Source organism: Lepeophtheirus salmonis, chromosome 1 (assembly GCF_016086655.4).
Source record: "Lepeophtheirus salmonis chromosome 1, UVic_Lsal_1.4, whole genome shotgun sequence".
NCBI classification, from domain to species: Eukaryota; Metazoa; Arthropoda; class Copepoda; order Siphonostomatoida; family Caligidae; genus Lepeophtheirus; species Lepeophtheirus salmonis.
The window spans coordinates 9,470,843-9,540,642 of NC_052131.2; the positions used below are offsets into that span (position 1 = coordinate 9,470,843).

The 69,800-nt window shown below is 30.1% G+C and overlaps 1 protein-coding gene across 3 annotated transcripts; it reads left to right on the forward strand.

Annotated features, from left to right (window-relative positions):
* Positions 1 to 36,833: 36,833 nt before the first annotated feature.
* On the forward strand, positions 36,834 to 59,527 carry LOC121116416 (uncharacterized). Of its 3 annotated transcripts, XM_071887699.1 has the most exons (4): positions 36,841 to 37,242; positions 41,196 to 41,290; positions 42,205 to 42,347; positions 56,991 to 59,527. In XM_071887699.1, the coding sequence occupies exon 4, from the start codon at positions 57,217 to 57,219 to the stop codon at positions 58,537 to 58,539; it is 1,323 nt and encodes a 440-aa protein (XP_071743800.1). In that variant the 5' UTR covers positions 36,841 to 37,242; positions 41,196 to 41,290; positions 42,205 to 42,347; positions 56,991 to 57,216; the 3' UTR covers positions 58,540 to 59,527. The 3 variants fall into 3 exon arrangements, with proteins under 3 accessions (XP_040566611.1, XP_040566605.1, XP_071743800.1); XM_040710671.2 differs by lacking the exon at positions 42,205 to 42,347 and having other exon boundaries at positions 36,838 to 37,242; XM_040710677.2 differs by lacking the exons at positions 41,196 to 41,290; positions 42,205 to 42,347 and having other exon boundaries at positions 36,834 to 37,242.
* The last annotated feature ends 10,273 nt before the right edge of the window (positions 59,528 to 69,800 follow it).

Below are 69,800 nucleotides of genomic sequence, written 5' to 3' on the forward strand. Positions count from 1 at the left end.
TGTATGTTTAGAAGAAGAACAGAGCCACATCTCACATCTCATAGACGAGTAAAAAAAATATTGAACAACTTTAAACTTGATTGACTTGATCATCCTTATACCCCGATTTCGATTATCCTTTTCGAGGCGTAATCAAGAAGACGGATGTCAAGTTTGCCACCCCAATATTGAACCTTTCAAGGCTTCCATTGAGTATGAGATGGGGAAATCAGTAAAAACTCGTAGGGCATGCTCGAGCTTCCACTCTAAGATAGAAAAATGCATCATTGCCATAGGCTCAAATTTTGAATAATTGAGCATTAATATATACGTATATTAATTTTTTTAGAACAAAATTACTACCATAATGCTTTAAGTATAATTCTTCATTTATTTAATTCTGGCCATTTAGTCAAGCCTCTTAGTTAGGTAAAAGGTTTCCGAAAGAGTCCTATATTTAATTTTATGCAATTATAATATATTAAAAAAATTATCGACATTTAATTTTAAAAAGTTATGGCGTCCTTTGGTACCCTTCTACTTATTTATTATTGACACTTTCTTTTCCTGTAAAATAATTAATAATTCACTTTTTTGACTTTTCTAATAAAATTTATAGATATAGCAACAACCTGGAATGACATTTAATATATTGATATGCTATTGAATTGGATTGTTCTTACTCTCTACGTATATTGTGTGACAAGATTTTTTCCGCAAATAGTATTTTCACTATAATATAGGGTGTTTTCTGTTTTCATAAAGTCAATAATAAACAAATTAGGAAAATATTTGGGTTTTTTGGTAAATTTTTACACAAAATTGTTTTTGGAGGGTTGAGTGTACCTAGTGCTACAGCTTTTATTATTTTCAATCTGGAATGACATTGGTCCAAAAGGGCGGAGGAGAACCACAAGACATCATATCTCTGAACAGAGCAAGCTGAGACTGTTAGAAAGATGAAAGAAGATTCTAAAAAATTTCAAATACATTTTTCAAACTTGATGCCAATGTGAATAAGCAGAATAGCATGTCCATTACAACCAATCATCCAGACAATGTGGCAAGTTCAGTGAGACATGTCTTCAAAACAAAAAATCCAGCCGGAACCATGGTCTTGGGCGTTGTGGAGTCTGCCTTGCTATTTTTGTGGGGAGGAAAGTTCGGCTCAATCTTTCTTCTTGATTGTGGGACAACTTTTTTTCGCCCAAAACGGAGTTCCATGTCATTGTGCAGCTAAGACCTAGGCCTTCCTGAGATACAGCTTTCCGTACTTTTAGAACCTCAACTTGTGGCCGACCTTCTCTCCAGACACAAACCCCTTAGATTACTCTATCTAAGTGGGTCCAGGAGTGATGGTAAGTGCGTCCTCACGTAATTATTCAGTCTCTAAGGCTTCCATCAAGAAGGAGTTGACTAAGCCTAGAGTCTGACTACATAGTCAATGTCTGAAAGGGTTTAGGCCTCGCATTGAGACAATTAATAGAACTGAGGGTTCACTAAAAGAAAAAAAGCATGCCAGCCACTATTTTCTTATGATTTTATTAAATAAATCCCCTCATAAAAAATCTCGTTTAAATTTTACTCTTGAAAAAATTAAAAATAATAAAATGTGTACAACTAGAACACTATCATCCCTGTATATTTAAATAATGTCACATACAATCATGTTTATAAATTTGATTTTAATGTATCCTGACGACAAAGAATAAAGGAACAATTACATATTATAATATTTAAAAGTTGAGCTTTTTTTTAACCAATACCTGTCAAAGCCATTAACTTTCTCATCCCCAAAAGTATTACCCCTGTTTTTCTCGGGCTATAAGTGTCTCTATCTATATGGATGTATTTATGTATAAATGTTCCTCCTTCAGTGATAAACTAAATCTTTATTACCATTTTGGTTATACTCTCAGTATAGTTATAGTAATGTACTTATTTATAAGATGTTATCTAATTTATATATCCTTCTTTTTTAAAACATATATTTTTGCCAAATTATAATGGCATTTCCAGACGTTCAACGACATGACTTTAACATATCTACATTATGATAATGGCTTTTTATAAAGATTATATCCTTAATATTTTTAAATTGATAAGTATTTACAAATTGAATAAAATTTAAATTTTTAAAGTAATTATAATATATAAGATTTTTTTTTTTGATCAGCTGTCTACGATCTATCTATAAGAAATCCGAGACCCACTTTTGATTAATTGCATACCTATTGAAAAAAAAATTATTTCTCTCACTTCTGAGCAAAATAACAATATTCTATATCTTTAAAATATAAAACCAGATATGGAGGCCGTGTAACAGGGCCCAAAGTGCTTATAAGTGGCCTTCTTAGAGGGGAAAGAGTAAATTTCTATTTTGAAAGGGACTTTTATTTAATCATCCGTTAGTGAACAACTTTTATATAACGCTTTCTGTGAACTTGGTAAAAAATAAAACGTATATTTTTCCATTTTTATAGTTGTACTTATATAAGTATTATGTCATTTAAATTTTATATCATTTTCAAGGGATTCCATCAACTTTTGACTAGTAAATATCAATTAAGATGCCAAATTCTTTTGCATAAATATAAGGCATCAATTAAAAATAAATACTTATTTCAAAATAATCTGAACAATATGAGTTTGGAGTTATAATTTGATGTTATTTTAGTAAAAATATATAATTGAAGAAAATTGCAAAAAAGAATAATCCAAGAAATCAAAAGGAAAAGCAAAGGAACGACTTTTAAGCAAAATGATTAATTAAATTCACTAACCCTTCATAAAAAATTGGTAAGTATACGAATAAATCTTAAACATGTAGATTCAAAGGAATAAGAAGCATCCTGGGGCGTAAAATATTCCAGTTCACTAACAGTGGTTAATATATTGCATACTTAGAGAAAATCTCTATTCTATCTTAAATTAGAGAGATCAACCCTTCTTTTTGAACGAACCAGTTCTTTTTTTACACCCAGAAAATCGACTTAATCCATAAAAAGCCAAACATTTTATGAATATTTAAAAAAAGTCCACTGGATTCTCTGGACAAGATGTAAAAACGGACATGTCGGTACAAACGAAGAGATTTTGTCTTTAAACATATAGAAGTAATTTTATATATATTTATATGATTGACTACTCCACTTTCATAACGATTGCACGGAGTCTGGTATGTGTAAGAAACAAGGATTTCACCGATATTTTTGCAAAAAACTATTTTCTTCATGAAACTACTAAAATAACAATATAAATTTCTTGTTCAGGCCCTTAAAAATATAAAAAATATCTTAAAAATGATTTATGCATAAGGTTTTTTTTTTTTACTTTTATCAACAACTTTAAATTTGTATCACTTTTAGGTTACAATTCATCTAAGCATAACAAGACTTCAGTTTTGAACTCAATAACTTAATTTCTATTATTCTTTATTAATATATTTACATTTCTTGTTCCATTTTCTGAGGCAATAAAGTGTACATCAGCTACATTCTACATATAATATGAAGAAGCGTAGTCAAACATTAAATTTAAGGATTTAAATTTCTTGGCTCAGTCGTTTAGTATACGTATTATGTGGAGAATGTGATAAAAATGGAGCATTGAATGGGAGAAGGGAAATAATCTCATTCTGAAAAATGTTTTTTGTTTAATTTTTTTTTATCTAATTTTTATTATTATCAAATATATACAGACCGGGTGCGACATTAGTCGTTGAACACTTTCAATATAAAAAGATATAGCTTTATAGGAGGTTCAGATATTATTTGTCATACATATAAACTATTCCAACACTTTTTGACTACATATTTTTTTTTTTAATAAAACGTTCCCAAAAATAAAGAATAAAGTCACAATTTTATAATGGTAGAACTACGGGAAAGAATGCTCGCAGATATTTTAGCATGATACATACATTTGACATTGCCAGCCATTTCTGCGTCTCTAGGGGTACCGTTGAAAACATCCAGAAGATGTAAAACGAGTGTGGCAATGTGAAAGATCTGTTCATTGTGGAGAGGGGCCTGGTTACATCTGTCAAGTATAAGATATCTCAAAATCCACAAATTACAATAAGAGAACTATCAAAAGAGGTAAAACTACGGTAGGCAACAATAATAACCAAAGGTTATGATATTATGGAACAACGTAGCTCAATTGACAACGCGCCCGGGAGAAATTAATACCTTGAACTACTCCATGTGCATATATTTTCCTCCTAGAGAAGGATATACTTTATTTATATAGACTTCAAAGAAGATTCTTAGGTCATAGGGAGTGAATGCAATACTAAAAAGTTTACTCATACTTATTCAGTGCAACGCCATCTCACTAATTTAATTAACTTTTTTTAAATGAAATTAAAAGATCGTGCTTTCTTCATAATTCCTACCTGAAAAATGAAAAAGTTATTTACCAAAGCTGTCATCATTATACTCTTATTCTTGCAGAGATAACAATAAGTATAAAATAATAACTAGTCATTTGACTCGGTGATCCATAATTCACTGAGTTGGGAGCCTATCAACTCCTAGCCACCTGATTACAAAAATTTATATAGTATAGTTTCAACTAACATACATGAGATATTTGAAGCCAAATTTAAGAGGGGAATCCTACAAGATGACTCAATGACTGGCACATTTTTCAATTTTGTGATGGATATGGTCTTTACAGATACCACAATAGTTGACCCCTTAAATATGTCAGAGAGAGTTACTATAGGAAAGATGTAATATGCTTATTACTTTGTTGTATAAAGCATTACCTTACCAAAAACGGGGCCAGGGTAATTTCTGAGCCTATTTTTGAGGTCAATTGAGGTTTTAATGAATCCAGACATGAAAGTAACTAAAGGAGGGAAGACCTATCTCCTTGAACAACCATAACTAGAGAAAGTACTGACATGCTAAACACATATAATGCAAACGTAATATAAATATATATAAATGAGAAGCTCGGCAAACTAATTACGGATGAAAATCAGCTAGGTATTAACAAAAAGGAGTTAGCTTACATTGAGCTTAAAGTACTCAATGGTTCATATAAGATATGGTTAGGAGAAAGATAAGGACCAGATCGTGTAGTTTATGTACAATTTATAAATACATATTATTATGTTATTGTAAACTCACTATTGGATTGATATGCTATTAACTATAAAGTATTAACACAGATGGGAAGGCTCCCATATAACATTACCGTTGGGATTTATACTCATTAAATCCCCCAAATTGCCCATTGTCAATCTGGAAACGACTGAAGGTAGGGGCTTTGATATAAAGGCTAGCTTTGAAATCTAAGAAGACCTTACCTTTCGCATTACTTACATCCCCAGACTTGGAGCCAATTCATTCTTCAAAATTGTCTTTCATCATAGAACATATGACATTACTCTTCAAGAAACCCAACAGAAGGAGATTTTCACTGTGTCCTCTATCTGTTTGTCTCCTGTGGCAAAAGGTTAGTACGGTCTTCTATGATTATATCTTCAAGTCGAATTGCCTTACAGTTCCATGTCCGAAGTATCTTAGGACTATGTCAACTGCAATTACCGTAGAGACTGGACTACGTTCATCATAGTTAAATATCTTGGAACAAGGATCAAACACCTTAACAGCAGGGAGCCTAATGTTAATCTTATAATCGATGAGGTCTACTCCACAAAATGATTCGAGTTTATTAGAGTTAAGTTGTTGGGCTGAGAGAAAAACCAAACAACTAAAACGGTCCTTACATTTATAATCAAATCCGTTGGAGGAAACTGCATGAATGTGGTAGCACTTATTGTCAAATTAAACGTGGAATTTCTCTACAGCAAAGGTACTCTAATTATGAATTCCTTTATCAAATAGGAATTATCGTTGTGGGCGTATTAGTTGATAACCACCATTGTTTTAAAAACAATAAAAACCGTGGGATTATTCCCTTTAAAACAACCTGTAGAAATATGGTGGTTTTTTTACCTTTAAATAACATTTTATCAGGATCGGAAAATTGTACATAAAATATAATGACAATTTAAAATCAACATACAATTTTGCAAAAAATAAGGGAACTTCTATGTGGAGTTTTTTATTTATTCAAAACATGAATCAAACCTACAAAAAAATTCAAGTCCAAAATACTTGAAAACCAGATTGAATGTGAAAAATCCCATATTAAATTTGTGACCCGCTGGTTAAGTACTAATAGAATTGAATATGGAAATTAAAACATTTTTGAGAAATTAGATTTTTTTTTTATGTGTAATTCTTGGGAATTGTTTGCAGCTCATTCAAACTCAACCCGTCAATGTTTAGATCACTGATAAGGGGAAAGAAACCGACAAATCGAAGACAGATAACAAAATATAGTGTATTTTTTATATTCCGTGAATCTACATAGTATATCCGACCGCAGAAAAGTTATGACATGTCTCTTAAATTCGGATTCATTTTCATACTTGAGAAAGTCTTTAAACAAAAGCGATACACCCAGTAAAAATCTGTATTTTTATCTCATTTTGGCACAAATTTTTGCATTTTTTACTTCTGTGCACATTATATTTCTATTTTTGGAAAAGCTATATCTCACAAAAATCCTATCAAATTTATTTTTTATATATTTTAAACAAATATAACATTTATACTTTTTTTGTGCTTTAAAATATTTTTATGCATAGATGTACCTGGTGCAGGAAAATAAAAAAATCTTGAATAAAATCCAGAAAAAGGGCAAAATTCCAATTTATTTTTTAATTTCATAGATACATACAGTCCGACATTTGAATCAACCATACACTGTGTGTTCAAATTTGTTGTATGAGATAGGATACCAAAGACCTTTAGCTATGGGTAGAAAACTTTATTTGATTAAAACACTTACTAATTTAATAATTAATTAAGGTTAAGTGATTGAAATTAATTCATATTTTGATATATTATAGAATAACCAATTAATTACAAAACAAAACAAATCTGAGTCCTCTAACTTACGTACAAGTCAAGCAAATAACACTTCAACGACATCGACAAATTTCCATTGGCGGATGGAGAGGCTACTTTTGACACCAGCAATGAAGGAACCTCATCTCTTCCGCTGTAATACTATTTGGAATTAGTCTTTTGAGTTCTTTTGAACTCTTTTTTGATATTTTTGGCACGACAGCCCTTATGACGATGACCTGCCCTGTCAATAAGAACGCCTGCATTTTTTATTATCCAAACACCGTGACCTAAAAACCACTGTCATCCAGCACTGGGACGTCATGACGGAGAACTACCTCAGTGGTTGGGGCCATGCCTTCCGCCGACTCCTGGAAGCCTTCATTGTCACTAAGGGTACCTACATTAATGATTAAGAAAGCTCAAACACATTATTTATATTATTAATTTTGCTCAAATTCTATATTTTATTCTATAATTAAAAAATTATATCTTCTAGAACTTTTAAGTTCAAATTGTTCAAATTTTGAATGGAACACTCAGAATTGGCCTCAATAAGATATTTCAAATAAAATATGTTACTCTTTTATTGTGATGATCAATTTTGGCTACTTTATGAGCCAATTTGCAACCCCTTTCAATAGTTAAAAAAATTTTAAATTGTAGATTAAAAAAATGACAATTATTTCTCGAAGAGTACAAATGTAATCCAAATTCAATTTCGAAAAAAATCATTCAAGCCTGGTTTTGACAGGAAATATATTTTACAATTTGAATATATAAAAACTATGTGTTTTGTTTTTTTCATTCGTTGAGTTCATTTGTTCTTCAAGTTATTTCAAAGATATTTATTTCACATTTATTAATTATTTTGATTTTCTGACTACTGATATAAAATGTCCGTCATTACAACTGTTTTATATACACTTTTTTAGAATAATTTCCAAGATCATCTAAATCCTTATGGCCAAGGGGCTACTTTTCTTCTCCTGCTTACTTACAAATATTTCCTTTCAGATCATAATATCTGGTATATGAAGAAGAGAAAAAGAAAAGTTAGTGTATAAGGCTGAAATAAAAACTTAGAAAAACATTTTATGTTTCGGAGATTTTATTTTTATTAATAAAATATTATCCTTTAGATAATTTTATAATTATGTTATCTTGGTGTTGTGTGGATTTGAGTTGAGTAGTTTAAGATTGCCTCGAGTTGATTAATCAAAATAGGAAAAGATAAAAAAAAATAAGTAGATTAGTATTCCAATGGTAGGGATGGGTATTTCGTAGAGTAAGACATAAAATAATACTAAATTAAGACTCTTGTTAACATTCGCTGCCTGTGAAAATGATCTATGGGCAGAAAAGGTATAACTTCTTTAGAGAGGAGAAATTGTAAATTATAAGTAAACATAGAAAAGGTGTAGTAAAAAAAATCAATTATTTTCCCAATAGATGGCCTTGAGCAATATGTATAAGTACGATTGTTTTACTCTAGATGGCGTGGGAAAGATAAAATTTTGTGTTTATTTGAGCGTGCATTAAAGATTCTACAAAAAGGAAATACGCCATATTTTTTAGTTTTTCTTCAATAAAGGCGAAAACTCAAGCCAAGCTGCAAAAAAAGTCAATAGTCTTTATTTTCCTGTTACTGTAACAGCCAATTACACGCAAATTTTGGTTTTGTCAGTTATGTTGTGGTAATTTTGATGTTAAAGATGCATCAAGCTCTGGAAGGACAAATTGTAAAATCGAAATCTTCGATCCGACCGTCATGCAAGCACTGCTTTGACTGCCAAGGGGATAAACTTGACAGAGAAAAAAATTGAAAACAAAATTTATAAAAATAATGGATTTCCTTCTTGTAATGCTTATTTTTTAACTTCATCATTCAGAGATAGATCTTGACACGACAATGGTTTAATAATTAATGAATTATAAAGAATAAAGAGCGATAAAACCAACTGTTTTTCCTTTTCTTAACCTCAAACTATTAATTTTATCTATGTTTTGCCTATCCCTAGATTTATATATAGATATAAAAAAAGTACGCCAACACAATAAAATATGAAGTCAACTCGGATTGAAGCTTGAAAATTGACGAGCAATTATGGTCGAGTCGAGTCGACATAACACTATTTTATTTATCAATGTATTACCAACTTTTTTATTCTTATTTAAATGTATTTTTTATCCTTATAAAAACAAAATTACTTTATGTTCGAACCTAGAAATATGCATTAATAAAATATGAGGTTACATAGGGCCATACATGGTTGAGGTTTTTGACTTTCTCAAATCATGTTATATGTACTCGTACACATATAAAGGGCTTTCGAAGAGATATAACAAAAAATACTTTATAATAATACATATACCAAAATGTCCCTCGTGGGTCAACCTTTTGCTCTCAAGTAACATGGTATATGTAAACTTTATTGCAGATTTTAGATATTTGACTCTATCTAATAAAATAATATAAACAGTTGAGAAAAAAGTAATTTCGTATTTTTACTTTATTTCAATACTATATAAGAAGTGTTACAATCCTCCGATTTAAGACAAGTATCCCGGTTCTGTTCGATAACTTCTTACCAATAAGAATTCAAATTCATAATGCCCTTCTCTTATGGGACATTTAATTTTATCAGGCCACTATTGAGCCCCATTAGTACCCCAATTGCATTGGCTATAGATAGGAACAGATAATAGTCACATGGTGTGAGATTTGGACTGTAGAGTTGATGCATAAGAACTTCCCATTCAATCTCCTGGAGCTTCTGCTTCGTCTCTGGCGTTGTCTTGATAAAACACAATTCCTCTCCTATTCACCAATGCTGGCCGCTTCTGTTCACGGTCGAGTTGTTCTAAGTAGAGTTTACTACAAATACCAACATGACGGTGTATCTCGATATATTTCATAATTTTTTCCACATTGTCGACCACAGTTCTACCTACATCATTGATATACACTATACCAGAACGAAATAACTCAAACTACTGTTGTGCAACACGAACAGAAAGAGTATAGACCCAGTATAAAATACAAATTTTCTTGGTCACTTTCGACGCGTTTTTGCCTTACATGTAGTACAAATGTAAAATATGGCTACATTTCTTCCTCTGAGTCATCCATAATCAACTCAATATAATTTATGACTGCAACGTCCAAGCACAATACAGTCCAATATTCGTTTATATTATACACTTACACCTTAAGAACGCTTTACCGTATGATCCGATGTGTTCAAAAATTAAAAAATATGCTTAGTTAAAAAGAAAAAGGGAAATACGAAATTACTTTTTTCCCAACCTAATAAAACTGGGTTTAACATGTTATTAACATCACAAATTAAATTTTAGTCGTGACAGAGACAGGATTACAAAAAATTAGTTATTATTATCCTTACCATTGACTTTTGAAGAAATTATGATTCCCTAGGTTATTGAATTCCGAAATTATATATGTATATTTAAAGAGCATTCGGATTAAAAGGGTGCAATCAGTCATTCACTGGGTTTTAACCTCGATCTTTGAAAATCAGTCTCGACCATTTTTATGGCCTTGAACAAAAGTAACGGATGTGAAAGGATGTTTCCAACTCCTTCTTATATCAATGACAATTTATTCATATTATACTTCCCCTAGATTTGCATTTACTAAAAATAAAATATCCCTTTCATAAAAATAACAATAAATAAAAAAGTCTCCTAGAAAGTAATAAAAATAACATACTATTTTATGAAGAAGTAAAAATATTTTTAAAAAAGAGACCGTTTGAAATCATTTTCGCTAAAATTGACAACAAATGACACTAGTTTAGGTTCTTAATTTGTTTTGTGTGACTTTGAGTTGTATCCATGACATCTAAAAATCTATTTGGTGTTATGAGTTATGGTCAAACATTTTGATTGACCTTCGACCTATTTCTTCCCAAAATTTAATGACGTCTTACTGTTCACATTTATGACCAAAGTTTCACCATGCTCAATTGGTAACTTTTTCAGTAATACTATCTAGAAAAAAACCGAGGGGAAAAATTAACCCCTGTTTAATTTTGGTGGTGGATATAAAAAGGAAAGAAAAAAAGATTCCCACATATTTGCTCAAGGTCCAGCTCACGCTAAAGCTGGCATTGGCGTCAGTACTTAACTTTAACTATAACCAAATTGGAATAAAGGTCCTGTACAATCGATTTTGGTTAATTTCGAATTATCTGTGAACAATAACAAAAGTCAACAAAATTTTACTTGCTAAAAGTTTTTTCAAATTCCATATTCCATATATGCAGTACTGATCCAGCTGATCAAAAATCTGTGAAGAGTTTTTTTCTTATCAAATCTGGCTTTTATGACATTTGGAGTTAATTTTTTTGAGTATTGTTAACTTTTTTTTTTATGGATTTGAGTCAACTTTCAATTAGAAAAAAAAAAATACATACAACACATTTGCAAAATATATTTCAAATTTTTGCAACATATGAAATCAGAGTAATATTTTAAGTTTGAGAACCACTCTGTATAAATCTATTTATGGAAAGGGGGAAGGGATGCTGAGATGTGATGTGTATTCTTGAATAAGTAATAAAAATGAGAATAATAATGAAGATTTATCATTGCCAAAAATAAATAAAACTTGGCCTCTATCCGCGAACAATATTTTTTTTTCTTGCTAGTTCGCATTATCTTATATTGATGAGCCATCATTAAATATTATATTCTGACTCTCATTTCCTTGATTCCTCCTCTTTCTATTTCTTCCACACTATCTATTTGCAAATAGCAATTTTTATTCGAAATAGTTTGTTTTTTACAAAGATTATTTGGTGTTTGTTATCCAACATTTTGGTTATTTATTATTTCAGTTTATCATGTCACAAGGGAGGCGTTCTTCTCTCTTGTTGTCAAGAGAGAAGCCAAAAATTGAATAAAGTTGTTTGTGTGTTATGAAGTAAAAATGCATCAACTTATCGCCCACTACTGCTAATTTAGTTTATTTTTCCATCTTCTCCCCTCAATAATTAAATAATAGTGATAGGAGTTGCAAAAAAGAATGACCTACCAGCATGCTAAAAAACAAAACAGAAAAATGACATTGTAACCCTGACAATTTGAAATATATTTTGGAGGTAAGAAGCTTAGCTGGCATGCGTTTTATTAAATCAGTTGCAATTAGAGAGCAAAAAATAAACAGAAATCTCCCTCATAGGCAGGAGTCGCGGCAATGTAGATTCTCAATTCTACTCTGTATTTAACAAGGATATACTCTTATAACTAGTGATGGCACGAATCCAAAAAAATCCTGATGCCGATGCAATAATATTAAAAATTAGTGTTGCCGTATAGGAATCCTTAATAATTTAAATAATAGAAAAAAATAATGTTTTGTGTCCACAAAATGATGTTTTAAGGAAGCTTCGTTCTTGGAATTTAAAAAAAAAATTGGAAAAAAAAATTAAAAATTAAATTTTGAACATACCAATCGATTATTTAAATTTTTTTCTACAAAATTTAACCTTTAGTGAATAACTGCGGATTTTTGAAAAAAAAAAAAATTAATGCACACTTACACCCGATTTAGACAATATTGATGAGACCCCTAACCCTCATGACAAATGTAAAAAGAGACTCCTCAAAAGATTAGCACTAATTAAAGGTAAGCCTTTTTCTAATAAGGCTTAATTGGTAGACTTTGTACGGCTAAGGTAGTGTTATCAGTAAGATTTTACAATGTTATAAGTCGAGTTCTATATAATATTATCTAGAATAATTTTTTTAGTTGAAAATGTGAAGAATGTTTTTTTTTTTTTTTCCAAAGATGTTATCATAATTCTTGAAAAGAAACAAATCAGTTTAAAGAAATCCCTAGTGCATGTGCTCATAAAAGCAAACAATAACAGTGAAGATTTGTTGGAGAGTTATTAGTGTAAGTCCTCCTTGGACTCACAATAAAATTAAGGACGATATTGTAGTCTTTCCTGCTTTGTGATTATGTCCTTGTTTAATATGAAGTGCAAATTCTGATTAATTCCTTTTTATCATTACTACTTGCAACGGATCTAAAAAAACGTCAAAGTATGACTTAATTTTTATCAATCAGCCTTCATTAATGTATCCTTCATCATGGATTAGTAAGTGTTCAGATTTCAATGAACTACACCCATAAGTATTACTGCCATTTATTGGTATTTTGTTACGGTATTTGGTATTTATTTGACAATTAATAAATAGTGAGAGATTAACAAATGCCGATGGTTATCAACCAAATTGCCTATCAGTCCATCCCTGTTATGAAGTTGGAGTTAGTTTCTACTTTGAATGGTAGCTTAACCAATAAAGACTTTTTTTTTTTTTTTCAAAAATTAAGTTGAAACTCTTTTTCTCTCTCATATTTAATTTTTTATTTATTATATTTTTCTTTAGGTGAGGCTCATGTTTGCTTAAGTATATATACTTGTGTTCTTCATATGCCGGGAAAATGTCTTTGAATGGTATCCCGGGAAACAAATTATTGAACTGTGAGACCCCATTAGTAATTTTATAAATATTGTGAAATTATATATTTATTTTTATATTTTCAGAAGAAAATATAAAAAATTTATAGCTTTTCATGCAATTAACCATGTATTATTCTCATAAATAATTTGTTTCAAATATCAAACGTGCATTATATGATGTACTTATTGTATCCTTTTATATATGGGTATGTTACTGTATGTTTTGTGTATGAAAAGAAAAATGGGACTAGGAACACACGATTAGTCAAGTTGCATCATTTGAAACATTTTGCTACTTCGTCGGACTAACATCATTTATTATCATCGATTATTTTTTGTTAAATGAAGCTTATATAATTGAATAATAAATATGAGATGTCTATGTGAAATAAATATTTATCTGGAATTTCCTGTCCGAGTAAAACTCTCATAAATCCCGGGATCTCGGAAGAGAACCCCTAGTGTCTATTTATGTATTTTTACAAACAAAATATTTAAAAAAAGCATAGCTTAAATAAATATTTATATAAGAGTAGATTGTACCCACAACAACTCAAGTATATATTTCTCTTTCATTAATGAGGTAACGAAGAGAGAGAGAGAGAGAGAGAGGGATGTTGTTTGAATTGAAGTTTACGTGTAGATATATTAAAACTTTAAAAACATATATAGAACATAAAATAATGAAAGAGAGATCACAAGGTTGGTTTGTTGGCGTTCTTCAATTTATAGAAACGTTCAACGACCGCTGCACCAACCTTTTTGCGGAATAACCAGCCTATTAGTAGGGTTGTATATTTTAAACATCCTCAGTATGTGGTGAAAAAAATTAAATCCTGACAATTTGTCTGAAAAGTTATGGAGGAGATTTAATAAGGAAAAATTTATTCTGTGATTCTTGTTAAATAATGTTACCATTATATCAAATAACCAATTATTATTAACTAAATAAACCCTTTATTATCTTGAGTATAAATATTGATAAAATAGAAGTTGTGTTTATTTTGAGAGAATTTTATAATATGTATTTATAGAGGATTAGAAAGTTCAAATCCACTCATTTAATAAAAAGTTTGAACAAAGACAACAATTTCTGTTTATAGGGCTCTTAAAGAATTTTTATATCTTACCATAATAGTAATTTATTAATGAGAAAAATGAAGAATTGGTACCAATATAAATGTGGTAGTTCCTCAAATTAGTTTTCAAGTGTTTGAGGAACAATTGTCGTTTATAGTTTGAAAAAACAGTTATGGCTAGGCAGTCTCCTTGGTTTAATAACACCAAATAGGTCCAAAATATCACCTAGGAAGACATTACATCCGTTGATATAATTACTATAGTTAGAGTTGTAGAAAATATGACATGTCGGTATTCTAAAAAAGAGACAAAAAATCCGCATGGTCATCCTGACAATTTGAAGAATGTTTGAAACGAGTTGAATTGCAGCGTTGTGTGAATCCGAATTTAACCTTACTGTCTTATCCCTAATTTTACGTTCATTTATACTGTCAGGTAAAATAATCCTGGGTAATTTGATTATTGAACAATTCATTGAAAACAATTTGATGATTTAGTATTTGATTAAGATCCATAATTATTACAAGCAATTTGGCAATCTACACTAGGGATGTCCAATGTGTATATTGCTGCCCGTACTGCAGCCTGCATAATGTGTAGATGTGGTCCACAACTCATTATCAATTCAAGTAAAAGTTTGTAGAAAAATTGTTGCAAATTGATACATCCCAGCCTACAACTGGTCCAAAGCGTGGATCATTATCCACCCTTTCCTGAGCATCAAGGACCACTTTTAATATCCTATGTTACATCCCACCCACGGTTTGTGCAAAAGAATCGTAGGTTCAAGAGGTTGATCATTACCCACCCCTACATGAATCACAACAACCAAGACGTGGTGGGGAACTGGTTCTTTGACGCACTATTCTACCTCAACCTCTTTAAACTGCCGTGAGGAGAGTTGCAACATCCTGTTTGCTTGTTCTCCTTGCTTATGATTAGCAAATTGACAATGTGAGCACTATAGATATGTCCAATCATCTACATTCCACCCCCACCTCCTGGCAACGCTGGAAGGTTCTGAAGTGTGGCATTTAAGGCCACATATAGAACAATTTTGTTCTCAGGATAAAGATTGTTGACAGAATACACATTTCTTGCCATCTCCCGATTTTCTCACTATACCCTCCACTTTGGTCCTTTCCTGAATATATTTCCACACATCTCAAAAAACTAGCGGCTACTCCGTGGTTATAGCACACTCATCGGATAAATGTAAGCCCTGAAGTCCGACCTTTATCGGATGGGTATACATTGTTTTCTATGGAGTTCGCCCTATAGCAGATTGAAAGCGGAAGTTCTTGAAATACTAAACAAAACTCTTGCCTATATTTGAAAAAAAATTGTATTCTATAGTTTTGTTTTATGAAGTCATATTCATAAAATTTAATATAATAGTTTCTGTGGCCCATTAAAATATTTCAAGTTTCAATTCTGTCCATTATATTAAATGGTTAAACATCCCTGTACTAGATTACTAAATTGCGTATAATGAAATTGAGTATAGTAATCAAATCCTTAATCATCAAATTGCCTGCAATGAATTGTTTAATAATCAAATTAACCAAAATCATTTTATCTGAGAATGTAAATGAACGTAAAATGGCCATTTTATCGTAAATTTTAGATATTGTCCGGGCATTTTGCACATTGCCCAAGCATTTTTCAAAATGCCCATTTTCCCACATTATCCGTAACATATATTCTGGCCCTAAAATGTATTAACAATATTGTATCTTATTTCCATATTGTATTGTAGATAATATTAACTATTATAATATAACTAATAAGATATTTTTATCTCATTATCCTACTTTAAAAAGGAAAAAAAATTGTACAACTTTAGATTTTTCATAGAGAATTTTTGTTCATATTTTTTTGATTATATTCAAATATAACTGTTTATTATTTCCATAAAGTAGTATTCAATATAGTTTTTTAATGGATGTGTGTTTTATTATTAGTATTATTTCTTAAAACCATTTGATGGAGTTTCATAAAGAACTATTAGAAAATGGTCCACTTTGTGTAGTAAACATATCAACTTTGGCATCTCCTTCAATAATTATGTCATTTATGATGTCAGTGATAATGCTTATATTCCAAAAAAAAAACATAGATACTGGGGCTAGTACAGTCCGGGGTTGAATTGTGGTTCGGTTTGGTACAACCTTTAGAGAACATATGTATATATTCACATATTGGTAACAATTATATTTTTGTGTCTTTTCTCTTGATCATATGTTTCCTGGAATTTGTTTGTTTTTTGATATTATTCTTTTCTTTAATTTACATCAACGATTTGACTTTTTTTTAAAAAAGCCCAAAATCTTTTACAGCTCTCAAATTTCAAACTTTTCATGTAAAACTTAAACTATTGCATTTGGAGCTATCAAAAGATGAATAGAAGAAATATATATATGAAATGTTTGAGCAGAAATCAATTGTACTTTGTCCAGATTTGTCATATTGTACAAAAGAGCACACATAAAAACTTTCAAAAGTCTGATTTCATGAATTAATTTACTGATTATTTAAAGATTTAAAAACTATTGATGTTTATGCCCATTTGTATCTTATTCTTGAAAAAAAAAATTATTATTTAAATAGCTTAATAAATAAAAAATCCATAAATATTTATCTATATTTGTATGACGTCAATAGTTACTTTATGAGTTTTTACTTACAAAACGGACTATATAATAAAGTCAAAAAAATTAAAAGAATTCTAAAATAAGTTTTTCTTTTTTATGCTTGAATTGTAATCAGATTTTTTTTTCTTCTTTTAATTTGACCTTAGTTTGAAGTACTTCCAGAACACTGGAACTTTGAGTGGATGGAGGGTAACGTTTTTTGATGGTACAGAAAAAAAAAATTAGGAGGTAATTACCAACATCTAAACATGATCCATGGTAATTTGAATTTGGTCAACTTTACAAAATAGGGAACACTCTAATGTGTATTTTGTACATTATCTACATATATAAATAAACCGGAGTTATTGCGAGGCTTATTGATTTGTACAAAACCAAACATATATTTTGCATCATAAATATGTATTGTGCCTATAATATTGATATGATACCAACAAATCTGAGTTAAATGAGAAAAGTCATCCCAGTCGATAAAAACCCAGTGGTATGGTGGAGAGATAACGTTCTCAAGTTAGCTTGAACATATATTGCAACTACAGATGCATCAATATCAAGGTGAATATTTTTTTCGACTGCTGGTGATATTGTGACTGCTAATTGGTCTTGATTATTACCGGAAAATGTAGACGAGCTCATCTTTCTGCAACATAAATGAGTTAATTAATAAATAATAGTGTTATATAACCCGTGAATATCTTACATCAAACTTTGTTTTTAGATTAGTTAAGTTATATTTAGGAATAATTAAAAAAAAACATTTTACTCTTATACCGTACCAAACCACGTACTGTGAAGGGTACGCCGCAGTTTGTACCGAACCGTGGATTTAGCGTATCGTTTTAAGACTAATAGATACTAACAAATTTGAGGAGCCCGACTGATTCCCTTGATATTTCTAATCACTTTTTCTTTTCTTTTTGCTATTTTTTATTCTTCATCTCTGTTATTTTTCTGCATCATACTTAAATGCATTCATAAAATATAGAAACAACGCAATCCTTATAATATGTGGTGCGTCATCATAAAAATAATTTTGAACACAAATAAAGAGAAGGAGATCCTCAGAATTTATGTTTTTTTTTTCTTCATAGGTATAGGTATACAGTGGAGGAAATAAGTATTTGATCTCTCCTCCATTTTGTAAGATTGCCCACATATAAAGAATTTCTCTGGAATGGAGGTCAAGAGATAGACTAGGCCCCTTTATGACAGTAATGAGCTTCTAATTGAGCCCCACCTTTGTCGCAAATACACATTCAAGGGCATCTACAGGAGGTGAATGTAGCCCCATCCCCTCCCAAATTATGGAATTTTTCCTTTTTAATAAAAAAAAACGTGAGGATCCAAAAGTTTTACCCGAAAATAGGGGTCAAATGTTTTTTTAAGATTAATTATCTTACAAAAATAGATCACTCGGGCAAATTATGTAGCTGGACAAAAAATTTAATTTTTCATTTTTATTTTTTTTTAATTGAATTTTATGTAAAATAAGTACTAACTTTTTTTTTTTCTTCAAAAAAGTGAATTTTTTATTAACAGCTATGGATTTTTTTTTTTAAAAAACACCACTGACTTTACACGACTCATTTTCAGTTCTCTGTCCTAAGGGAAATATGTTGTATCCCAAGATATCTATCATATGGAAACACCCACGAAAATTAATGCTTCTTTTGTTGACACAGTCAATTTTGTCTAATTTAAGTGCAATAATTGCAGTTCCAGAGGGTTAATAAGAAAACATTTGTCGATATAAATTGACGATCATTTTTCAATGAATACAAATCTAAACCACACGGAATTTCAAGAAAATTCATTCTATCTTGCTTTTGTGTTAACAGGTTACATATATACAATATGCTGAGGACTTATTAATACATCTTATTGATTTTATACCCTCTCTTTTCTCCCTTCATCAAAATGATTTTGTACTCCCTCTCTCTCTCTCTGACTGTGAGTTTATGTAGATACGAGTATACATTCATGTTTTTCTGATTTAAATATACATCAATGTACTAATAAACCCCATACATACATAGTACAGGGTGTCTCAGATAAATCCCTACCTCTTTTTTACAGCCATTCGGATAAAAAAACTGGTGTACAATTTAAATACTGTGATTTGAAGGAATGTATCGGTTTCAAAAATATCGTCCTAAATTATAAAGACGCGTCTGATTACACAATCTTTGATAAATATTTCATTATATATGTCTACCATTGACCTCATCATAAATCAATCTTCGTTCATTTTGATGAGCTTAAATGAAGTATAATGGGAAAATACTCACGTGAATGAAAGATACTTAAAGTTGTACTAAACTAATTTAAATGGTAATGAGATACTTTACTATAATATAAGAGAAAATAGTAAACGTTTGGAAAAAATTTCAAGATCAAATAACAGACACAAAACGGGACAAGGGACGTGACTGATTTTAATACCGATAAAACCCTGGTAACTTTATTAGCAGTTACTTATGATATGTTTTCCATTATAAACAACCTTACAAATCAGGTTCCTATTTTGTAATCATTGTAAATTTGAAAAGGTAGATATGCCTCCGTGGTTCTATGACACTTTTAAAGTGTATGGACCTCTATACCACATTTGACATTTACAAAGAATTCTACTTCAACAATAACTTCTCTGTGGAATCCAACATGACTATTTCCTTGGCAATTTCAGACTTTAAAGACTTGATATTACCGGGCACAAGACCTATTCACAATCCTTTCTCACAAATAAAAGCTACATGGGTTTAGATCTGGTGATTTTGTGGCCAAAAATCAGTTTTCAAAAAGGACCAAATTTCCCTTCATCCATTCCACCATATCTCTAGCTATTTGGGGATGTACGCCGTACTGTTTTAAGGTAAATGAATTTCCATTGGCAATGGTATTCATCCAGAGATTGACAATGGACAATAAGATATCAAGGTACAACTCCTTTTTGACTGACTGCCCGTATGACAAAGTTCGAATTATTACACATGGTTGTTTTATTGTTTTTATTTACTTTTGTCATAACTATTTTAATTCGCACTACACAAATCTAATGCTAGATCTGAAAGACTTTATGTTTTCACAGATTATCTGCAACACTCTATATGCCTTGTAAATATTTATTGTGAGACTTCAAAACCTTTCTTACACCTTCTCTCCCTTAGTCTTCCCCTCTCTAATTCCTAACAAAGAAGATAAATATTTTATCATTTTTATCACAATGAGTTAAAATTAGATGTCATTGAATACTTGCATTTGCTATTATTCTGTATTTTAAAAATATTCGTTTCCACATTCTCATATTTTGATATTTTTATCAACATACTTTTTTATTCGCAAATTCCAAATATTAATATTTGTATCAGTATATGTGGACGTCAAACAAGAAAAAAAGTTATAATTGTTGTTCTTAAAATTGAATCTGGATTATATCGGACGTAATTTACATATATCAACATATTATTTATTTTAATCTTTTAACTGTACTGCAAATTATATTACCTAAAGTATGAAAATTCATTGTAACAAAAAAAAATGTATACACGAATGCATTTTATATCAAAAAAAAATCATTCTAAGGAATCATTTCCTTTGGCTTCATATCAATTATTGAATCTAATTATAAACATTTCTTAGTCATTTGCCTTGGAGATATAATTATTAATCATATTATATAAAATTAATTTTTTTTTATAAAAGGTGGATACATGTAGAAATTGTGTCTTAGTAACAAAATAGACATTAATTGCATTTTTTTATAAAGAAAATACATTACCAGATACAATAAAGAAATAAATGGTAGAGTCCAATGAATCCTTGACTTCTGCTCTTTGTATTTATTCTGATTCTGAATCTCTAGAACGGTGTCTACACTTCAATGCGAAAACTATATTTGAACGAATAAGATCTTATCAAATTTATACTTTATTATACAAAAAACAGTCCTAGAAGAGAACCATGCCCTAATCTTGCTTTCAAAATTGGAGGGCTATAAATCTTTTTTGTGCACTGAGGCCTCATCCGAATAGAAACAAGAAGCTGTAGCATGGAAATTTGCTTTGACTAAATATGGAATCATAGATATCAACCTATGACGGCATAATCAATAATTTTACTATCAAGGATTCAATGTTAATCAAAATAGTTAATACTTCAATCAGGCATAAAGGAAGAATAATGACAAACTATTATCCTGCCTGAAAGATACTTAAAGTTTTACTAAACGTATTCAATTGGTTAACTGAAGTTATTGTTTTCTATAATACTAGTCAAAATGATGCCATGTAGAGGGTGCTTTAAAATGCTGGACTTTTTTGAAGGACCGATAAAAGGGATTGGACCGTTTTTAAGTCATATATTAAAAGTCAGTCGTTGTGGAGGAATTAAATTCCATTTTTCATTTTGGGTTATGGAAATTAGTGAATTATTGCTGTGTATTTGGATGACATATAGAACTGACAAATGTATTTTAATGACTTAAGCCTGTGTTGTCTATCAAAAATCCATCCCTATATAATTACATTTTTATACATTTACATTGTGCAGCTAACCCAAATTGGATTACTACATTTCTAAGGGTTAGGTATTTTCCCGTGATAGCTCTACATTTTATATTTGGAATCCACTGGAACAAAATTAATTGTAAAAATCTTTCAAATGGAGTTTCCCAGGCTATTAATTTTATTTTTTTCAAATATTAATGTCTTATTTTATAAAGTCATTTCTTTTACTCCATTAAATGAAATTTTCTGAAGTTTTTTTGGGGGAAATTTAGGAGGACAATGAAAACATTCCATAAAACTTTTTCTTTTTTCTTTATCAAATATATATTAATAAATTAAAGGAGCAAATAAAAACCCTTAAAGACCTCCAACTAATAGAGCCAAATCTAGAGATATTCATAATTCTCAAAAAGATTATTAAAAATTAGTTTTTAACCTTAATCACATCACTCTAGACTTTTTAATATTCATTCATATAAAAGCCCCATTCTTAATACAAGAATAAATTAATTATAGCCTAGGTACCTTTCAGCTATATTACCTATGCCTTCGATTCTCAGGAAAGGAAATAAAATAGCTATGTCTAAGTCAATAACTAAGAATACTTAATAAATATAAATAAATGTCAAGAAAATATTATTTGATGTTTTACATTAGGGTTAAATCCTCACTCAAAGGCACTAAATATATCTAAATTTTTGTAACATCTATAACTAAGAGCATAACCTAATCGTAAGATAACTGACACAATAATAAATTTGTAAACTCTAAGTCACAGATCATAATTGGATATACACAACACTCGCAAAGAAAAGTAGCCAATGCTACCTTAATAATTTATTAAATTATTAATTTATATAAAGAAAGTACAGGAGCACATCTTATAGAAACTTGCAAGAAATTAACCTAATTTAGACCATGAACTAGTTAACCTTGCTTTTCACAATTATTTTTGTTTTTTAAAGTTAAAATTAAAGGCTTATTTAAGAAAAATACTAAATACAACAAAATATCAGAGGCTATCTGTTTTCAAATATTATATCATATCTTCCAGTTGGAGTGAATATGGTCACACAATTTAAGGCAGTCGTTAAATTTTTAAAAAGATATGCATAAATGATCTTTGTAATTGATCAAGTCTAATCCAGTTGTAATGAAGGATATTTATGCATCATTCCATGTAGATGTTACTAGTGTGTATCGAACAAAACATCAAACAAAAGCATTAGTATTTGTAGGGCAATTGCTTCAGATGGAAAGATAAAGCTGAAAATTCTGGTGTACGAACGCATTCAAGAATTTTATACAAATAAGCGTTCAATTTAAGATTTAAACAAGCCACAATATGTGCACTGTTTATGGATTCTTATAAAGTACTTATATAGTATGTGTGTGTAAGTACTTTTGAACTGAACAAAGACACATAAAAAAATAAAGATTACTTATTTACGAATTTACATGTAGATATATTACTAGATTGAATTTTAATCTTTAGATTTTAATATTTTAGATGGAAAAATAAGGAGAAAAAAAAGCATACATAGGTACTACACACAAAAAAAGTTATCAATCATTTTTGAATAATATACCAGAATACGTCAACGGTTTTTGTGTTTTTTTTTTGGGTTTTTTTTTTTTGCATATTCACTTTGTTATATTTATAAATAATCTACAAAGAATGAAAACCATTCAAGAGGATGATGGATCATCTAAATATATGTATAGACTCAAAATTATTTCATTTTATTGTTATATATTCTGTATATAATATATATACATTAGAGTGGCTCAAAAATTTATTTTTTTTAATTTTGGAAATAGATCCTATCAAAAGTTACTCCTAGGTACAAAAACATATTCAGAAAAGTTGTCGCGACATAAAAAAAAATTGAGGTTCTACATTGGAATTGAATCATTAATTTCATTTTTTTTTTCCACAACAGAAAGATTTTTAAGTATAAGAATTCAACAGTATCATTGATTTAACAATATAAGGAATAGTAAATTTTAAAAAAAAATTTAGAGTGCAATTTTTTTTTTTTGTTGGCTATATGGACAGTTATTTTTATATTCTGAAGCTCTTATAATTAGTATTTCATTCTTGAGAAGAGAACATATAAGTGTAAATGGTAACTACGAGTCTCAGTGCGCATGATTGGTGGAAAGGAACACTGAGAATTTCTCACGGAGTTAAATGTGTAAGTCTCTATTGAACTTCGACAATAATTGAGGATAGAGAACGGAGTCATTTCTTATTTTTTCTAGATACGGAGTGATATTTGTATTTATTTACATCATCCGATGGTTGTTTTTATCAACTAAAACGTCATCACATAGAAATGGTTTTCAGATTCCATGATTAACTCCTCCTTGAAAAATGGTTTTCTTACTGTGTGATTACTGTTACCTTGGAAGTGTCAGTAACAATTCACTTTGCTACTTACAAAGGAAAAAAAAGAAACAACAATCCACACTACAGCCAATATATGATGGACTAGTAGAAGAACAAGAATTAATTTGTGGAATGATATTAAAAAGGGAGGATTTTGTTGTCCTCACATCAAAAATTAAGCTATAACTGCAATATTTTTTTATGCAATCAAAGTAAAGAAAATGGAAATTAAAACATCTATTTTACACAGAGTAAATAATTTTTAGAAACTTCAATGAACTAGGTTTTCGGTTTGTTTTGTTTCTTTTTTCTTTTTTTTTCAATCATTTTATTGTTTGTATTTATTTTTCTTATTATGAAAATTTTATGTATTTTGTATAATTCTACTGATCCTATATTGTTGTTATTTGAGTACCAGAATAAATTTATGCTGGTTAAAAATACAAAAAAAATTGTAGCAGCTAAGCATCTCCTTTAAAAGATTCTTCAAATTATCAGGGTTAACATTTTAATGGTGGTTGCCAATACTTACCGAAAATGCCTAAAATTAAAAACCTTAGACATTTATGTTGTTTTGTTTCTTCAAATTATATTAAATATAACTCTATTATATATTGTTTAAAGCCCAGTTTTTTTTAAATTAAATTAGATTTATGAGCTTGAACTATAGGCTGGTATACTGTAAAATCATTTTTGTAAATAGGTTGTGGACAAAATCGCTGGGGGTAATATCGTTGTGTGGTAAAACCACTGTTTACATTATCATTGTGAGACAACATCATTGTGGGTAATATCATTATGAAGCAACATCATTGTAAACAATATGATTGTAAGTAATTTCACTGAAAAGCAATATTATCGTGTGCAATTTATATTATGTTCGGACAATAAAAATATTGAATGATGAAGAAACATGTCAGGATAGAATCCCTCTAATATGCTATAATACACCCTGGCCCAAATATTGTGTAGGTGAACTGCTGAGCTACAGGGTAAGTTAAATTTATCGGCAACCGCTTCCCTGAGCATCGAGGAAGCCTTCTAATATCCCAAAAAATACACTCTCCCTCATGTTGTACAAATGAAGTGCTGGGGCCCAAGGAAATTTAAAATCGATCGCTGCCACGTTTATAAGCACCAATGAACTCGTTTATTATGATAGAATACACCTCGCCCCAAGGCATTTCACCCATACAACCTAAGGGTTGGATAGTTTTGGGGTATATAAAAAGCTTTCCTTGATGCTCAGAATAGCGGTAGTTGATCAATTTAACTAGCCTTGGGACCCAGTAGTTCACCAAGGCAGCCTGTGGTCCAGGGTGTATTATGGCATATTAAAGGGATTCTATTCGGTCATGTTTCTTCATCATTCAATAGTTTTATTGCCCAAATATAATATAAAATTGCAAAGAAATTGGACCCAATAATATTGTTTTGCAATTAAATTACTCCTAATCATATTACTCACAACGATTTTACCTGGCAACGGTATTAACCTAAAAAATTTGTCAGCAACCTTTTTGCCACAATCATTTTACCGGACATCCTATAGGCTATATATAAATATAAATAGAGTTGTAAAAATTATGGGCTAAGACTAACACGATACTTTTTGCAATTGCAACCTGAACACTGCCTTTTTTATTTTCCTTAAATCCTTTTATTTAAAGCTGTTATCCTTATTCTTCAATTTTTGAGGAAGTGCATAAAGTGATTGTGCTCATTAAAGCTGTAAAAGTAACCATGATGATTTTTTGGGGAGATATAAGTGTGAATCCGGGGCCGGCAATCTATGGCACGCGTGCCACTGCTAGCACACAAGGGCATATTGACTGGCACGCGCAATTTAAAACATATTTCCATAGTTGGTGTGTTCTTTTTACCATTATTCTTGATAGTGGCACACTCATTGATTAGAAAGGTTGAAGTTGACACTCCATGACTCAAAGTTTGCCTACCCCTGGTGTAAATCCTTGTTTGACTTGAAGCAGAATTGAGTATTGCCATCTGATTAATTACTGATTATGTCTTTGCTAGATATGGAGTGGGATTTATGTTCATTTCCTTTATCTGATAGATAATTTAATGAAATGTCAAAACAGCTAAATCACTCTCTCATTATTCATTCTTCAATTGTCAGAATTATCACGTTTATTGGTTACTTGGTTTTAGAATATGGCAACTCATATTATTTACAAGTCTTATTATAAAAGAACTGAAAATAAATATAAATACAAATTGAAAAGGATTACACTCATTATAAACATGTACATGATGTTAATTATTAACATAAATAATTAGCCGTAGGTGTAAGATATATATGTTAAAAAAAATTACTAATATAAACGTTAGAATGGAATGTTTGATACGGGATACGTTATTAATTGTTGTATACTTGGTCTTTGTTAAAAAATTGAATCACATATAAGAAATACTCTTTGTTACATAAAATTTATTTAATTAATTGTTATTGAACGTATATATTTTACATTTTATTTTTCAAGAACTCCTTACTTATTTTCAATGAAAGCAGTCCTTTGGCGATGGTAGGTCTTGTAAGATTTCTCAATCTCGAACCCCTTTATCTTGGTACAAGCCTTCTCAAAAGTTCACATTTTAAAAATTACTGTGCTATTCCTAAAAGCATTTTGTTCCATTCGCGTCTATTTAGTATTTAAGAAGATTTAAATAAAAATATGAAGGTTGCCACATCTCATTCTTCTAAAATTTGTTAGACCCAAATTTTTTGCTGATGTACATCGGGTTGGCGTCAGGCGAATGTTAGAGGGAGCCGTTTTGAGTGAAAGTTTATTTTCCCGTGCTAAAGTAGTTATCATTGTGACCTCTTATAATTTTAGCTCTCTTGTTGAAATCTTTTATTGAAATACGTTGATTTTGTGATATCTTTGACTTGACATACGCTACAAGGCCATTGGATCCAACAAATTAAGGTTTCCCTGTTATTGATTGCCCTATCTTGTTGCCACGCTCAATATACATCTTTTGTTGTTGTAAACAGTGCCCTAGAGATATGGAAGCTCCTGATAATGTCAACAGGCCAATTTTCTGCTAAACTCTGAGCATACACTCTCTCAAAATAGTTCTACCATTTTAAAATTGTAGTTTTAGTGTTATTTTTAGGGCACACTTTATTTATCAAAAAGTATAGTTATATCATGTCGGATGTTATTTATATTCTTGACTCATAACTTCTCAACGTCCTACAAAGCCATAACTTAAGATACAAAAAGTGTTCAACGACTAACGACACACCCAGTACAGCATAAATACATAATATGATATGAGAAAATGAAGGAAAAACCTTTCTCCTCCTCCAACTGATTATGCTTTTTTTTTGTAATGAATAAATTTAAATATACAAAATACATGATGGAAGTAATTTAGGTCTTATCAACAGTCTTTGGATGTATTTTTAATATTTATTTATAAGAATTAACACCATATGACATGTTAATTTAAACATTAAATCCGAAAAACTGATTTGCAATACTTAATATTCATTGAAGGGATTATTTGATGAAAGAAATCCAATTTTCTTGTTTTGTATTCCCTGTTGTTGTCGTCGTCGTTTGGGATAATTATGTAGTACTTTCACCATAGTGGATTATGTGTAATATGTAATAGTTTAATAAGTAGACTAGGTTTTGATATAAATGATGTTTCGTGATTATGTCGCACATAGAAGGTTTTTTTATTATAAAATATTGTTCTGCTATCGACAATATGTCCGAAATGGAAGCAAAAAATAAATTTGTTATTGAAATGTCCTTCCACGGGATATCTCCTATGGATACTTTAGCTGGGATTTGTTCATCAATAGAACGTCGGTTAACGAGATTATAAGCCTGCATAATATTATTGGAAATTTTAATATAAAGCCTGGCAAAGGAAGAAAGAAAAATATTTGCACATAGGCTTTCATGAAGGCCATCAAAGATAAGATTTTTTTAAATCCCCACCGTGTGATCAGTGCACAGATAGACATAGGTAAGCATGTAAGCAACAACCTTAAATAGGATCATAAAAGTGTACCTCGGAGCTTAATCAAGGACTATAAAGAAAGAAAACATTTGATTAATGATAGTATAATGGAAAAAGGCTCGCCATATCAAAATGTCTCCTCAATGTCATGAAAGCTAGCAAACTAGTGATTTTTTTTTTCTGACGAGAAGTTATTCTTGGTTGACAGAGTCTCCAACAGCCGGGAAGACAGGTATATTTGAACAAATATTCCTATTTCTTCCTAGGCCAGGACTTTAGATAACATTTCAAAAAATAGTTTAACGGCTTATAATCTGATAAACTGACGCTAGGTTGATGGACCCTGCTGATAAATTTGTGAAGATTTGCTGCAGGAGATAAGTTTAACAACACATCTTTTTTTTTCTTCAATTTGGCTATTTTGTCGATAGAAAAAATATTTCTAAATAAAAACAAACCTCAAGTTACGTCATTACCACTCAACCCCATGAATAACAAAACATGGTTCCAATTATTAAAATGTTTTTGTCTTTAAATGTGGAACATATGGTATTTTTATTTAATGTGTCATTTACTTAGAGCTGTAGTAATCAAGTCTGGACTCAGAACCAGGACGACACGAGCATATTACCTCAGACTTGACTTGAACTCGGAAAAGATGGAATCCAATGCATCTTTGGTTTCGTATATGGAAGAACATTCTTTATCACTTTCCTGCAATAAACCTGTATTTTTTATTTAAAAAATTACAATTTCATATTTACACACATTATATATTAATTTATTACGTCTAATTTGTAAAAATTTAAGTAAATTTAGACAAGTTTATGCATTACATAATAAAATAATGTTTCTCCTTGTGTTATCAGTACTTTGATGCTAAATGTGTAATTATTGTCTTGAATTAAGATCAAGTTGTACAATAAAGTTTAACAACTCTTCTAACTTAAATATGTAGATATGATATATTATAAAATTTAATGTTAATTTTTTAAATACTAGGCTTAGTGGACAAAAAATTTGGGGCCTACAATGTATCTTAATGACGTGATACCATACTAAATCCTTATAGGCTCTGGGCACCGTTCTTCAAAACTTTTCCATGCAACATTATGATAATTGTAAATTCTGATAAAGTGGGGGCATGCCTCCCTGCTGCATGGCCCCTGAGTAAGTATCCATCTTCATAAGGATATAGAATGGACAATATAGATTGAACTCCTTCTATGAAAGTATGTCTATCATTTATTTACATGATTTACATATGAGATGAGCAGTTCACAGAGAATGAAAATGTTTCTTAAATTAGAAAGAAGTGAAAATCGATGCTTAACATGGAGAGCATATGACTTCATTAGGAGTTATTGGAATCGTAGACATTAAACTAACTTTGTCTGCTTGATATACACACTCCCTAACGAAAGTAAAAAAAAATCGGAAAAAAAACTATTGAGATGTATATTTTTGCATAGGTCTTTTTTTCATATAAAAAATAATATTTATTTCTTTTATAAATGGTGAAACACAGTTTATGTTAAAATTGCACGTAATGGTTGTGTTGAAGAGCATGCCAACACTAACTACAGGTTTAAGCTCAGCAGCTTTAAGGTGATTCAAGAAAAAAAGGAAAAGTGCCTGCCGTGATGGCCAATTGCTCTTAGTGAAGATAATTTCTACGAACACTACTTAATGTACATTATACATATAAAAATAACTACGAACACAATATAAAGTTAAAAAAATCAACAATCCCAACCATAACATTCTCGTCGTATTGAAGGAATTAAAAGTCACGCTTTATTTGCGTCAATTTAAACTCGTCGAGAGCCACTTCTACTATTCTTGGTGAGGGACAAACACTTCTCAAACGCACCACAAAGATAAGAGTCTGGAGCTTGCATATCAGCGTCGACACCAAACGTATTTAATACTATAAGGTTAGGTTATACTTAATCAGTCCAACTTCATTTTACCAATTGAAAAAACAGTAAAAACATAAGTCCTTTACATCCAAATGTGACTAAGTTGTCATACAATAACAAAATTACATATATCAAGAATAAATAAAGAGGTAGACCTTAGAAACAGAGCGAGGCTGGTAAAGAAAAGGTGTTGTTTACGTTTTAAGTTAGTGTTGCATCAGAAAAGTGCACCAATTCTCAGTCAAAACAAAAGCCTTGGTGGCATATTTACTTGCATTTTAGTTCTCCTTGACATCTGTATCATTTTACTGGATGGACAAAATTTCTGATAGGTTGAGATTATGACAAATACAATCAGTCGGACTTTTTAGCTACATTTGCTGTACCAACTGACAATTTTTACTTTTATTGATGTAAATTTTTCCAGACTGTCGAGAAAAAAAACCAAAATTTTATCTAAATACACTTAATATTCAATTATAAATCATTTTAAAAATCAATTCAGGGAGTAAAGCATTCATTATAAAAATTTTAAGAATATTTTGAACAGATAGGGGTTTAACTTAATACCTTTTTAAATAAGCCTATCATTAAACCAAAAGAGAGTTTTTATCCAACAACGTAAGTAGAATTTGAATAAATAGAAAAATAACCTTTCATAAATTTGTGTCTGTATGTACAAACAGTATATCTCAATATATCAAGAGAACATTATTTACGTATGACTAATAACCTTTCATAAATATGTGTCTGTGTTTACGTACAGTATGTCTCAGCATATCAAGAACACTTTACTTATATAATCACATTCGTTAGTGACTGATTTAATACTAATTTTACATAATTTTATATTTATTATTAGTTAAACTGCATATATGAAATACTCGCATTACTACTCAAAAATTCTGCCCTCATTACGGTTGACGCTGACATTCTACTCAGTGCTTCACGACAAAGATTTTCAGGGTGGTGATATTTTGGTGGTAGGTAGTACAGACCTTTCTCTTATAGACACATAAAAGTCAAGGGGATTTAGGTTTGGCAATAATGTAGGCCAAAGCTCCTTAGACTGATAGATCCCTGCCTTTAAATTTATTTTTAAGTAGGATTGAGTAGTCTTTCATATGTGGTATGGTACCACATCTTGAGTCCATACCCATTCCAATCCCTATTGGACCTGTGAAGAACAGAAAAAACATTGTTGGCCTAAACACTTTTATATTGCAAGCTATTCCTTTTCCTATTTACCCAGACTGGAGGAAAGGTTTTTCCATTACTTCCAATTACTCACAAGAGTATGACTTATGGATGACCAATTAATCTCTAACACTTTTGGCCCTTTCGTTTGGATTATTGACAATGTATCTAGTACTCTTAAAATGTCTCTCCACAGTTTTTTTTAAAGAAACTTCTATATTCTGAGTATATACGTTCTTTCATGGATCAGTTATTTAAAAATTACTTTGAAGGGTTAAGGTCATATTGTAATAGTTAAAGCAAATTATTGATTTATTGAGTCAACAAGACATCCCAAATCTTTTATTGCGAACAAATTAATTAATAAAGAAGTTATTTTTGCTTCAAAAAGTATCTGAGAGATAGTGAGACACACTGTACTTAAAGATCTTATTTTTACTACTTATTTTGCTGAAAGGGATGGAAGAGCTTTTTGTGTAAGTTGGGGAAATAATAGTAAAACTTTTGACAATTACCATCCAATTTATTTTTTCTACAACATTTTTTTTTATTCTTGTTATTATTTTTGCTCCCTAAATATATATATATATATCAAAGGTTAATTAAAAAGGCTTTAAAAGAAGAGAACTCCTCAGGCTAACGAACTTTTCTTCTTTTTATTAAGATTAATTGGTGCTTATTACTTTTCAGGTATATGAAAGGTAGAAAGGCAAAAGATTAAATTGGTGTCCAATAAAGTCGTACTTCATGATTGAAAATAACCAATAAAAAATCTTAATAATGTTATATGTGCATATGAAAGGCCTGGAAGACTTAGGACGTACCTCTGTGTTTGACATTCGACCACGAAAGATTTTTTTTGTTTTTATTTCTACTGTCAAAAAAAACTATCTATTGTGTGATTTTCGACTTAAAATCAATCATAAACAAAAAAATGAGAAGTGTTATTCCTCCTAGGTCGACCTCAATGGTGCACCGTTTAGGCCTCCTGATATTATTAAGGCCGTTAAAAAAATGTTTTTTTCTAAAAGTTATAAAATCATTAGCCCAATTATTCGGATAAAATTAGTTGTTCCCCCTAAAAAACTAAAAAACCACATCGATGAAAAGGTTGAGAATCATTGCTTTAGAAATAAATTGTGTTACACCATTTTCGTTTAAATTCTTAGCTAAACAACATTAAAATGGGCATTCAATCAATATATTTGCACCTAGTAACTGAGCATCAGTAAACTAATTTAACACAATATTTTCATTGCATATATTTTATATTTGTTAATTCATATTTTGAAACAGTAGATGGAGAAAATAATATTAAATTTTGTACACTCTATTTTGAGGATAGATGATTTCTAAATTAATAAATTATTTACAAAAGGATTTGTTTCCAATAAGCCCCAAACCTCAATAATATGTTCTAATGAAGGTGGAACAGAAATGTGAAACAGATCAGATATTTCAAGAATATCTAAGTACTTAGGGTGTATAAACAACCTCAAAGAAGTAACTGAGATTTAAGTATTTAGAATTATAAATTATTATTTAATTACCAGAAAACATGTTGTGGCAAGCACGTTATATTTTAGAATTGTGTGTCTGAAAGGCAAATTCAATTGTTTCCCTGTATCAAAAAGTTTGTGAAGCATCGATGTAATATACATAGCAACACATTTTTAAATAAATGGTTAAAAAACCCGGACTATCCAGTCATTTAGAGTATACTTTCTTACCACTATACTTATGGTAGATGAAGTTAATTTTCAACGGATTCAAAGATAAACAACACCGACAAATGGATGTGGTAAGATCCACAAACCATGGACTCCTTTCCTTCCAGCTTTGGAACCTTTGCGGTTACATGAACCTTAGAAATGCCATAGACTTAACATTGTAAATTAAGTTTAATTCACTTGGTTTACCTATCATGGAATAGTCAGGTAACATGGTGTCAAATGGGTGCATAACAGTTTTCGGTTCATAATTAAATAATGATAAAAAAATTTACTTCAACACTTGAATATAGCCCTTACTAGTGGGAGAGAGGGCTATTAAACTGTTTAACTTTCATTAAATTTGTTTACATGATAATATGTTGTTGGGGGCAATATATGTATTAAAAATATTTCCGGTAAAAATAACGAAAATAAAGTTGGTGGACTCAAAGAAAAGATTAGAGCAGGGCGGGGGTAAATTACTTTTTTTTATTTCATTTAAATTTTTATAATTATATTCATTTTTAGGAACAAGCCTTCAGAAGATAATACATCTCTATCGTTTGACCTCGCCACAGTTTAGAAAATAACTTCTTTATAATTGTTTAGACTATCTTTGCTCCATTACAGTTCTTTTTTACATAAACGTTTTTGATTGTAAATTGTGAAACCCAAGTTCCCTTTTTATTTCCAAATTATTTACCCCTTCCTCCTGTTTTGTCTAAAAATGATATGGGTATATGTAAAACGTTATGTTCTAACTCTCATGTAAGTACATTTCCAATGCAAGAAAAATGAATCCATTATTTTACTCCTTTTTTTTTTCGTCATGTATAAATTTATCATCACGAAAGGGAGGATTAGAAGATTAAGTCCTGTTTTTTTTGTGATTGTTTAATCAATCATAAATTGCTTTATTTTAGAAAGTGAAAGTCACGAAACGTAAAACAAGTTTCCACGTGATTAAATTTATAACCAAGATATACTGAAGATCTGCAATTAAAGCCTAACAGAAATGTTACAGGTATGTACAATGTTGATTTATATATATGTATATATATATTATTCTTATCATAAATGTAGATATAAATAAAACCTAAAATAATATTATATGAAATTTCTAGAAGTAAATGCGTAATATTAGTATAAATAAACATTTTTACTTGCAGTTATATCTCCTAGCCAAGATCCACGCCTAAGAACAGTGAAACCTTCCAAGAGCCAACGAATGATATAAAACAATCACACCCTAAATAGTTCAAAACATAACAATCAATCCTTTAGTCTCCCTCGATGAAAACGTTTATACCTCAGAACAATTGTTTTTTTATATGGTCATATATCTAGTTGAATCTGACAGTTTATGTCTGACGATGTCAATACCATGATCCCACAAATCACCACCCATCTTTGGTATTTTCAAAGAAAAAACGCAATATCTAGATGTAGAGGACGCAAATATTGCTCTTAAGTTTTCTAAAAATAATTTATTCGTCCTATTCCAATTTATTGACAATAAGAGCCTTAGCGCTCAAAAGAGCCAAATGTATGCCCGATTTTCAAAGCTTTTTCATATTTTCTTTTTTGTAGGCAATCCAAAAAAAATGTTGCCAAATTCAAGCAAAAACGAAACCAAAGGGCACACGAAAAAACTATGCAAAATATAGTTCAAAAACTTTCTACAATTGATACTAAGATCGTAGAAAACAATACAGTCTAGAACGGAGATGCAATTTTCTGTACTTAGACAACTTCACACAATAGATTTCCTAGCGAGCTAGCCCAAGACCCAGGCAGTTTCAATTTTCTAACGTAATTTATACATATCTTGTTCGATACATCTGCACACAAAGGCAAAATCCTCATCTTTAAGGGTCAGGTCCATGGATGTAAATGATTTTGGAAGAGGAAATCGGTGTTTTCCATTATCTAATAGGGAGTTCGTGGTGGTGCTCAGTTAATGAACAGCAATTATATTATCATTTATTGCTTCCATTTCTAAGTACCTAGGATTTTCTATACCCTCTAAAAAATATATATTGCATTCATTTTGCCTGATATCCATTGTTGGTGGTGACGGAATCCCCATTATGCTGGGTAGTACTTTTTATTTTTTCGAAAATCAAAGACCAGCAGTTATTTTTATTAGGTTTTTCTAGTAAATTTCAAAAATGTAATTTTCAAAAAGATAGGATAACCTTTAATCTACATCAATTTTACTTTGAAAATTAGAGAAAATGTGTTATTTTTTTGATATTTTCCATTACTGGCTTAGTTTATCTAATTTATTGATACTCATATTAAAGGAAAATCTATTTATGTTCCTTAATGTGAAGAGTTCAGATATTAAGATATTTGAGTCATAACTTAATATTAAGTTAAGTAAATTTACGATTTGATGATGCTCTACTTGGTGTAGATATAAATGTCATAAATTAGCCCCATTTGTAGTTTAAGTTAACTTTTAAACATTTTATAAATCCATAGCCAAAATCTTTATGAACATAATTTACATAGACTTAATATTCTCGTCCTGGCGAATGATCTTGTTTAAATCAAATGTTCGGAGTCCAAGTCAAGTATCGAGTCTATAATTGTGATGTCAAGTTGATTCACAAGTCTTTAGAACATGGACTGGAGTCCAATTCAGCCGCTAGCCTTTAGCTCAAGTCCATGCCTCTGGTATATACATTTCAACAGGTTATCAACCAGTCTTGCTAATTTTAATCGGTCTAATTTTAGATAAAACAAATTTTTACTTGGTCCTTAAAGTGTAAGTTAATTTCGTTATATGGATATACTTTTTGATAAATTATTGTGGAATGAAAATATGAGTAGGTAACAAAGAATGGTTGAGCCATGAATGTCTAATCTTAGGTTGTGGAAGGCGAAATACTTTGTTAATCCATTTATCAACTAACAGCTGATGACCTTTCATTATTCCAGAAGATAAAAAGGAAAACCAACGTGGCTTAGAGTAAGCCTTGTGTGTGTCTGTGTGATGAAGGTTCTTAACCTCAAATGACAAGTAAAAAAGAAGAAGAAGCAGGGAGGAATGAAAATCAAAAAATAAAGTCATCAATTAGAAAAAAAGAATGATGTCAAGTGGGAATGGCTTTAAGGATGAAATAGAGAAAAGATTACTCTTAGGGGAGAAATTTTCCTTTGAATAACATTGTATTTGAATTTATCTCTCTGTATTAATATACAAAGTCTGGTAATTGTTGACGTAATTTGTTAAAATAAATATTTAAAAAAAAGTCCAAATATACAAGATTGGAAATGCCTCTTTTAAAGATAATAAATTAAAAGGAGACAAAATGTATGCGGCCCCTCAAAATGACTTGAATAAAAAGAAGAACAAAATAAATGTATAAAAACAGGCCCTGCTTGGGCTATATCCCAAGTAGAAGGAGAGAGTAAGAAAAAAGAAAGCTGTTATACAAGGAGGGGGGGGGGGGATAGAAGGGAAAAAACTTTCACTTCTTCTTCTCTTCCTCTTTTAACAACGCATTCATAAAAGAAATCCCTCCTCTATACAAGAGAAAAGGGGAAAAAGTGAAAACATAATAAATATAAAGTTGCAAAAATAGCCCCTAGATGACGTTGAGTTACCACTTTTTAATAGAAAATGCATTCTTTGCTATTTAACTATACATTTATAACGTACTTTTATGTATTTATAAAGGGTTTTCTAAGGTTCATAGTAGTAAAAGTTGATATTTTGTAAGGACTTATTTCATACTCAGATAAGGACATGTATTTTACATACCAAAAAAGACTAACTTTTCTGTGGTGTGTGACAGAAGGCTGCTAGTAGTATATTTAGGTAGTCTTGAGAGAACGAGAGTGTGTAAAATAATGTAAGGGGCTTACACCCGCGCTCTTCCCCTATTGAGAGAGAGAGAGCTGCTGAAGAGCAGCGTGTTGTAGAAAAAGAAACATAAAAAGGGAAAATTTCATATTTTGACAAGTACGTTGATCGCAGTACGCTAATGACATCGTAAAGCTTGCTATATACTTCAAGATATGTATATATACGTATATATGGACACTACACTATCAATACCATAAAAACCATTTAAAAAAATATTTTATATTCTAAAAGTTTTTATATAATAATTTATTTATCTATTTATTCAATCCATCAAAATTATTTATTTTTGATATTTCCAAAAAAAATAAAGAAGAGTTATACAACACTATATTTTTGATACAAAAAATATTTTGTGATTCAGATCTCTTTAACACCAAAAAAAATAATTGTGAATCCCTTCTCAACCATCTCCTACGTAACCCAGGAAAAAGCAAGCAAGTAAAATCAAGATAACTCCAACTTTTTTAGAGAGCTCGTATTCGTTTCGTCAAATAAGGTTTGTAAATATTATTATTCTGACAGATAGTTTTTGTTTACATTATTTATCACGTGAGTGATGTAGATCCTGGAACAATCATAATAATAGTTGTTGTCTTTTTAAATGTATTTTCTCTTCCTTTCCTTCCTCCCCCCTGCCTGAATTGATAAGGCCTACCTTAGGGGAAAGGGGGATGAGAAGTAAAGGGTATTTTAGTTAAATCAGTAGATAGAAAAACAATCACGTTTACTGTAAATCGCAACAAATTTTAATAATTATTATTATAATTTGTTAAATGCTTTCTTTTCGCATATATATAGTTTTTTTCTGAAGCTTTCTGAGATTTTTCCTTTTTTTTTCTTTCCTTTTCCCCCCACATATTTTGCAAATATATATATTTATCATAATAGTTAAAATACTGCGCAGATTTATTTTTTATTCCTCTTCCGCGTTTCAGAGGCCCAAATCCTATGTCTTCAAATCCAAACTGCTTCTTCTCTGCTCCTTTTCTTTTGGTGCCTTTTTCATGTTCTGTAGAATATACTATTATTTTTCCCTTCTTTTTTTTTAATAATTAAATCATGCATAATTAAGCAGGTTAAGAAGAACAATAAACAGGCTTTTGATATTAGAATAATACTATGTACCTTTACCTGGATTGAGAGGCAACCCCCTCCTTTTACTTATTCTCTACCTTCGTTGTGTTGTTATTTGCCTCCTCCCCCCTTTAAACTAACAGCACATTATTTCATTATGACTTCAAATATATTGAATTGTTGTACCTGAAATAGCTTTCCTTATTTGTAACTAAAGAAACTTCATAGCTGTCGTTGTTTGTCCTTCAATAGAGGACATGTTTCATGATATTATTTTTATATTGAAACACATATAAGAACATAATTTCCCTTATATTTTTAGAGAACTGATTATAAGTATTTCATATATACATAAGTATGAGAGTTGTTGACTTATTTGTAGAAGCCATAGAAGCCAGTTACCTACCTAGTAATATATTTATAGTAATTGTGCATAAATATGTATAATCAATCAAACATCAGGCATATTTAAAATATTTTGTTTTTTGTGTTTCGTAGAGAGATATAACTAGTAAGGAATTGTGGGTTGTGCCTTTTACCCCTACCTCTTAAAAAAGATTTACAAATAAGGCATAGCAACATCACAAAGACTAATTTCGGAAAAAAATTAGAATTTCATGGTCAAAAATATTTTTGACGCAATGTTTAGGGATATTTCTCTATGTAAACAAATTTTACATAGGGGTCTTTTATAATACATATTGTACATATATAGACCTAGAATAGTATTTAGACATTTATTCCGGATGGAGTAACCATTTTTTGATAGATATTTGTTACTTGTAAGTAATTAACGCAATTATATTTTTATTCTAGTAGGTACACATTAAGGAAAGTGACGGCTGAGATTTTAAGAAAAGGAAAGGATTATAAATAAAGGGAGCTTTCTCATTGTTTTTTTCTCTCTCTCACTCTCTTTCTGTTTCTCTTTTCCTATCTCTCTCTTTCTCTCTTCCTCTCTCAATATGTTTAATAACTGTACAAGAGAGATATAGTATTTAATCAAATCGATTCCATTCGGTTTTAAAATAATTGCATACCTACGCATATTAGACATAGATGAATAGAAAGAGAAGAAAACAGCCTAATGAAAAAGAAATGGGGGATCTATTATACATATTTAGACCTTAAACACAAAAACAAGCTTGGAGATTTTTTTTTTAAATTGAATCTGGACTATATACATTTTTTATTTGACGAATAGTTATTGTCTGTTTATATGAATAAAATATTTTTATTTGTCCTTTTGCATGGATAGCAAATTATACTACTATTATACTAAGGAAAAATTAATCGTCACAATGACAGAATAAATAACTAAAGAATTATGTTCACATGAAGTCAAATCGGGGGCAAATTGAGTTTAAAAATACAACTAAGTCTTTAAGGTATATTTAACATTCTTGGGTATGACATCCTGTCCCAGAAGTTAGAATCCAAAGCCTATAATAAATGGAAATATGTTTGTGAAGCATTAGGCTGTATATTATATACAAAAATGAATAGATATTTTTCCTTTTCTTCTGGTTTTTGTACAAGATTACTTTTGTGTTAACTTATCACATATCTACAGCATAAATTCATGTCTAAACAGAGTTATAATCCCTTTTATGGGGTCCTCATAATTATCATTATTGTTAATGACTTTAAGCTATATATAAAGTTTCACATTTGAATTTTTTTTTTATTTAATTTAAAAGACAAACATTAAAAATTGTCATTAAACAGTGGGTGGTCATTTTTTAATGATATCTATAACCACATATGTGACAAATAAACATAAACGAAAAAAACGGCAAATGGATGTTTATAATATATCTGGGATTTTTTACTCAATAAAAAACCTAGAGGATTGTTTAAATAAAACATTCAACTCTGTCTTTATATAAAATTAAATATATATATATATCCATGTCCCTAGTATATTTTAAATCCCATTTTTACCAAAACGATTGCCTAATGCGCAATTTGGTTTTAAATGTGACGATGAATTAATTTAATAAGTTCTGCAGTGCAAAAGTTCAATGCTCAACACAAGGGTAGTAAATAGTAAGCATTTTAAGTGTGCAAAAAAAACGAAAATTAACCTCCTAACTCATACAAAATTTTAATAAAATTTTGGGAAAGAGCAGCTTACATTCGTTGCAAGCAGCTACAAAAGACAGAGATAAACAAAAATCTCACTCTGTATCAAACCAAATCAAAGGTGGGAATTACTTATTTTTCGATCCCCAATTTTACTGTAATTCTAATAGGGACATATTACACTTATAAAATCCCAACAAATGATTGGCCCTACTCTCCTTCATTTTTGAGCACACACTCACGTCGTTACACTTTATAATTAAATAATAATAATAATATAAAAGTTAGAAAATTAAAAACAATGTTCAAGTTGCAACTACAAAAAAAAAAACCCACGCAATAAAAAAAAGTTAAGAACTAAGTATTCTGGCCTTTTGAAAGGTAGTTCCCTGTTACCTACTATTCAAATACTGAGGGGGGGAAATAATATGCTAACAGTTGAACCCCGACCATAGGCAAAATAAGTATACAAACAAGAGTAAACTAACGGCTAAATAGTGCTGAAATTATGTAGAAAAAAGCTTTGCAAACATACTAGTGTATGATCAATATTGAGCTTCCCTCTGCTTGCATGTAGATCGCTATATGCTATCTAAATGTTTGTTATGTAATGATGGGGATATTTTGATGTTTTGAAACCCTTATACTCGTACATATGTGGGAGCCCGGAAAGGATGAATTAAAAATGTCAATTAATTTTAAGGAGAAACAGTTAGGACTTGTTTTATGTTTGCTCATCAAATTTGTACAAATTATTTGTTTTAAGTCTATTGTCACTTTCATTTCAATTTAGTATATTTATGACTATTTTGTTCGTTATCCATTTTTGCTATATCGAAATTAAAAAAAGCTTTCTACTCAAATTTTCAACCATTGAAAATTTATATTAATATATAAAAGAAATTAGGGAAATCATTTTTTTAAGAGAGAAAGAGAATTCTTCTCTTTGGAAAAGAGGGAAAAAGTCATTTTGAGACATATGCATATAGCTCTCAATATTCAAATTAATGTATTATGAGCCATTGAGATTTTTTTTGTGTATTTTGAATAAAAAAAAATAAAGTGATTTCAAATAATGTAAAATAAATTTAGTCAAGGAAAATAAATCATGGCAATAAAACGAAGTATCTACATGGTACTTAAATATGATAATAAGGATCTTTAATGATGACTCTTACCCCCTCCCCCTCTCCTTATCGTTTTTTATCAGTTAATGATCCATGATTTTGATAGTTGTACAAAAGTATGTAGATAGAACATTTTAAAATAAAAATCTTTGCCTTTTTACAGATAAAGGAAGCGAGAACAACTAAACGTACTACTTCATAGACTCTCTATCTCTTAGTCAGTTCAACGTCTTCAATATATATATATATATATCTTGGGTAAGAAAATGTATTTATACTTTTCTATAATAGATACTTTACCTACAATATAATAGAAACTATATGATAGATTTTCAATTACATATTTAGAAGTTACGTGTACTTTTTAGGCATTATATTTATGGTTGCATAAAGTATATTTGCTAGAGTATACCTATTATATAGCCAGGGACGGCTTTAAAAGGAATACTAGGGTCGCTTGTCCCAGCACTGGCTCTTGAATGGGGGTACTGTACTGAATATAATTTAAAGCCAAAAGAAATATATTATTTTTTATAAAAACCTTAACGAATGAAATATGGACGCACACTTTAAAAAGAGGCTAAAGAAGGTTTAGCCTTTTCTTAACATTAATCATATTTTTTGCACCCAAAAAATAATCATTTATATTTAAGAAAAGGCCGCCAGATTATATTTCTGAAATGTGAAAATATTGATAAAGGGAATAAAATTTAGCTCACGCTAAAAACTGACCTTTTATACAAAAAGTACTCTTACTGGAACTTTTTACAACAAGGACCTCTACAAGTTCTGGGATTACTCTTTTCGGTTGACAAGCTTGAGATTACATTTAATTGTAATATTTACTAGAAATATTTTTAATAATTTTTCCTATATTTATAAAAGCCCAAAATTTGAAATAATGATTAGTTTTTTAGAACAGAAAAATAATTTAACATTTTTGTTTCTATAAAAGAGGTCAAGCAATCGAGAGGATTTACAGTTATTATATAGCAACAAAATTTTGTTTCTTTTCATTATAGTTAATGGCCCTTCATTTTCACTTTGAGTAGTCACAGGTCTCTGGGAGGTTATATTTAGATATAAAATATTTACAAGAATAAAGACTTAGAATGTGCTCATGATTTTGCAAATTCATTTGAATGCCATTTTAATTTCTTTTTATATTTCAGTTGGAATTATGGCCTTCTAGTGGTCAAACACTGAAGTTACGACACTGCTACTTATTGAAAACTTTTTTTTACAACAAGATTACTAGAAAATAAAACTTTATTAAAAAGGTTATATCTGACAAATTTAGGAAACTAAAATTTAGGTAACATTATTTTCTTTACATCAAAAGTTATTAAAGTCTGTGGAGATATATTGTTTGGCTTTTATTTTGTTTTTGAGTTACATACGTCCCATATAAGGGTTTTATGTAGCAGGTAGTTTTAAATGAATTTTTTTTTTTAAAAGCTGTTCTAAAAACAATAATTCATTGATAATATTATATTGAAAAGCCATATCAGAGTCAAAATAAGTCTTATAAACCAAATTAAGGTTACAAACTATATTAAACACTATCGGGTATCTCAAATCATTCTGAAACTTGAATACAAAGCCTCTCATGAATAAAAATATGTCCATAAAATATTGACCTGTAAATGATAACAATAATTAATAGGATATTTCTTCTAACATTGTTATTGCTTAGCCGTTTTTTGTTGTTCCTAAATCACCCCATCTATATAGTTAAGTTTTATAAATCTAATTAAAAAGACACTCGACTAAACCATCAGCGTCAAATTAGCTATGAAGCCTTAAATATAGACAATTTACTTAAAAAATAATGCCTAGAGAGTATAACCTTGACAAACAGAAATAATAAAAAGTGATATTTTTGACTATTATTTATTTATATGATTAGAAATATATTAAGGCCTTGTTACTAAGCCAATGGTCATGGGTATAATTATTATTATGTTAACAATAACAAAAAATTTAACCATTCAATTAATTAGATATTTTTATAATAACTTTTTTTTTTTGGCATCATTATCAATTGAAGTCATGTCTTAAACATTCTCCCTTTTTGAGAAAAAATAGGAGAAAAAAAGAATGCAAGACTTTTCAAAATTGATCATTAAAAGGATAGCTACCCATTAAGTCGTAAATACGGTTCAGTCATAAATATATACGTATATGTTATATATATATATTAAATGAAGCCTATTATGTTGAAAAATATAAGAAGAAGCGAGAAAGCCTACAAAAAATATCAACATAATTGAAGTGAATGATTAGCAGATTGTGATCTTTATTATGGCGATAACTCTCGACCTTTCCTCCTCTATAAAAAGCTTTAAATTAACTGGTAATTGCCGTATGAAGACATTCTTCAGACTTATTGTACTATACTTTAATCATTATTTTTTACACTTGAGATGTGGCCCGTCAACAAAGATAACAACAAACTAAAACAATTTTTTCAACATTTAGTGAGGATTACATCTCTATTCCCTAGAAAATTATGGTGAATTATATTGACGCACTATAGATGTTAAATTATCAACAACAAAACTGAAAAAGAAAACTATTTATTAGACAAGAGTAAACAATTGACAGAAGATCTTATCTCGACTAGGATTGTGACTAATTTGTCGTCTGCTAAAACTTAGGAGCTGACTATTATGTCTTCGACGAGTTGATTAATCGACCGTTTACAGGCAGTTGGATAATGTTTAATGAAACTGACTTACAATCACTGAATCCCCTACACATTTGTGAGGGAAAAAAAACATAAAAAGTTTTATCCCTCAAAGCTGAGTGCCCTACGAGTATTTACTCTTTAACTTTTATTAGACACATTTTTCGATCACTCTATCTTGGGCTCCCATATATGTACATAATAATATAGGGGATATTAAACATGAAAATACTCTCCATGCCCCCCCCCCTTCTGCCCCATAAATAAGAGTTAAGAAATGGATTCATTGTCACATTTAAGAACAAACTACGCAGAAGGCAGTGCAGTAAATTAGTACAAATGGGATTTAAAATAAAGAATGAGCTATTATTATTTATTGTATGGGTTAGGCTTTTATGAAACTCGATTTTATGCTTATAGTTTCATTTGTATTTGGGACGTGTCAACATGAAAGCAGACTGTAATAAAAAAGAAGAAATGGAGAAAAAATGATTTTGTTCTTTTTCCAGCTATTTTCATAATAGTTTTTTACAAGATATGATACACCCTCAGTAGTGGATTCCTCCCTTTTAAGTATGCGGTTATGATAGCTAAAGCTTTGAGTTTTTGATGAGGCTTCTCATTTAAAATTCTATACAGTAGATAGATTATTTTCAATTTAACTTTCAAAACTAAATCGTAAAAAGGAGTGCTTTCACCCAATGAATCATAAAAAGTTGTAATTTATATTTTAAAGAGGATAACTTACACAATCATTTTAGCTCACTTATTGAGTTTTAAAAAATAATTCAAACCTGATTTTAGCTGGATACGTCATCTTTGTTTTTCGCAAATTTCCTTTACAAAAAAAAAATATACTTATAATTTATTAAACATGACAAATTCTTGTTTCTTCTACGTCATAGAACAGCAGACAATGAGGAAAAGGGAATAAATATTGTTTTTCTTTGTGTCTTTGTGTCTGTCCTTGAAAGGTCACAACCCCCCCCCCTCTTCATCAATAATGATAATAGATGTAATAGTACGACTTCTTAATGATGGATTACTGAGACACAGAGTTTGTTTTTCCTCCTCTTCTCTTGCTGTTTGTTTGTATGTGAGTGGAGCTTTACAAGGAAATGCGATCATCATGCGGATACATGTATACATAAAAGTGAAAGTACTCGTACAAAAACAGCAATCCGACTTTCTCCTTTTTTTTTTTTTTCTCTCTTTTTTTCTTCCTTTACTTCTTTCCTTTTTTTTTCCTTTCTCTTCTCCCTCCAACTAAAAATTAATCAACCAATTTTTTTTATAGACAAGTAGTAACTATACTATGATTACTATACATATTTTTTTGTTAGGGCCCCTCTCAAACTTTGTACGTTGTGTTCCATGTTTGAAAAAAAAAAAATCATATATTCAACTCCTAGTAATTTTTTTCTCTCTCTATTTTTTTTTTTTTTCCTTTTTACGACCCCTCCTCTTATTATTTTCTGTCTTTAAAAGGCTTTCATATCTATTTATACATATATGTATATATAAGAACAGAAGTATTTTCAAGGTCAACGTTTTTTTGGATGGAAGAGACAGAGGTTAATTATATATATATATATGTAATGATTAAGCAATTTTTTTTTTTGTAAGGATTAATTCTATGTATGAACAATATACATAGACACGTATTTACTTGGTTAACCAAGGCATTATGTACGTTGTACATTCACCAGGAATGCATAAGGGGTATCCTTAAAAGTTGTACAATATGTACTTGAAACTACATATGTATTTTTTACTCACAAATGGTTTAAATTAGAAATGAGGATATGGTCTACAACTTGATTTTATCTTATAGTTATGTTATAACTGACTTGACTGGTTTGTATCGATATTAAAATCAAATGGCATAGCTTAAAGTAAATTTTCAAAGGCTTAAATTATGATATTTCGATTAATCCTTTCTGGACCCTGAAATATATAAAAGGTTTTTAAAATGTCCTAATTAAAACATTTCTTAGGCGTATAAAAAGCATTGATGTGCATTAGCTTATGTTTACTAGGACTGGTGCTGTTCGGGGTTGTACTGCGGTAAGGATAATTTGAATAAACTTTCTAATGTTTCCAAATTAACTTTGCAATACCTTGACACTACAGGTACATTTGTATCAAGCAAAATAATTTTTTCTACAGATAGCCTATTGTAACTCCAAAATGATATTGTTCATTACCGGAAAATGTAGACAAACTCATCTTTTAAAAAAAAAATTTAAATTCATGAATAATAGTATTATTTAACCCATGTACATTTTATATCAACTTTGTTTTTTAGAGAAGTTTAGTATATTTAGAAACAATCTATTTTTACAGAAAAGAAAATATTAAAGAATAAAATATCGAAAATTTGAAAAACTATATTAATTATATTAAATAAAAACAATTTACTTTTATACCGTACCGAACCGTATACCATGAAGGGTATACTGCAGTTCATATCGAAGCGTGGGTTTAGCGTACTGTTCTAGCCCTAAAGTTTTACGGCTATATACCAGCGTTATTCAGCCATTAATTTATTTGTTTTATTATTTTTTATATGGTCGCCATTCCATTGTTAGTATATAGTTTGTAAATTTTGTTAAGCATTGGAACGCAAGCATAAAGTGTGTAGATTTTTTGCTCATTTTTTACCCACCAGCAATTAGATATCAATAAATTAGTTTTCAAAGGCTTTGTACACTTTGCGTAGCTATAGGCAAGCTTTGAACATTCAAATATTTTTTTGGAATATGTATAATGTTTGTATAATGAAGTTATCAAAAAAAAATATTTAAAAATGAACATTATAAACAAGTTTTGAAGTAGCAACATTTTTATTATTCATATCAAATATGTTAAATTATTATTGCTGATCTGACATAAATAATGATTACAAAAGAATATGCAATGTATTCACCTATTTATTGGTAGTTAAATAATAAACTTATATATTGTAGGCCGGTCTTCTAACTTTGACCTTATGAACAATAATTTGGTACATAACTTATGGAAATACCAAGAAATTGAGTTTCTGATATTGTACTAGTAACACACATATTTTCACTAGTTTGAACGCCACATAACTATTGTGCTGATTATAGATTATAATAGTTATTTTGTGGGTGATAGTTTATCAATCATTTAAAAGCTGCAATCCCTCAAAGCTGGTTCATTACAGTACGTCACTCCTTTACTACGTATTTAAGAATTTGGAACGATGTTTTTACAAAAATCTATGTAGGGAATGAACACAAAAACAATCTTAAACAAAAATCAAAGAAATCCTAAATGTCCACATTATCTCTTTACATTATGTATACAAACAGCCCAATGTTTCGTAGACATATTTTGTTCAAATGAAGGACTTTTTATTCAATCTTCTAGGATAATTTGAAATACCCAAGGATTTTCACTATAGTTTAAAGCCTTTATTTGATTTTTGAGGCTTAATTTGTCCCCAATATGACCCCATTCAAATAAAAATTATCAATTTTATATCTTTCGTTGTGGCGATGATTTTTTTAAGTACAATTTGTGACGGCCCCAAAGGATTGATCATAATACTTGGAAGATAGAATTTGACGATAATTCGTCAAAGAATACAAGTGTAAACCAGACTCCATTTTGAGAAAAACCTTTCTAGCTAGTCTTTGTTTGTGCTCTAGAAATAAAGTACCATTAAATTTAACGTCATTTAGTTAAGTGTTTATTATCCAAGTCAAGAATATGTATAGTAGTGTTTCTTTTTAGCCTACTCTACAAATCCAGTTCAAAAATAGTACAAAGTCCATTTTGAGCCCTTTTGGCGTTTTTCTTCAACTTATTTTAACCCCGTGACTTTGTAATGTAGTATGTGATCGACGGGGAGGTACATTCAGTTTCCAAGCTCAACAAGGACTCCTTGATGCAAGCCGCATGGGCAAAATATTCAGAAAGAGGTTATACGTACTAACAGCAAGTCATTGACAAGGTGTATCTGCCAAGTTGATCAAAAACAGGGCAAACACATTTAATGGTATTCATATGCCAATTGTTGGACTATTTAAACCTGTAAAAGAAGTATTTATAGATATTTTAATGTAATAAATCATCTATGAGCATTTTTTTTTTGAGAGAGTATTCCTACTGTAAACAACCTTGTATATTCAAACTGAATAAAAATTAAGATTAGTTGTTCTGAGAGTGTCGCACAATTTGGTAGTTAATACTGAGGCGCAATTATACGAAAGGTTTGGGATACTGGTTATAATAAATAACAGTATTACTTCGTAGCTAGTGTTGTATTGGTCCATATTTAAGACTGAAAACTACAGTCCTGTACAGTTCAGTCTCAGTATGTCTAGTTCAGAACTGCATATCAGTCCTAAAAACTTATAAAGTTCTTTCCTTGATGACGTCACTCAACTGTATTTATTCTATTTTTAATCAGTTCTAGTACCTAAGGACCTGTTCCAAGGACGGATAGGGCCAATCCTATGACTTGGCTGGACCGAATAAATTAGGACGGATAAATGCATTGCCGTACAGTCCGGTTAACATATTTGTGAAATCAGTTACCCGTACACTTTGGAGCATTACTTTTTTTGAAAGATACAAACTTAATTTATGTACATCTATATATCTCTATATTTGATTTATAACATTTCCTTAATGCTTGATAACCGACTCCAGATAAATAAATCACCTGAATTATCTACTTTAAATCAATTTATTTTACCCATTTTGACATATTATATATATATATATATGTATTTCTTAAATATATCTATATAAATCAATTTGAAACTTATAAATAATATAGATATGGAAAGCAGAGTCAATTATTAAGAAAGCAAAAATGTAATTAAATAAATTAAATATTTTTATCAATATTATTTATTGATTCTCTCGTACTCTCAAAAAAATAGAATAAAGCTTCCCATATCATAAAATGCATTATTTATTGCTGCAAGGGGTTTGTAGTAGGTATATTTACAGGGTGGGAATGCAAAAATATCATGTTTGTCTATGGACCTTTAGAGTATGCACTTAATATACTTCTTTTTTTTTTAAATCATGATTTGGATGCTAAAGACTTCATAGTAAAAGGAGTACATATATAACTTAATGTACGACCAAGGTATAAAAATTATTGTCTGTATTGACAATTTTTTAGCACTTTATATTTTATAAATTTTCTGAAAACAAAAAAATACATGCTTAAATAACAACTGAGGCATACCCCGCTGATATACAATAAAGCTGCATTTTTGACACATCAATAACACAAAAAAAGATATTACGCATTTTGTTGTTAACTGTGATCAATGTTCAGAATGTTAATTGTAGAGTTTGGGTTAGCTTTAGTTAAGCTGCTGATAACAATTTTTAAGAATGATTAAATAATAATTCCATATTTTCTGAATAATTAGTCAACTACCAATGGATATGGTCGTTTCCTCCTTTATATTCTTGTATTGATAGTTGTAAGATACATTAACTCTCGAAAGTTTGAGTACGAAAAATGAGTGCAAAGCAAGGATAAAGACGACGAATCAATGATTTATTTTACTTATATTTGAGTAATAAAAAAAAGTTCCTGGTTAAGTCTGTTATTACAAAGGAATCGATCAAATAATATGAGAGTGCAATCATAGAGGCTCTTACCAGGTTTATAACTTGAGTTGAGGCTTTGTTCAAAGCAATATTTTATATAGTAAATTTTGTTTAAAAAGTAGTAGTTTCATTGTGATAAACTTATTAAATAAAAATAAATATGTATATTAAATGCGAATATCTGTGTGTGGGGGGAGGGGGTTCGAGAATTATGTCTAAACGAATCAATGTATTTTGTTGAACTTTTTCATTTAGGGGTTTACGGCTCAAAAGATGACTCTGCTAACAATTTTCCAGGTCATTCTGACTTTGAAATAACATTATACTAAAAACAAACTTTTTTACTAACAAACGACTACTTCATATAAAACAAAAAATAAAGACCGAAAAATTCTATGAATTATTGCATGTTGGTATGTATCTTTTTAAAAGAGATTACAAGATTTAGAGAAGAAGAGAGAATAAAACAAAGGATTTTTGACAATAATATAGAAGTTGAGCAAATGACCGCTTAACTTGAATATATTTTCTTCTCTTAACTTAATAATACATAACTTTTAAAAAAAATTGAACAATGATACATAACAATATGTAGCGACAATAATTTTTTTTTCTTTTATATGAAGCACTTGAGTTCAGAATTTATTTTAATTTCTAAATATCCGGGTAACGGCAGCTCAACCTACTCTAGTAATCCTTTAAAGCTTAAGTAGGTTGTCTAAGGGGTGGGGGGGGAGGGATTTATGTACATAATTTATTTATTATGTACATAAATATTGATTAGTATTCAATAAAAACTTTATGCCCCATTATATAATAATTATAACTAAATAGTCTAACTGTGGGAGTTGCAGTTATAGTTGTTTAAATAAATGAAGGCATTTAATTGTATTTAATGTTTTATTCTCCCCTACAACATGAACGCTATCCATTAGTATTCTTCTGTCGTTGGACATGGCCATGAGTAAAACTTAAGACAATAGGTGGCATAATGTGTCGCTTTCGCAGTGATTTTATACACATAATTGTCTAAGGGCTCTACATATTTTGATATTCATACCATCATCTCTCCAATTTAAGAATCTTTATACATATGTCTATAAAATCAAATAAGGTAGAGACAGACAGAGGAATACTCTGAGCGTAACATTACCACAAATTGTTGTTCACACGGCAATTAAGAAGTTTGGAAATAGGGTGCCCAAGAAAAGTATTCACAAGGGATGACAAAAGTTAATTTTTGTTTTATTATTTTGCTGCTTTTTACCTTAAACTCTTACTCAAATGCAAGGAAACAGTTTTGATGCTAACGTCACTTCCTTTCTGGATTATTTACATGTATATTTAATTATTAAACTCTGAGTTATATGAAATATTATAAAAAATTATTAAACTTTGGTAGATGATTCTATGTTGATAATCATATATCCCTTACCTTTTTTTAAGTAGCGAATTGCATCATGAAATGAGGAGCTTATTAAGCCTACTTTGCATCCCTAAACCGAAATACAAATACATAATATCTGTTGTGTGTGTAACATATTGTCGCATCCATCTTTTTGTACAGCTAAATTCCTGAATCCAATTTTTTGGGAATGGTACAGATACTCATTGTCCTATTAGATATATATATATATGAACTAAGGGCAAAGAACGTTTCATGTAGCTAAAATATCCCTTTGAATGTGTCTAAGCATTCCATGAAAGTAATCAGACGAAGATTTCTACGGAGATAACGGAGGATTCATAATTTCTGGAGCCTCTTATTTGTAGCATTTATAAAAAAATGTCTGTAGGTTGTATATACCTATGTATATTTAATAAATGTAATATTATTTCGTGGGGTTAGATAAAAGGAACAACTACTTTTTGGTTGTTATTAGAGTAAAGGATTATCAAGGTAGGGTATAACCCCTCATACCAAAGAAAACCAACGTAGATTGTTTGTAGAAATACCAATATACATATACAGTATACGCATACATAGAATCTATCTTTAAAATCTCTCTTTGTACGCTTGTCCTTACTCAATGGTTATGAAAAAGAAAGGGAGAAATTAGGGTTAGGGATATAAAAAGAGGTCATTTGAGCTCTTTCCAGGGAATGGGAAATAATAATAGCATATAATAATACTAATAAGAATAATAAATGTTTCATGAACAAAATGGAAAGAAGAAAGAATGGATAAAGTTCAAAGATTCGTTGACTTTTATTTCTCTCTCTCTCTCTCTCTCTTTCATTTAAGTAATATCTAATCAAAACATTTCTTAAAGTACAATTTTGAAAAGACATCTTATAAAAAATAAAACTTTCTTAATGTACTGGGACTTCTTACTTTTGCCAAATATTATTTAAGCGAGGAAAATGAGTATCATTTTGTAAGAAATTCAATATGTTTTTATAGTTTAAAAGCTGTTAAAAAATTTACGACACACTGAATCGGCTTCCTTTAAATGTTGGTGCCTTCAGTCCCAATCACCTTTTCCACATGGTTCCAGAAGCAACTACAAGTGCAACCTTCGCCTAGCCCTTCTCTATCCTACTACACTCTTCCTTGATGGTGTTGATGAGAGGGGAATTGTTAGCAACGACATTTTTTTGAATCTGATGATTGAGTGGTGTCATTTGTCTTTTGAGATGAAGTCGTACCAGTGATCTTCTAATCATTTCAGATACTTTTTAGATACATGACACTCTCCTGTTCCAATACTCGGAGACGGTTTACAGTGATATCCTTGATTCAGGGGATTACTATTGCCTTGCCAATCCTCAGATAGTCTCAGAATGTCCATTACTTCGGCGCACTAGTGCTAGCCAACTCCTAATTTTTCATGAGTTGGCTCCATGGTTGTGAATTGCAAGCTAAATGTATTATGTTTAAATATATTACATATATTATGCTTTTTATTGGTGTATGTATATCTATGGTCAATTAATGGTTCTGTAAATTGAAAGTGAGAAGACCCAAGACTGTATTATACTGCTTCAAAAATACATTCTTGAAAATAAAATCATACGAGAACATCTCTTTCTTATTAGTCATACTTAAAATAGTAACTTTTACTCTTATATTTCCACATAAGTATTATCTAAAACATTTTTTTAAATATTTGAAAGTTTTTTGAAGCTCACATTTCCTTTATTTATTCGCAGATTATTAGAAATTTAAAAACGAGATGAATTATAAATTTCCGCCTAAATAACATTATTTCATGAAAAAAGTTAATTGGCAAGTATTTTCTCAAAAAAAACCTTTGAAATTAAGCTAAAATTGTACGATCTATTTAGGAACCTAAAAATTGTCGAATTTGTATTAAGCGTAGAAATCCCACCTCAGAGAATGTAAGAAAAAAATATTGTAACTTTTAGACACACCATATCTACAGACGGAGATCATTAAAAACATTAATACTCCTTACTCGCTGATGCATTTGAATTTTCAAAATAGTGAGAAAATTTAATAAGACCACTAATATATTGGAGGTTTTTAACTTATAATACCTTTGTTATAATTTACGTTTGTCGAGGTTTTTAACAATTCTCAAATCTGTAGTTATATTAATTTGTGGAAATACTTGCTATTTTTCTATAAGATAACAACTATTCAGTTTAGATTAAGGTTTTCACTCAATTTGAAATTGTACTAACCACTCAACAAATGAATAATGTTTTCGCATTTGTTAACAGAAAACCTATGAACTTTTCTAAAAATACGTTTTGAGGATATACAATTGAATAAAAAGTTTTAACAGTTCCTCGTTTAAAGATAATTAACCAGAAAATTGTGTCATCTCATGATCTAATTACAATAACATATTTTGTCAAACAATTTAACGAGTATATATCTTACAAATTAAGGCATGTTTAATAGACATTTAAGCACAATTTTACAAGGACTATAGCTACCCAATTTAAAGACTTTTTTTGATGATTACAAGAGGCCCTTCTTTTGATTGGAAGTATCTTAATTCATTATTTACTTTCTCTTTCTCTATATCTCTTCTTCACTTTCCAATGCCTGAGGCCTAGTTATGTATTGCGATATGTTATTACTTCATTTTTAAATATATTTAATAATATGCATGTAAAATATTTCCTCTGATTTTAACAGTTGCATCTGTTACTAAGGGTTGAAATTCATTTAAGTCTAAGCCTTTTACAAGGTCTTCACTGCTCAATTTACATGTTTTCATCTCTTATTATGTTTGTGAACCCATAACATCAGCATATGTTATTACGTCATCATAGGAAATTAAATGATCTTGTTTCATGGTGATAAATAAATTGAAAATTTTACAAAATTAGATTTACCCCACGATCAAATGTTGTGTTAGTACTAATTTAGGATCGAGAACTACAGTTCAGGTTAGTCTCTGTTTGTTCCTACATATTGGTTCCAAAAAATAGACCAATCGGTTTTCTTTTAATTTCCATCAAAGTAAAGTAAGATAGTATTATTTGAATAAATGTCAGATTGTAAGAAAATTAATTGATATCTTCTGATAAATTCTATGGAACCTGATTTAGTTAAAGTTGTAAGTCATATGACCTGCCAATATGTTAAAAAACAAAAAACGACCACATAACCCTAAAAGCTTAAAGAATGTTTGAGGAGAGAGCCTCTTAGCAATCACGACAGCTTGTTAGATTAACTACAAGCAAATGAGTTGAAATCTCCGGGTCGAAATTAGTATAAATTTTATTTTATGGCCTACATCTGTTTTTCTGTTTAGTCTCTGTCTGGTCCCCCAAATTCGTTCTGAAAAATTAGATAAATTGTTCTTTGATAACAGCAGGGATAGTCTTCTTCTAGTTCTTTTCATTACGCCTAAATACAATGATGAAAGAAATAATGAGAGATGGCGGGAAAAAAGGTTTTTATGGTTTATAAAAACCCATATCTAAGATAATGTTATATAAAATATGGTATTCCTGAGAGGTATTATAATTATATATAACGTTTGAATCTTAATTAGAATAGGTAGGAATACAACTAAAACACACCCATTTGCTCTTGAATAAGTAAGCCCCGGGAAATATATTCCGATTATTTTTTTGATTTATTTAATAGCAGCGTTTTCTAATCTAATTAAGCACATCACTTTGAATTTGAAGCATAAAGTTATTCCCCACGAACTGGAAACTTTGTGACATTTTCATTATTTAATTATTTATTTCTAGGCGTACATAAATTTAACACTTTTTTTTGATAAATTATTTGAAAGTTAATATATTATCCCCGCCAAAGCTATTTCATTTTTCTTCTTTAGCAAAAAGATAGAATTATACTAAAAAAATATGGGATTCATGGAAAGAAGATTTAAAAATAAATAATTACTGTTTTATTTATAGAAAGTTATTGTGGGCTTTCCATATGGACGCTACAAAAATTCCTTTTTTTTTCTATTTATATTTATAAACATAATTCTTACTCTAATCAGAAACAGGATTTTTGTTTTTTCTCTGAAATTATCATTATTTTTTTGTGAATGACATTTGATTTTGATATTTACTTAAGTATATATTATGTTTACATATACTTAAGTAAATTGATAATATTCTTTCTATATTCCGTTATCATATATATTGTAGATTGTAGGTTAGGGGACTCTGTCTAAAAAAGATAACCTTTTCTTCTGTTTTTTGTACCGTGCTTGGACCTAATGACAACATCTGTGCAATTTCATTGAAATATAGGTATATAAAGATATATCTTGAGCACAAAGCCGATGAAATTTCAAAAACTAGTCGGGGGACTATAAAATTCAGTTTTTAAAAGTAATTAATAATTTGATTTTGAGCTGTGAGATAATTGTCAGTTTTTCATTGTTTTTGGTCAAGCCATAGAGAAAGAAATATATAGAGGATAGAACGATGTAGCTCAAAAGACAGCGGGCTTAGGAGAATTTTTTTCTTTTGAACTCAATGTGCGTAAGTTCGAGCTCCAGTCGCTCCAAGAGAAGGAAATATACATTCTGTATATGGATTTCACCAAAAGATTCCTAGGTCAGATGGAATAAATGTACTATAATGTGTATTTATACTTAATCAGTGCAACTCCATCTCACCAGTTAAAGGAACATTAAAAAAAATGCATAGAGGTAACAAAATGAGCAAATGATTGTACAAAGTTATCAGCTGACAAAATCAGTATAATGTGACTTTACATTTATTAACTTTTCTTACATTAATAATCGGTAGTTCTAACTAGAGAAATAATTTCAAATATTATTGACCCTGACGATGTAATAAAAAGTGAACCAATTAACTTATTTCCAATAACTGACGTTAAAATTATAATATAAACTTATACCAGGAGATAAATTGATATGCAATAATGCCTTGACATACGAGTTTATTTTGTTCCAGGACCGGAAGACAAAGGAATTTATAAATAACTAAAAAATTGATTAATTATTATTTTATCACCAGCTCGTATCTTAATCAAATCTGTATGTTACGGCACCCTTATCTCAAAAGATCACTGTATCTTTATTTCTACTCTTTGCCATAGCTGACGTTCACGGCTATAGACAAAAGATTTTGATATAGAACAGTCTTACCGAACTGCCAATCAAAATCACTTCGTCCTCTCTAGGTATTTCTTTCTCTGCAATATGGAAATATTTAATAGTAACAAATTTAACATTTAAAATCTGCTTCCTAAAAAAATACAAGTATATTATGTATTCATGGTGTAATTTTTTTTTAATTAACTTTACTTTTTGTTATAACAATTCTTTAAGCAAAGGTATACATACTTTTTTAACGTACGTACTTTAATCTAAATATATATCAGACAAAAAAATTATTATAAACATACAAAACCCCAAATAGTATATAACTTTTTGCCAATTTCCCAGAAATTTCATCGGCTTTGTGCTCAGGGTAAATATTAAAAATTTTCGATGAAATTCCACAAATATGTTAATTATTTCAATAAACAGTACCAAAAAAAGCTTAAGCATAATCAAAAAATTAACCAGGGCGATTGAAGTAGCAGTTGTTGAACATTATCTTGCGCTATGTTTGATAAAACAGGGAAACTGCAAATCATTCAGCACATCTTAAATTATTAAAAACAAGGTGGACAATATTTTTTACTGATACTACGAATACTCAAGATTATGAAAAGGAAATTTTTTACTCATAGTATCATATTTGGGACGGTAGAAAGGCCTAAAAATGGCCAAATTACTGCAAAAAAATAACATTAAAATGGTTTTTACTACGTTAAAAATGGCGTGTGAGGTCTCATACTTTGCTCAAACAAAGTTATGTTATTGTTTCCAGCAGAAAAGGTATTTGTTTTGGAAAAGAAATATATTAACTTGAAAACGGGACAATCTAAGCGTGGGCCTTTTATTAATACAATTTTTTCTTTGAAAGATCACAGAGAGCCTCTGGGTAATTTATATGAGCCAAGAATAATAAAGAAGTAGGACGGCTGAAGAATATTGAAAATTAATTTAATAAATCTTTTTTTTTTTTTTTGGCATGTTTGGAGAAATTCAATATTGGTTCGAATAATGGTATTTGCATGAATATGTAGTAGTTGAAAAAAGTTATAATACCTGAAAATAATAGTTTGCATTTTTATTACAAACTTTTTTTCTCCTTTCTACAAATTATTTTATTTTTTATTATTTTTATTTTTTTCAGGCATGTTCTACGTCACTAGCAGTACTACTATCACCAATCTACCATTAATCCTTTAAAAATTTACTTAGCCAGAAGCCTTTCATACAAGCAGAAGACGGACGAAGGGAAACGAAAAAGTGTATTTTGTCAAGAAAAAACCCCCAAACTACAAGAGAGTGTTAATTGTTATCTTTTGCAACCAATATCGTGATCAGTGATTAATTTTTTATCTACATACATAACCACAATGCATACGGAAATACAAATTGCTCAGAACTTTGTACTCAACTTTCTATACAACAAGCTCCCTCGAAGACGGGTGAATTTATTTGGAGAGGAAATAGAGCTTGCATTACTTGACAAATTCCAGGATCATTGGTATCCAGATCAGCCCTTTAAAGGATCAGCTTATCGTTGTTTAAAAATAACTGATCCTGCAGATCCAGTATTGAATAGAGCGGCCCGTGAATCTGGAAATCCCATTAGTGATATAATTGAAAATCTTCCGGCAGATCTGGCCATGTGGATTGATCCAGGAGAAGTGAGCTATCGGATCGGAGAGAAGGGATCAGTACAAATTATTTATTCGGAAAGAAGCGGGAGAAATTATAACATGTCCGTGCCTCTTTCTTCTGAGACGGATTTGGAGACAAATTTCTCAAATATGCAACTTTCTAACATCAGTTCTAGTAATAATAGTAGTCTCCGTTCAAGCAATTGTAATCAAACAACACCACAACCCAACCAACAGCAATCACAGATACAGCAGGTCCAGCAGACAAATCAGTCTCTTCTGGGTCAACGCACCCATGTGAGTGGTGTCCCCGCGATTCATCAAAGCTCCATTACTTATACGGCTGGTATGTTTGCAAAGACGAAATTTGGATCCACAAAACTCAAAACCAAATATACAAATCACCACCACAACCATCACAACAGCAACAGCAACCACCATCATCACAACAACAGCAACCATGTAAACCATCACCACAAAAAGCAAGGAGCTTCGGCTCCCTTTTTCAATAACGTGAATGGGGGAACTGGTGGATACTCTGGTCCAAAATCTGACTCACTTTGGTCTCGCCCGGGTAATACTCGTTGGTCTTACTCGATTCCATCATTTTATGGACAACAACAACAACCCTCTCAGACACAACAACAAGGCCCCAATCCCAACATCATCATGCCACCAAATAACAGCAGTGGAAGCAGCAGTCAGTATCAACCAATAAATACTATCCAAGCTCAAAATGACTTTATCAATGAGTTGTTTTCTTCTTCATCCAACGGGTCCTTGTCCTCCTCTAGCTCTTCTTCATCATCATCCAGCTCATCCAGCTCTTCTTCTTCATCATCTAATGAATACAACTTCGACTCCTTCCCCTTTCCGTCAACCCAAACGCAGAACCAGCGGCAAAACAACAGTTTCCTCTTTGGAGCTAGTGGGAGTAGCAGTAATAATGGATCGAAAGATTCGGATGATTTTTTTCTATACTCCCGTGGAGGACCTCCATCCTCCGAATCCAATGAAAATAACAATCCACACCAGTTCTTACAACTAGCAAATTAATCAATAACAAGAATCAAATATTACTTATACATATATAGGGCTTTTCAATCCCTAGTAAGGCTTTGTCTAATAAACATGAATTTAAGTCGAATATAAGTACTTAACTTTTCGATCAATAGCATTCATTTACAAAACAATAACCTATACTTGGAAGGGTGCTGTGAATATATATCAAAAAATTATTACAATACAAATTACACAGTTAAGGAGGACGGGTTAGATTTGTTAATCTTTATATTTATAGATCCTTAATTTTTATGTTCATCAGAGCCCAAGAGGTAATAATATAATCGTTAATATTCTAATAAATATCGAATATTTAATAGATTATACATAAGCAACATGATTGGTCACATTAATGTTTTGTAAGCAAATGTTATAGATTGAAAAGTTTTCTACAAACAAATACAAAAGTTTATTACAAATTTAGCTGACAAAATAAAGTTGGCGTAAGGGAAACCCTGTAATTATTACTTAATTTACAAAAAATATTATAATCTATAATTGTTTGATAAGAAAATTTCAATAAGTGACATCACTGCTTGCTGCTTAAAAATCGTATCTCTCTCCTGAAGCAAGAGTCAATTTAGGTTTGTTTTCTGTTGGGTTTTTTTGATCTTTTATAAACGTATAGTTAATTTTTATATTAGACCAATATTGGAAAGATAAATAATTATTATAATAGTTCATTAAAAACATATTAAAAAGTATTTTTTTCACTATTTTTACCAAAGGTTGAGAAGTGCTCTACACCATTGTCAAAAGTTTAAAAGAAAAAAAAACATTACTTACATAGTTATTAATAAATTAGTCCAAATTTTTACATCTCAACCTTTGGTAAATTTAATTTTTTTATAACTTCATTATTCTTATAAAATACACTTTTCATAAATCCCGCCCCAATAAATTTATGCTCTCCTTATTGAATCATGATTTTTTTTTATAAATACAGGAATTGAATAGTATTTAATACATTACAAAAATAAAATATCAATATATATTATATTTAAAAAGGACAAAAAGACAAAAAAAACATATTATAATACTGAATTAATACACTACACTAAATATTAAGACATTATTTTTTATAGTTTTTCAAGTAGTTCATATCTATTAAATTATTATTATATAATATAAATGTATATATTTACAATATATATATACATCAACAAATAATTTTTTAATAAAAAATCCAAAAATATTAGCCTTTTTTCTTATACTACTAAATAAATAACACCTACAAAAAAAGATTTTTTTTTTTTTGTAAATATTACGAAGAAAAGAAAATAGCAGGGAAAAAATAGTCAAAAAAGAAGATAATTATTATCAAGCAAACCTTAAAAACTTGGAAAATATCATATTATTTATCTTCGAAAGTTATATTTTATGGATTCCCTTGTGTCCTCAGTAATTTTCTCTTTAAAAAAAAGTTGCATCCCCCTTTTTTGTTTATCAACAACTCCACTCATGACGTCATTGGAGTGTTGTAATCATTGGCATCACGCAACCTATAAAACATCACTCTTATAATATAAAAGGAGGCACAAGACCATCTTAAATTTTTAGAGACTGAATAATAATTAATTAATTTTCTTTCACCTTAAATTTTTTTTTTGAAGCGTGATTCTGAAATTTCATACATTATTTGTGCTAATATGTTCAGATTATGTACTGTAAAAAATTTATCTGCCCTCCTTACCCTGAATTTTCCTTTTTTTCCCCCTTTTTGTTTCCATAATAAAAAAAGGAAAAAGTTATTCCTCATTTTTTTATCTCTCTCTCTCACTGTCTCTCTCTTCATATATCTATCTCTCTTTGCCTCTACTTTCTCCTCCATTTTGTTCTTCTCCCAAAAGAGGAGAAGAAAAAGTTACAAATTAAACATCAATTTTTAATTATGTACTACATATTTCATTTTTTCACTAATTAATTATTTTTGCTACATAGAGAAATAAATTATACTACTATATAATATACCAAAAAAATAGCTTTTAAAAAAAATCGTTAAGTAACGGCCTGAGATTTTTATAGCCCTTTCCTCCATCAATAATAATAGTAATATTAAATTTGTCAAATATTATATCACCATCGTTAGATTTTCGTGTTGTTTTTTTATGTATATCCTTATGAAAAAGAACAAAATATTATGTCGTTTCCCTTCCTACCTTTACATATTAATTATATACAAAGAAAAAAACATATATTAATAGCTCATTTTTTAGTTATTAAAGTATTAAATTAATATTCATATTACATACATATATATTATATATTCTTTTTACATACTTACAATAATATTATTATAAACAATGAATAGGAATAAATTTATGGTAAAATGACGTCATAATTATCATCATGAGTCTTGTTAATAAAAAAAAGGATACATAATTAAAAATAAAGGAAATATTATTATAAAAATCCTACAATGTTCTTTGCGTTGAATAAAAATATACATAAAATTATCGAGTCTCTTATTTCAATATGATGTGGTATGTATTGCATTTTGCAACCTTTGCTCTCCCGCTAAAAAAGAAAGAAACAGGTCAAAAACAGTCATGATGTTATTTTTTTTTATTTCTATATTCTCTGTACATTAATTTTATAAGTCTATACATTCCAAAACACAGAACAACTTCATCACAAAATAATATTAATTAATTAATATAACAATAGTGACAATCATTTTTTATGTAAAAAAAAAAAAAAGCATGGGTAAATGAAAAAAGATAACAACATCTTAACAAAAATCTGCTAAATAATAAAATTTAAAAACAAAACAAAATAATAAGACAATTCCATTCATAGCAAACCTCTCCAGTCTTCGTGGGATTTTAAGAGGAGTTTGTCCAGACTAATAGGTATGCAAGAGTTCTTAATTCTTGCTGCGTAGAGAATACATAGCACTTTAATAATTAAGTGTTCTATTTTGAAGTGAAATCCATGTGTAGGTGGTGATATCAAGCCAATCCCCAATCTTTATTTCTGAATTGTAGTATTCCCCTAAAAACTCAGTGGGCACGTGCACAATGTTAACTCCTTTTGGGCAGTCTAAAAACAGATTTCTTGAAGTTTCTAAACTGGACTTCAAGAATGTGCAATCTCTTTCTGTATCGTCAACTCTCCATTTATTGTTAAAAAGGGTTGAAGTAGCCATCCTGTAACGAAACTACTTTTCTTTTGAGTCCATGCAAGAGTTTTTTGAGTTTTTCAGTACATCTTCCGACGGTATACAACCTAATGGAAGTAAGCGTGTACACACCAAATTTGCGAGGGAACCCAAAATTTGGCTTTCGAGTGCTTTATTGCAGACACTTGAAATAAAAATGGTTTGTAATACTATGTATCACGGGGGCTATAAAACTTTAGTATGACTTAATCAGTTTTTTAATATGCAAGAAGGTCGTTGGTTTGGCATCTTTGAACTAGCTCCACAATTGGCTATTCCTGAAAGTCCTGATGCCCTGAAGAGTTCATCTCTAGTGTTAAGCTATGGTTGAAATTCAATGATTCGTCTATGATCAGAAGAGGAAGAACTGAGTCCATAATAGATTTCCATGAATTAGGTCATTTACTTCCAGTATGCAATAGCCATAGTTGAAGGCTTAAACAGCTCAGCAGGACCCATGAGAATTCTTGCGTGGAATGAAAGCCCTGTATTTCTTTTAGAATTTTCTTTCAAGCATTTTGCCTAGAAATCCAAACAGCTCACGTCGTTAATTTTATCATAGCTTGTAACGTTTCATCTTTAAATAAAAAAAAACAGAGAAAAGGCCCAAAATCAGTTTTTAGTCTCAACCCTAGAATTGTTATTCAATAATTGAAGGGAATTGTTCACAATATCTTTAGAAAAAAATAAGAGTAGCTTAATCAACGAATTTCAAAAAGGGGTGAAAGGACAGAAATGGAACTATCCACTAGGTTCATGTGGGATCTAAATTTCCGACTGTTTGCAATTATAATTTTGGTACATTTCTATATGCATTTTTTTTTTTTTTAATCGAAGATTTCTTTTAAAAGAGATTTTTGAGCTTTGGGTACAAATTTGTCAACATTTTCCTCTGATGCTTCTAATAAAAGGAATGATTTTTTCCGTATAACATTTCTAAAATTAGATTTGATTATTCAAAAAACAATTAGTTTAGTATTTTTTTTTTTTTTTTTTTTTTTTTTTTTGATGAGACAATACAGGAAAATAATAAGTTTGTATTTTTTTCTGTTTGAACCAGAAAATTGTCTAAATACGCAAATTGAAGATTCCAAAGCTCATGTATCAAATATTTAGTAAAAAATTTATTACAAACCCCTTTTTCTTCTTCTAATAAGTTGTAGATTAAAGATGTAACATGATGCTGATTAAAAACAAACCATCCAATTGAATTTTATTTCCCTCAAACTTCAAAATAGGATATAAGGATTAGCTCAGAAGTATTTTAGGGGATATATATTAATCTTCCATATGCCATGTATGTATATTTGAGCCAACTTTTGAATATAAAAAAATCAATAATCAACATCAAAATTTGTTTATCCCTTGCAATGTTTAGTAAATGAAATCCTAATTATTTACACTTTAAATAAATTCCTTTAGCGTAAAAACAATTGAAATACTTCTTTCTAGCCAACCCCTGAAAATAAGTTGGTTTTTTAGCCTTCAAATTACTTTTCTTCTAAGAAGGGTAGATATATTTCAAAAAAATCAAAGCAAAAATTATGAGAAACTAGATTTGATAAAAAAAAACGGATTGCAGATTCGTGATGTGATGTATAACTAGAATTAAATATGAAATTAAATTTTTTTTTGAAAGAGTAGAATTTTATGCAATATGGCTCTATCCATGAATTTCAAAGTTTAAAAAACCATAGTCTATCATATTCAGTTGATATTAAATCGTCGGATATTTTAAGAGTTTATTGTATCTCTTACTATTTTCTCCTCATAGGGCCTAAGGGTCAAACTAAAGCACGCTTAAGGTACAGTTTCAGATAGTGGACTTGGGGATGAGTAGTCTTGCTGTAGATTATAATTAAAGAAGGGATCCGTGTAAAGAAGAAACATGGTATAGCAATTAGAAAGGAAAAACGTATGGCGCGTGTTCTCATTTTTTTTTTTTTTTTTCTCATAATTTATTAAGTCATGGGGGCATTAACATTTCTCTCTAAAAGAATAACTAACTTTCTTGTAAATTAATTGAAAAATAATAATTAAATATGAATTTAACTATAATTATAGTATTTTCCCTGCACCTATGCTATTTTAAATGTAGAATGTCATCTTTTCTATAGCAATAATTCATTTTCTCTCCCAAAAATCATGTAACAAGCAGCTGATATTAACAAGGGTCTTAATTCAGTAATTCCATATGTCTCCCTTCCTGCCTTTTCCTCGCGCTCTTACACAAATCCCAGTTACAATCATAAACTAGGATATCTACTTTTTTTTAGATTAATAAGAACACTCCAACAGCTATCTAGTTCCTCCGCTTCATACTATGTGCTACTTGTTATTTATTGATAATAAATAATAAAGATAAACTTTATCAAATTACTCGTCCCAACTTTTTTTGAATCTATCTTTCTCGTAACTCTATCGATAACTAAGAATGGGCATTGACCAGTGTACGAAGATAAAAAGGAAGCAAGACTTATGACACTACTGAATTAAGAGGGTGTTAACATCAGCTTCCTGTTATATAAAAAATGTATTACTGTTATACAGAGAAGACCCTTCAACGTTTAAACAAGCATTAGTGCTGGGAAAATATTGTAAAATAATATTTAAATATGTATATCATTATGCACTATCAGGAGTAGCCGGTATTGCTCAGAGTTATTAAGGGTCGACAAAAAGACGTACAAACTTTGTTTTAATAATATATATTATGTACTTCCTTTTTTTTTTTTTAATGTGACGCGCTGAGTGTAACATAAATATGGTGCCTCATTGTTATTTCTTAGATGAAATATTCACCAAGGTCTTAAATATTAAACACACACTATAAAATATGGGATGTACCAACAAACGAACTTTACTTAATTGATATAGACTATTGAAAAGTTACACAAATAGTAGGCAGGAATTCATCATTTGAAGAGATATGTAAAAAACAAGATGATCTATTAGGAAATAACAAATCGCTTTTCCTTTTCCAATCTTAAAACTGATAGTTTTATCTACAATTTGCCCATCCCTATCTATAACTATATAGCTTTTGGAATTAAAAGAAAAAGGGCGCCGTGTCATTAAAAAAATAGTGTGTACTTTGGACATGTTAAAAAAAAGAAACCAAAATCAACCTGTTAACTCAAGCAATTTGGAGAGTGTTTTGGAAGTTTTCATACACAAAAAATGTCTCGTGATCTTAATTTTTCTTTGACTATATTTACATTAATATACATTAATCCTTTACTTTCATAGGCAAGCGAATTACAGCAATTATATAAATAATTTATGTTATATATTTAATATAATTAATAAATAAAAAATAATTCCTTAAGGCCTTCATTACAAGATTGTTTAAATTAAATTATACCTTTCTTTTCTTAATTATACAGTTTATTAATAGAAAAAATAGCTCTTAATTGGTCAATCAAATGGAAAAAAGGGTAGACATTCCATATGTAGAGTATTCCTTACATAGCTCCACTGGGCTGTTAGAAGATACGAGCATTCTCCTCGATACACAAACCATGTTTGCAACTCATAAGTAGGATGGGATTTTTGTAGAACGTGAAGAGATTCCGGGAACGAGATTTACAGCATTATTAAATGCCGCTTGCATGTGTTTAATAATAAGAAAATAACAAAATTGTTCAGATCAGCTGCCTGTTACAAAATTTTGGAGGGAAAAAATGAATTACTGCTATGAAGATCATAATTTAAAAGTCCAAATGTTTCCCAAATATTTACATATACTCCATTATTTAGTAATTAATAAGGATGTTTTCTCATTTTTACAAATAAAATGGCTCTGAGAAATATATTTATGTAGCTAAGTTTATCTTTTTGAAATAATATACTTCTACGATGAAATATAGACAATAATACACTAATATTTGTAATTTTGAGTAACGACAAAAAAAATTATAAATTTATGTCCAAGTAGTGACCTACATTTAATTAACATGAAGGGTGATCTGGTGGGGTTGTAGCCACCCTTGCACGCCAAATTAAGGAATTTTGGCAATTAATTAGATTTATTTTTTTCGTAATTCGGGCAAATTATAAAGCAAAGCAATATTTGAATTTTTTTTTCCAATTTTTTTTTTCCTCGACTGCAAGGTCTTTATTTATAAATATTTAGATATACAAAAATAGAAATAAACTCAAAATAGGAAATTTGCGTTTGTATAAAAGACTTCATTTAATAATATAGTTAAAAACTCAAAATAATCAAATAATCACACTTCTAAATACGACGTTTCACATAATTCAATACTGCTACTCGATGTACTTATAAAAAAAACTTTTTATATGGCCGAATAATCATCCTAAGAGTACATTCATACCGAAGTGATATCGTTGAAAAATATATAATTAATTCGGCGGTATGATTCCACGATGAGTCTTGCGATTCGAGAATCCTCAGGGATAAAGGAGTGTATTTAGTTGCAGCCGATATTAAGATAGTCCTTAGATTTCTTCGGTCAGTCACCCTATCTTATGTGAGCTGTTGAGCAATCAAAGCATTGCAGTTACTGACAGCCACACCAATTAATTTCGTTTTTCTCATCTGAACTCTGCTTCCTGTTAGACAGACTACCAAATAGAATAATTGCTTCCCAATATTTTGGTTAAAAATCGAAAAAATACTTAAAATTAAGTAATATAAGTCCTTTATAATTTTCAAAAGTGGACATGGAACAAAAACGAGTTTAATATCGTTATATATTCTTCCACAGACTTTACAATTTAAAGAATAATTAATCAACCTAATTGATATCTGAAATTGTGAGGTGAACTTTCAACCGTCATTCATGCCTTTTAAAGATCGCATAATCCTCCTCTCCCGTGATTGAGGAAGATGTAAGCTCCTTATATATTCCTTAGTGATAAGACCCGCATTAGTAGATTTCAATATTTCATAATTAAATTCTAGATACCAAAGAGTAAGTGGAAGGTCCTACTTTGCTGATCTCTGCCGAGTTTAGTAGAATCCTTCAGTATTCAGAATCGATTTGTGATCCATATCATGAAATGTAAAAACGTCTTCGTTAATGGCAATCATTTCCAGCTCTCTCAGTTGTTTTTGGAGATTATTAAAGAATGACTTCTTTTTTGCATTTTGGTGGATGACTTCATTGGAATCAAACACAGATGATTTAGTCCATATATTTTTTATGCTGCTGCCTAGTCCATGGAGTACAATGCTTCTGCATCGATGGAATAGTCCATCCAAACATCAACGGTGAATATGGGTAGACAGGTGAATCTCCTTCATTTCAACTGAGAATTGGATGTGAGGACCGTAAAAATCTTTATATAAATTTTTGGTAAAATATATGAGAGTAGTACTGGTCCACATCCTAGTTGAGACAGAGGTATCTTCAAGGCAGGGGCGTATCTTTTATCAAATAACGTATTCAACCACCCCTCCTCTTAGTTTAAGAGCCTCTCACCTACCGATGGTAGAGCTGTGGACACTTAAATCATTTGAGAGATTAATTTGGAGTTGTATTGGTCTAATCTCTTTTGTAAGTTAAATCCTCTCAATCCCTGACACCAATTACGATTTATCTCCCATTCTATTCCTAAAAATCTTTACGCTTTCAACTCCTTTATATCCTCCAATCATTATAGGAGGCCCAGCGTACCATCCACAAATAAGAAGAATAAAATCCTTGTCTACAGCTTTTTCCTAAGACTATATGGTTACTCTATAATCCATCAGTCACTTCAGTTGAAGTTTCTTTGAATAGGAGAGCAGGGATGTATTTTTCCTTTTGTATTGTCAAGTCCAGAAGCTTTGTCATCTTGGTAAAACTTATTAATATAGCCCTAAACGTAAATGTTTATATGTAAAGATAGGTCAAGATGTTCTCTTTTTTTGGTCTTCAATTAGCCGAAATTCTTGTTTTCCTCGATACATGTTTTAATCTCTTATAAGGATTTTTTTCGGCATCGACTTTCCTCTTCATCTTTTCTTCGGCAATTTCGGCAATCCCGAATGTATTCATAGTTTCCAAAGTTAGCATACGGACAAATAAGGATCATTTATTCATGATTTCATCTTTGTTTTCCTCTAATTGCTTAACTTTTTTCCTCTTCTTACTAGTAAATGCAGAAGTTATTACCCAAATAATTTTAGTGAAGACACTTAATAATCTTTTAGAGGATAGAGTATAATCGTAGGAAATTATCAATGTATTATTTTATTTTAAATTCTTATAAACCAATTAGCCAATTAGGAATTCTAAAAAATTTTACTTGCAGGAATTGAGAAAAGTTCTGAATTTACCATTTTGTGGTAAGAAGAAGGTTCGAATCTATAGGACGCTTTTTTAGTGTAAAAGCATAAACATGGAGATATCAAAGCAAGATGGATCCTTGATGATTGCTTCCCATTCCTCCAAGAGAAAATATAATTATCATTCTTTAATTTCTTTATAACGTCAACTAGATTCAGTTCATGAATTAATTGCTGAGCATAGTAGTATTCGGATTTACATATGGTCTTTTATCGATGCCAACATTAAGACCACCAATTAAACCCGATGGGAAAGGATCCCCTTTTAAATTATTGATTATTTATGGGAAAAAAGAGAGATGACTTTACAGTAGGCCCATATGCGTTTACGATATTAAATTAAAATACACTAGACAATATTAGGTTTTGGTGCAACTCAGCATCCAGTGTAGTACATTTCAAAATCGGAGGGAAGGCATAATGTACATGAATTAAACAAGAGGAAGAAGAAACCTAAGATAGTAAATCCTGTAAGCTTATTACGTCTGGCTTTAGAGCGATAATCCTATTTTATTGTAAATTTGAAACGGTCCAGCTAGAAAATTCAAACGATTTACATCAATAATCAGTACTACTCTCAGTATTTCACTTTAATTACTTTATACTTGGATTTTCTTTCGTAAGAATGAAAGAATAATGATAACAGCTGTTGAAAATAAAAAAACTCTACTAAGATTTTCAACTACAAAAATCTCACAGGTGTTTAAGGCCATATTTTTATCACTCAAGACTATTATATTATATTTTATGGTTATATAGAGTGATGTAAGTCTTGTAAATTTTTTAGCTGAATCGTTTTTTTAGGAATTGGTAATCTGAAGAATGAATTATCTTTTCCATAGCAGTTGTCATTATTAGGGGTATGAACTCACTTAAATTTCAGGGTGAGCCCGAGTACGACTTGAACTTTAAGACCGACTCCCGATTCCTACTTAAAATTCAAGAAGGGTCCGACTTGAACTTCGAGACTGAGTTCCGAGTCTAACAAGAATTTCAAGTCCGAGTCCCGAATCCGATAAGTCACACACTTGGATAGATCTATGTACATCAATTTTGACGAACACTACGACAAAAAAAAACCCACACACACACATATTCTTCAAAGTGGTCCACATAAAAAAGTATATTAACATTAGAAATCTAAGTAATATGGTTTTGATTTTCATACAAACAGAAGGTAAAAAACTAAACAAAAAACTTTGAAACTAAACATTTTCCATTCGACTGTGTATGTTTACAAATTATATATTAGAAAAAACAATTAATAAGTATTTATATATCCCAGTTTGCTCTTAAGAAAAGGATTGCATTTAGCAAATCCTCCTTCATGGATGACCTTTGGTCACTTAAAATGAATTTCATTGAAGAGAACAATCCTTCGACACTCACTTGTGAGGATAGCATTGACACTAATATCTTCGCTGAATGGAAAAACGCCTGAGGAATGCATTGACGTATCTTTGTTTAATGCGTCAAAGGCTGTTTTTCCTCGGAGTCGAGGTCCATTCTGGGCATTGATGATTGCATCCTTCAATGCTATTTTTATTGTGCTGGGATTAAATTTTTGATGAGTTATCTTGGAAGGTCTTGCAAGAATATTTAATTCCCTCGTCATCCTCTTCTTCCTTGTCATTTATACTAGAGTCCAATTTCATCAGCAGTCCTTTCTCCTTGTTAATGTGTAACATTCTTATTGTTGTTTCCATGATAGCTTCTCTTGCCAAAATCTTATGAGATTGTTTTTGTAGAAGACGGATTTTTAGGATTGTGATAAACCCTTGCCAAAAAAAAAAAAAA

Coding starts and splice junctions, on each gene's coding strand:
- LOC121116416 (XM_040710677.2), top strand. CDS start 57,217: ATGCATACGGAAATACAAATTGCTCAGAACTTTGTACTCAACTTTCTA.